The sequence below is a fragment of the Eubalaena glacialis genome, chromosome 1, assembly GCF_028564815.1.
Source record: "Eubalaena glacialis isolate mEubGla1 chromosome 1, mEubGla1.1.hap2.+ XY, whole genome shotgun sequence".
NCBI lineage: Eukaryota > Metazoa > Chordata > Mammalia > Artiodactyla > Balaenidae > Eubalaena > Eubalaena glacialis.
The window spans coordinates 21747217-21819305 of NC_083716.1; positions in this window are offsets into that span (position 1 = coordinate 21747217).

Genomic DNA, 72089 nt, shown 5'->3' on the forward strand with positions numbered 1-72089 from the left:
CATCTGATCTCTGATAAGCAGTTTGCTCTAGGTCATGTCTAGGAGTGGAAATGCTGAGTCTTAGCCTGTATAGATCTTAAGTTTTAAGTTTTTCCAGATGGCTCTCCAAAATGGTTGTACAATTTATACCCTTACGAATCCTTTTATAAAACTGCCGTCTTCCAACACTAACTTAGCCATTTAGACACTGATATTTATATGATACTGTTTGCTGTCAATTTCGTTGAAGGAACTGTGTCTCAAAATTCCTAATTCACTCTGGTGTCTGTTCAAGATCAAGGATTCAAGATCACCATCTTTCAATGGATCCCCAACTCTTATTTCATGGCTCAGAGCCACCAGAGTCCCGTGTCCAAAACATATGAGTTACTTCTTCCTAACCCTCAACTATTTTGAACACTCTCATTTTAAACACAGCTTCTATTATAATTGAAAGTTTGGTTTAATGACAAATAAAGGGCTACATTTATCTAAATGTGATCTGTTTTAACAGGATGGATTACACTCTGATTCATATGCTCTAGTCTCCCTATGTCCTGACAAGCTTAATAACCTGTTTCATGGTGATGTGAAATAATAGAGCCACAGGGCAATAATATGGCTGCTAAGATGCTAAGGTCTCGATAACTATCTATAGGCTCTGCTGATGTCTCAAATTTATTATATAATGCCTCAGCACAATTTAACAAAACAATGAAGTATTCAGATCTTATTTCCAAAAAAAGTCCATGTTAAGTCATTTAAATAAGGATTAACAATCTAGAATAGCCCATTCTGGTTTAACACTGAGGTTACTACTGTTATTTTTCTACTAACAGTTACTTTTCACCTCTGATTTTCTTTGGAAACTGGTAACCCCTACTAATATGATCATGAAGCAGGACAGATAGAAATATACTTTTATTTGACCTTTTGTTCAATAAGGATTTGAGATGGCTACTAGAGTTCTGTAATATGTTTTTTTTCTTTAATCACAAGATATAGAAAACTACAAATAAGTATACAACTTGATGAATTTCCCACCCAAGTGAATACACCCATGTAATTGCCGTTCAGATGAAGTGAACATTACCAAACTCTAGAAGCGTTCTTGAGCCCTCTTCCAAACATCCCTACAAAGATAACTACCACTTAAAAGATAACTTTATAGATCAAATACTTGTTTAGACAGAAGAAGTAGTTTCTTATGAAATCAAGTGAGAAAAGGTTTAACTTAGGATCATAAAAGAATAAGAATTAAGCACAAAATTAGACCTCCTGATGCCTTTCTAGTGTCCGTTCTATTACATTATACAGCCACTCAGCTCACTTTCACTTCCATTTAAAAGAAGTGAGAAATTCAGTAATATTTGAATGATGTTATATTATCTTTGCATTATAGAAAATGATATTCTCCACTCTGGTTGGGAGACTTCTACCCCAAGCAACTCTCCACTACTAAAGCTTTTTGCCCTTTGGACACTTACATGTTTCAAGATCCTATACACTCCGGCCAGTGGCGAGCCCATGCTCCCACAGAAAGATTTGAAACAAGCAGCCCATCTTTTCAGACCCTTGTCTCTGCCCTGGAGATGCAGCTGTCGCCAGGGCACCTGAGAATCTGCAGACTGCCACCACTAGCTGTATCCTCTGGGGCCTCTGGTTAGTTGTATTATAGTATATTTCACTGTAGAAAATGTCACATTTAGTCACTTGGAGCCCATTCACCTGGTGACATTGTTTACTCCCAACCCCTTTCCTGAGCATCCTTTTATTTCTCTTGTCTGAGAACAGTACTCCTATTCATCTATTGTAGAGCAAGCTTCCTGACTCAATACCATAGCATGATGTCATTGTTCAAAATTAAGTATTTTTGTGCTAAATAGCAGTCTCTTGCAACTTCCTGTACATAGAAAAGCACTAAGTTCTTCAGCTCGAGATGTCTGGTTTTCCTTAATGAACAGTAATCTTTTGATGTTCTGATTACCTGGTCTTTGTTGCAAAAGCCGCTATATATCCTGGCTCCCCGCCCTTCCCTCTTCAGAGCAATTTCTCAGTTATCTGAGATGCTGTGTCCCAGGCTTAAGTCCTCAGTTTTGTCAACTGAATAAAACATAACTCTCAACTTTTAGGTTGTGCATTTTTTAATCAGTTGACAACACTTACCATGTGACTAAGCAGTTCTACTCCCAGATTATTACTTAAGAGGAATGAAAGCATGTCTATATAGAGACTTATATATGAACTTCAGCATTACATATTGTAGTACCAAAGTGATGACCAAAATGACAAATTCTACTCAATAAAATATGAACAATAGATATAATCAACATGGATAAATCTCAAAAATTTTGTTGAGTTAAAGAAGCCTGATCAAAAAGACATTGCATTTTAGGTAAAATTCCATAATATGTATATTAATCCATTATGACAAAAAAAATTAGTTGTTTCCTGGGAAATAGGGAGTAGAGAGGGTCAAGACTGAGGAATTACAAATGGGTACAAATCAACTTTTGAAATAGCTATGTGCATTATAGTAACTGTGATGGTTTCATAGGTACATGCATATGTCAAAGTTACATTTTACATGTAATTATGGGCCATGTGTGTCATAGTTCAAAGTTGTTAGTAGTTTATCATAAAGTAAATAAGAGTATTGTTAGAAAGGAAATTTCCTCTTAAAAATTGCAGTGCTCTCATAAACATTTCCAATGTTCTTTTAGCTCTCTGACTTTCAAGTCTTGATAAGTGTCATTGTATTAACCATGCCTTCTGTTTTCTCTGTTCTGATGCTTTGACATCTGGGGCTTTGCTGACCCAGGAGGAACTGCTCCTCCCAGAGGTAGCAAAATTCCTGGAGATGGTAAACAACTTACCCAGTGAGAATGCTTTTCAAATGCAAACAAACTAGTCCAGAGCCCACACCCCCAGCTACCTGCTTTCTGAGGCTCTCACACTGAGCCACTATCCACCTGCCCTGATCACCCCAGGGCCAGGTATCAGACAACTACGGACAGCTCCTCTGCCCCAGAGCTCCCTGAAGCTATGCAGGTTTGTCATTTCTAAACGTTTTTACCCTGTTTCACCATTCTTTCCCAAAGAAACTACAAAAAAGGCTCTTGTCCACAGGCACCTCCCCTTCTCTCCCCCCAGGTCATGGCATGTTCCCTCCTCTTTGCAACTGTGAATAGCAAACGGTCTTTACAGTGGCAGTCACCTCCTGATCTGTGGGTCTTACCATACTCATGTAGTAAAATCTATCAAAGACAGTCATCTTAATTTTGTAGTCTCCAGTTTGTGACAGAAATATTTATACCTGTTTTCAGTATGGATAACTTGCCTGGTTAATGGTATCTCTTGAATTTTAAAATGGCATATTAACTAAGTTTCTAATTAACTAATGTCATCAAATCATATTTGGTAGTAAAAGCAATGTATTTATGAAATACTAAGTGATTTTTGAAACATCCCCCCAAAATCCACAGTATAGTAATTATGCTATCAAAGAGTGCATAGATTTTTCTCTCAGAGCCATTTATAGCCCTTGATTTGGGTTTCACAGGCTGTCATCCAGATTGTAAGATTTACGCCTCCTCTAACTACAGCAAGGCAGTCAGTTTTATAGAAAACATATTTATGAGAACCACTTTTCAGAAGATTATTAGTGAATTAAATGCACAATTATTGGAATAGCTTAAATGCTTGCAGGGGGGCACACAAAGGAATCAACTTTTTGGAGCTCTGGAGTGTGGTCAGCTGTTTTAGAACATATATCTTCTCACTAATTAAAAAGTCACCAGTAGTTAAAGTGTTCCTTCCAAAATAATTTTGTCCCTATTTGGAGCTCAAAGGAACTATTCTGAATATGTGGAATTTGACCTTTTCTGTACCAATTTCCAGGGTTTGCATTTTCATGAATTAAATATAGAGCACACATTATTCAACCTTAATAGCTCTTTAAATGTCTCTGAGTGGCCTCCTCTCAATCACAGATATTTCATATATAAATGATTAGACACACATAGTGATCTAGTGCTTAGGACCAGGGCTTAAAATCCTCACTGACTTCTCTTCTTGTTTCTATTATTTGTGTTTCTATAGGGTGATTTGGCTGGTCTACATTTTCTCTAGCTCCTCAGATGTTCACTTCTGGTCAATATTGCCTATTTGATGCAATTCGGGAGCACACAGAATTTGTTTTGTGCTAGATCCTGGGGGAATATGCAAAGAGCATATGATCTATCCCAGGTCTCAGAGTGCTTAGACTAACACTAGAGAATTAACCTTGTGTTAGAGAACAAAATACAACTTTATAATTATATGCTATTTTGAATATATTTACATATGTTAGTGAATCCTTTAGTAAAAGCATAAGAACAGGGCAGTGTTCGGAATCAGGTTTCCTGCATCTGAAATCTGATTTTACCACCAACTAGCTATGTGGCCATGGGCAGTCTGACTACTATCTCCCTGTCAAATTTGGTTTTGCTATCAACTGCGTAAGCTTTGTGAAGATTAAATGCAATAATCTATATAAAATGCTCAGCATAGAACCTGATCAAGTATCTAAGTCTTACTCAAAAACAGGAGCTCCACATATAGTCTCCCTTTTTCAATGACAACCCTATCAGGAAAGGATGTCATTCTGTATGAAATGAGGTTGGCCTATAGAAGCAGAAGCCAGATATCTGGGAGAAGACTCAAATTAAAGTTGTCATCATGGTCAAAGAGTGTTGACTTCCATGGGATAGGAAAATAAAGAACCAAAATATTTAAAAATTTATAAGTCCTCAAAAAACTTGGAGGTAGGGTAACTTATCAGAATAGGAAGGTAGAACTAAGACCATGAACCATATTGGAATATCGAGGGACAAGCTTACCTGGAGATGGCAGCATGGTATAGGGGTTAACAGTCCCTAACTTTAGGGAGTCATGCTGAATTAAATGAGTTTAAGACATTATTTTGTTTCAGGGAAGTAAAAGCTACATTGTATGTTTTGTTTAGATTAATAGCAACAGGGTCAATTCTAGGCCTAACATTCTAAGAAAGAAACTAGAGTGTATATATGTTAGTGAAAGTTATAGAAACCTGACCACATGAGAAACAATTGAGAAACCTAGAGATACTATGTAGACCATTTACAGGGAACAAATGAGGCCTAGCCTAAAGTATGATACTTGCATGAAATAGATGCTTAATTATAAAATTTAAATAGTAATATTAACAGCTGCTAACACATATATAGTATTTACTATGTGCCAGGCTCCCTAACAGATGCTTTCTATATTTTAAGTAATTAAATATTTTTAAGCTAGAACATATACCTTCAGCATGGGTACACAACAATAACTATAAAAGTGTGGCATTATTTGCAAGAGGAGTTCAGAGGAAAGAAGGCTAAAGAGGTGTGCAGATGTTGGCCCACAGATCTGTGCTTAATCTGAACAGACAGATGGAGGGCTTAGAGCTATATTCCTAAATTACTTGTCAGTAACATTGCCACCACCACCACCGGCATCATCGCCATCCTCACCACCACTGTTAATATTTTCTGAGCACCTATTTTGTGCTGGACACATTTAATATACACCACAAATCTGGTTAGAAGAATTATCCTTCCCTCTATATGAATGTCATAAATGAGGCTCAGACTGTATACGTAGTTTTCCTAAATTCACAAAAATAAGTAGAAAAATCAGGATTTGAATCCATATCGGCTGACTTAAAATTCTATTTCCCTTATACTTTACATGATTTTTAAAGCAAGTATAAAGATGGAACTACCACCACTGGATTTGCTATCCCATTTATAATTGTCCCTTTTTTCTTTAGAGACACCAGGAGTTACTAGAAATAAACAAGATTAGTATACACGAATTTAAGTAAAAGACATTTGTTATAAGGACTCAACTCTCCAATGAGAGAATACTGTCTCTCCATCTACGTCACCAGGATCTCAGGTCTGTTATTCATAGCTGCAGCAAAATGGTAAGCCAGAGCTGCTCTGCTTTCACTTAGGCTATAGAAAGCTGCAGAGAAATGTTATCCCCAGTCTAACAACAAGCACAAGCTCAATGGTCAAGAAAATCATACATATAAGGGGCACAAGAGAACTGAATTCACAAAGCAACATAATAAAGTGATTTCCAGAGAGTAATTGGCCCTCCAACTCCCCACCCGAAAAAGAAATGTAAGGTGCAAATCGCATCACCTTTGGCAGCAAAGCAGGGCTAAATTATAGCCAACATATAAGTGGGTAAAAATAAGATATACAAATTAATAAACGGAAACCTCAGTAGAGTTGGGAGACCAGAAGGGGGAGTACACACACCTTGTGAGGGTAGCAGAGCCCAACGGGAAGATGAAAGTCTTCCTTCCTGGCAAGTACTCAGCCAGTGAAAGGCCATGGACACTGTTTACTCTACCCCTCCCAATGTCCTTTTCCTCTCTGTAAATGGGTTCTCCTTTCCTTGCCCTGACCGACTAGCCATAATTGCAAACCATGGATTACAGGTCTCTGTTGATCCCAAATAAACCCATCTTTGCTAGAGAAATAGCTGGCAGTCTGTTTCAGGTCAACACCAACTTCCAAATTCTTCTCCTTTTCTAATTGGCTTTACCCAAACAATTATGAACATAGACCATAATCTAGCACTTGATTTCTTTTCAGTTATTTAATGGTTTATGCCACATTTCAAAATGGGTTCTAGTCTGAGGGCAAAAAAAACAAAAACAAACAAACAAAAATTCTTCTTTTACATCCTATTTTTAACAATGTTCAGACTAGATACTCTAAACTGTTGGGCAATACCTTCAAGAACACTGGTCATTGACTATTTGGTTTTTACCCTAAAACAGATATGGACTCTAGAGTCAAATGGACACAGGTTTATATGGTTTCTGCCATTTACTGTGTCCTTATATAAAGATTTAATGAGCAAATTCATTGTTCATTACATAGTTTTAAGGTTAAAATTAAACATCATGGGTCTAACACAGCACAAGGGTATAACACACCAACTGTTTTCAAACAGTTCAGTGACTGCAAAAGCAGGCATTCAACTGCTCTCTTTCATTCTTTTCCTTTGCAGACTTTCAATTATTCATAGCATATCCCACCTCCGCACCCTCGTCCCACCTCACTGAGCCAGGCAAAGCCTCAGATTCCTCTCACAGATTCATGCAAAGCCTACCAACTAATAGGAGCTGGCAAGTGGCTTATAACCTCTAACATCTTTGAGTCTAATTAGAATAACAGTGAAGCAAATAGTATAGTGGGTTGAAAAGCATGAAAATATGGAGTACATGTTGGAAACAGGCTAAACAGGTCAGGAATGGCTTCTCAAATGAGTTGACATGACAGGAGACACAGGATTATGTCAAAGTTCAATGAAATGAAAATTCTGTTTACAGAAGTGAAGTGTCCATGGGTAATAAAGAGATAAAAAAGAGTCAAGGAAACCAGATAATACCTTTGAAAACTGGAATAAAGTTCAAATTACTTGGCACAGAGGATTTTCAGCAGGGGGATGGATCAAATGCGTTTTCAGAAAAATGTTTAATGTGTAGAATTAATTGGCTGGGAGGTAAACTTGACAGAGTAAGACCAGTTCAGAACTACTGTAAGAACATAGGTAAGAGGTAAATGATGGCTTCCACAGTGGGAATCAGGAGAACTAAGGTAATCATCACTGGGGATGTCAAGTAGGTAATGTTTAGAAATACTAAAATGTATTTCTAAATACTAAGAAGTATTTCTAAATATTTTGTTATCTATATTCCCAGCTACTTCTCACCCCACCATGAGATTCTTAAAACAAACCAGGCTTATCTTTTTCATCTATAAATGTTTAAGCATTATCTCTAAAAGAAATTTTTTCAAACATAACCATTATCACAACTTAAAATATTGACAATTTTTTAATATCATTTATATCCAGTCAGCATTCAGTCTTCTATATTGTCTTTTTAAAACAGTTGTTTCTTCATAGTTTAACTAGGAGCCAAACAAGGCTCCTTGTTGTATGTGGTTAAAATGTCTCAAGTCTTGTTGACAGGTTACTCCTCCTAGTTAAGATACTAAGAAGAGAGTAGAGTTGGTCCAGGGGATGAGGTCATCTAGAAGTTGTGCCCTCCAGTTGACCTAAGCTGGACCCAGGAAATTGGAGGCTCATCATCCTCTCCCTGTCCCTGGAATGTACATTCTGCCTACACTACTCCCATACTAGCAGCCATTTCAATAACACAGCTTTGAGAGAATAAGGTGCTGTCAAGATCACCTGCACTAAGTATGTGGCTGAACCCAATTAAGGCCTCTGTATGAGCTTTTAAGATTCTGGTGGGCGGGTGAAGAGATCTACTCATCTTGTGGCCACCCAGGGCAAGCCACGTAAATTCCTTTGATTAAACCTGCCACCTACCAATCTTCCGTGGCCTGCCACTTTCTTTGGTATCTCAGATTTCAGGTGGAAAAACACCCAAGGCTGTATCTTATTAGCTTTGGATAATAGGGGGAGGGAAGTGTCGATGAAAATAATCAATGAACAATCCATAATGGAAATAGAAAAGAATTTTATTTGAGCCAAACTGAGACTATAGCCTGGGAGACAGATTCAAGAAGCAGTTGAATTGTGTTCCACAGGACTACGAAATGGGGGAGGCTTATAAACCACAAGGGTAAAGTTAATTACAGGAGTTGTTTATCAGTTATAATTGGAGCTGGCAAGAACTGAGTGTGCTTGTTAAGCAAGTGTTGGTTGTGGTCTGAAATGGTTGCATAGTTATAAGGTTAACTTGAGACCATAAGGTTATGGCAGCTGCTAGCAGACTTTGAGAATGGCTGGTCATGCCCTCAAGTCTGATACAGTTCAGAAAATTTGAGTTCTTAGAAATGCAGGAATGTGTCTGAAACCACATTCACAATGGCCATCCAGCTCCATTTTGAATGCCTGAACCACACATTACTCCATTTTGATTTTTAAATGCATTCTTTTAATCGTTAAAGCAGATGTACAAAGTCTGTTTGATGGGCCATAAGACAGGCAATTCTAGTTAAAGTTCAAGCCAAATCAGGCAACAGCCAGAATGACTTCCCCATACCTCAATATGTGAACATTTCTTCCATCAGAACAATGTCTGGATTTATGGATCTTATCAGGTTAGAGGATAATGTCTTTTGTTGAGATAGAAATCACTGGAGAAGTGGAAACTTTGTTAGAATGGAAACAAATGTTGTTGATGTTTTCTGAACATGCCTGTGTGATTTTCTGGTGAATAAGCACCATAGTTGGGTAGTGTCACCAGTGTGTAGCTCAGAAGGTAGATAGCAGTTTTTAGTTTTGTAATCCTCCAGTCATGGCTTATGATTAAAATGAGTGTTTATGGACTTGCTCATGGTAAGTGTCTAAAGGGAGAAAAGTTGAAGATGCAATATAAAGATATTTTTAGGGGTATTAGAGAAAGTCTTGCTTGAAATATTTTAAGACTATGGACCCATGATATTCAGCCATATAAATAGAATGCTGTAAGAGGAAGAGAAATAATTGATTTTTATTAATGAGGTCTGACAAGGCCCCTTAAGAGGTTAGAAGCTGTACCCTAAAAACAGTTAAGGAACTGATATATGGACACAGGGGAAGCCATCCAGGCCTACGTGGAAGCACTTGTGCAAATGCAGAGAAAAAAAAAAGAATAGAATGTGTTTGATGGTTCCCCCAAGCAGTTAACAACAATAGGAATTTGACGTAATGATTAAAAATTTGTTCACATCTCAAATAGGAATCTCCTCAGTATAAATATTATAGTCACCATCTGCCACCATATGCAAGAATGCATCTTGATCCTTACTGACCGAGTTCATTCACCTACAGGATTGAAGGCATGCTGCTATAAAGGCCATTCTGTGTTGCCTCCCATCAACTTAAACCCAAACTTGTCAAACGTGCCCTAGAGAATAGCAGTGAGTTGTTACAAATAATTTTTATACCATTAATTTGTCTAAAACTTGATGATAGTATTTCAAGGACTTTATTAGGAGGGAAGTGTTACTACTATTTTAACCATCACTTAAATATAATTAAGAATATCCTTCGGGCTTCCCTGGTGGCGCAGTGGTTGAGAATCTGCCTGCTAATGCAGGGGACACGGGTTCGAGCCCTGGTCTGGGAGGATCCCACATGCCGCAGAGCAACTAGGCCCGTGAGCCACAACTACTGAGCCTGCGTGTCTGGAGCCTGTGCTCCGCAACAAGAGAGGCCGCGTTAGTGAGAGGCCCGCACACCGCGATGAAGAGTGGCCCCCGCTTGCCACAACTAGAGAAAGCCTTCACACAGAAACAAAGACCCAACAGCCAAAAATAAATAAATAAATTAATTAAAAAAAAAAAAAAGAATATCCTTCGAATTCTACACTTTCTAATTCATCCTATGAGATCAGCACTAAACAAAATCAGATAAAGATGTAGCAGGAAAACTGTAGACCAAGACAATGATCAGGACAAAGGAGGTTATGTAGACCCATTTTAATTTTTTTTTAAACTCAAGATTTCACCTGACCAATTCCTGAATACAATGAATCATTATAGTCAAGTTGTACAAAAATGTTTCATGAAAATACTTTGTCCTTCTTTAACGCAGTTCTTCTAGAGACAGAAGTTATGGGTGAGAGTAGAGGATGATTGAAGAAAATGTAATAATATGATTGCTCAATGGAGCACACTGATTTTGTATCAGTGGAGAAAAAATTAAACCTTGGCACCTGGGCGGTGCATGTAACTGGGGTGGGGGAAGGGCATTAATGTTTTTTTTGTTCTGTTTTGTTTTTTAGAAATGGTCTGGGGAGCTTTTCCTCTTTCTTCAAGGAATACTCCCCATGCTGCTGCGTGTCTAAGCTTTGCGAGACTTTGAATTAAAACTGCTGAAAAAAAAAAAAAGAATATCCTAATTCTAAATTCCTAAAATTTCTCAACAGGGATTCTTACAATGTTATACTTTCCTAAGTTGTTACAGAAATAGAGAGCACTCATTCAGTAATAGATCTTTTTGAAATCATGATTAGTGATCAATTGCTTCTATTAATAACTGACTCTCTCCTCCTGATTAGAGGGCCTTTTTCTTCCTCTTCTGTTACTAATATGAATACCATATCATGTGCATTCAGACCAGGCTGTCAGTCAAGGTTTGGGATTCTCTAAAATAAAAGTTGCCAAATGACTCTCAGGGGGCCAAATCTGGTTCAGAGGAGAGGTTCGCATGTCCACAGAGGTAGACTTCTTAGTATTTAACTTTAAAAATAAGAAAAAAGAGAGTGACCAATATTTAAAGATTAGGAGATTCAAATAAGAATTTCTGGCTGCTTGTTAAAAAAAATCCAGAAATACCGAGCCTATATTTCCCATATTAGCAGTCAGCTGCAGCTAATAAGAGGCCTACTACTGTAATGTGGAAGAACAAATCTGACAAATCTGACTCCATATTAGATCTGTTCCTTTTTACTTAAAACTTTGTGCTTTATTGCCTGTGCTTAGTCATGCTGGCTCCGCATCTTTTGTAAAATAATGTTGCCTATAGCCGGAAATATACAGGACAGCCTATTCTCAGGGCTCTGACCTTTAAGAGTACATTCATATAGAGATAAAAAGTTGCACAATAGAGAACATTTGGCTTGTTGGAGGTTTACAGGAACATCGTGACCTGACCTATGTGGACAGCTGCAAGAATAAAGGATTTCTACACCAAGAAGTTTGCAACAGCTAACCACACCCCTTCCTCACCTTACCTGTAAAAGTGCTTTGCTGAAACCCTTCAAGGAATTCAGAGTTTTCTGGGCATGAGACACCTGTGTCCTCGCATGTTCCTGCATAAACCTTTCTCTGCTCCAAATCTGATGTTTCGGTTTGTTTGGCCTGTGTGTTGGGTACTTAAACTTGCGTTCCATAACACTACCCCTTGTTAAAGTTCAGTACAAAATGGAGACCAAACTTAAATTCTGAGCAGATGAGACCATTTAAGCCGTGTAAGCAAATCTAGTTCTAGTTTATGTCATGAACACAAGTGCAACTTAGGTTATTTCTTGTGAATGCCTCTGGTAATCACGAAAGACATCTAATTCATCTTTCAAAATGGTATAAGATAAATCATTTTTAACCATTCCTCTGCTGTCTAGAAACCCCAATTGTAATTACCAATCATTGTAAAGGTTAAAGGACTTTCTCATTTTCACCTTATAAGCCATCCTGTAACATTATGCCTCTGAGCTTCATATCAGTTTGAAATTTGAAGACTTCCAGTTCAAACTGTTCTATGTGTAAACTATAAGTAAATGCTATTTTAACAATCTGGTTTTAACTTTTACTATTTCTGGATTTGACACCCTTTACAGTGCGCTTTCCAGTTTTCACAACTGCTACTACTCCTAATTACTTCTCAACTTTGAAGCCAAGAGATGGTTTTCCTTTTATATAGCTGTTACACTTAAATTCAAGTACATGCATACCCTGGAGATATTGTGGGTTCGGTTCCAGACAACTGCAATAAAGCAGGTATTGCAACAAAGCGAAGAGCGTGAATTTTTGGTTTCCCAGTGCTTACAAAAGTTGTTTACACTATACTGTAGTTTACTAAGTGTACAATACCATTATGTCTAAAACAATGTACTTATCTACCTTAATTAAAAAATACAGTATTGCTAAAAAATGCCAAAATATTAACAAAGATCAATGATCACAGATCACCTAACAAATTGTGAGAAGTGACAATACTCACAAAAAACGTGACACAGACACCAAGTGAACAAATGCTGTTGGAAAAATGGCACCAACAGACTTGCTTGATGCAGGGTTGCCACAAACCTTCAATTTGTAAGAAACACCGTATCTTCAACGTGTGGTAAAATGAGGTACGTCTGTAGTTTTAAAAGCAAAGGAAAATATTTGATTCATGTCTCTAGCAGAAGTGTGACCATTGTTAGACCAAGAGAATAAGATGTTTATAAATAAGATGTTTATAATGATGAACAACCAAGACACCAACTTTTCCATAGCAGTTAAGACTATGTCTATGTGTTTAAACGTGCAAACCAAATGTGAGTATGTTGGGGACAGGGAGGAGGGAAGCAATCCCGGTTTACAAGTTTACTCTATCAATAAGGGTTGAGGAAAAAAAAACGCCTGCCATTTAGGCAGAAGTGTTATTATTTAGGTACTGAAGAATTGAAAAGACAGGAAGAACACTAATGCATCATGACAAGATCTGAGATCCAACAGAAAACAGCTACCAAAACCACCTACTGACCCAAAGGTTGAGAAACAATGGGAAGAGATTGGAATTAATTAAACCTGGAAATTCAGATTCCTGCAGAAAAGAACTTCAGATTTGTGAGAAGAAGGGGTGGTGGTGTTGTCTTCTCTAAGATGAAGTGCCCCATTTGGCTGGGACCTAGAACTCTGAAGAGGTACTGGCAGGAGGGTGCTGGAGTCTGAGGGATGCAATGAAGGTAGTTCTGCAACCATTGGGAAAGCTCTGTGGAATCAACTGCTGACACTGGAATCTGCTACCAAAAGGGTGAAGAAATTTTGCTGGGGTGTTGCTAACAGGATACAAGTTGAAAAAGACAAGAAGCAAAAGGATAATAAGAGGCAAACAGAGAAAACCCTTTTTACTTTCTTCAGCTTTCCAGTCCTTCATTACTGTGCCTATCAGAATTTAACAGGAAGCAGCTGGCAAACCAGAAATGCAGTATAAGTCCCAGCTCCAGCTGGGAGACAATACTCTAATAATTGGCAGTTGCCTAAGTAGTTATCACTAACTGGTGTTTTGATCTACAAAGTTCTTGCAAATATGTACGTCATTTAGTGTTTTTGATTTCCACATAGCAGACATGACAACATCAATTTTCCACATGAAGGAACTGGGTTAGGGCATATGACATTTACATATCCAACATCGTATGGGTTGAAGAGTCAGCATTAGAAGCTAGGAACTTTGCCTACCGTTCCGCTGTTCTTGTAATCACAAGATGAAAATCCAACAGGCAACTGGACTCAAGGCTAATCGATCCCGTGACTCTCACTCCCCTGCAACAATAGAAAGCTGGATGTTTGGAATGCTCTAAATAACAGATGGTAGCCATTTGCTGACTTTTTAAATTAAAAAAAAAATCTCAGCTGAAGATATGGGGTATCCATGAGCAATTGATTAATGTTCACTGAAACATCTACATGACTTTCAAAAATGCCTGAAGAATACAATTCAGTTTAGCACCTCAAAATATCTCCAGGAGAGGCACCACCCTTCCTCATTAAGGGTATAGATTCTAGTTGGTTTAAAATATTTTCGTCACCCTGCCACTACCCTACAAGGTAAATTACTGTGACTTCAGTAAAGAAAAAAAATAAAAACACATTTCTCCTTCAACTGATGGTATTCCTTTTGGCCATCTGCCAAAAAACAAACAATAGTTTAAAAGATACATATGTTTCCGATAACTACAAGGTTAATGGCAACCAGGAGCATTTTTCAATTGTGCACTCTAGAGCTTAAACAATTCTAACTGGCAGCCTGTTTTCCACAGAACACTAGTTATGTAGGTCTCCTGACAATTTTTTTTTGGAGGGGTGCATTTTTATAATTAAGTTTAGCAAGCATTTACCTTAACTGCAGGACTTACCAGTATCTTTACTATTTTAATGTGCACTATGGAGCTTCACTTATTTATTCTACAAATTTTTGTGCCAAAATACAAGCAAAGACTTTTGAGGAGCATCTGCAGAGATTTATGCTAATGGTCCAGGAAACAGATTTGGAGAAACACTTATTTAAAGGAAATAACACCCCTGGTCCTATCTCCAATACCCGTATCTAACCCTTACTGAAGATTTGCTTGGAAAGAAAAATTCCACTTATTTTCAAGTTTTCTTTCTTCTTTTTCGTAATTCCCATTTTACGCACTGATACACTCACACTTAGGTTGCTTTTACTGTTCAGTACACAACCGTAGTTCTCTTACAAAAAACAAAAACACCCACACAAAATTATAGACTGAAAATATGCTAAAGAGACCTCCTCAAAATCTAGTATTTTTCAGCACGGTTGTTTCAGGGTAAAGGTAATTTCAAACTTCCACAACAGACTCTCTTAGCTCTTCAAATATTCATCTCTTTTCTTCCTACAAACCCAGTCCATTTCTTCCACTTTCTAAAAACATGCTTGTCATTTGTGACATGAATGTACAGAGGAAATCTGTCAACAGTGGCATTTTCATCCCTTGATTTGCAGCCTTCCTTGGCCTAGGCATCCCTCAAAGGCAGAAGACATTTCAGGGTAAATATGGGCTTTGCTTTCTGGATGTCAAAGAAGATGGAAACAGAAAAGAAGGCATAGAATTGGCCAAGATAATTACATCTTTTCATTCCAAACTGCTTTCTCCTATCACAGGGTATTACGGCTAGAAAGGTCACCCAACTCTTACCTTGATACAGTGAAGGAATGGGGCGGTGAGGCGACTTATCCAAAGCCCACCAGTTAGTGCCTAAAGCAAAAGTAAAACTGAGCTCTCCAACATGCTCTCCCCTGGTCAGTGCTATTTATTCAATGAAGAACCTTCTTCAGGTGAGCTGGGTTTGGCTAGGATGATTTGAACAGGGCTTAAATCAATGCTCTCCAAGACTAGTTCATCATAAAATTCACCTGGATTTCTCTTACGCATATAGATTTCCAGGTCCCATCCCAAACTTTGTAATATCTAAATCATGGACTCTGTACTCCTCTAATCTAAATTCTGTCCCAATGAGTCTGAGATCATAAATGTTGGATAACTCTGGAAAAGACCATGGAGTTTGAGAATCATAAGATATAGCTTCATTTGTCCTAGACTTGCCTTTATTCTGTAAGTAAGTTAGTATAAGAGATGGACCTTCCTAGGTGGAGTCAAGGGTATGGTTGCTACTTTAACATGCCTAACTAGACCTTGCTATGTGACCTATGGTAAGTTGGTTAATTTTTTTTCAAGTCATATCCATTATGAAAGCTGGTTCACAGTGACCTGTCTCTGGGTTCCTATCAAAGCCCAATTAATTATTAGGAGAAAAGGTCTTTAACCTTCCAATAAAAAGTATCAAAAATTTAATGCCTCTCTCTTTCTTTTTTTAAACAGCATTTTAAGTTCCAAATATGCGGAGATGAAAGAGCAACTTCTATGTAATTAAAAACAAGCTAACAAACAAAAATGTAAACAAAACAAAAAGCCCGATCTACACATGGGCCCCCAAATTGGAAGCTCCATTTGAAACATTTGTTTGGAGAAGAAACAGGTGCTATGCATTCTAAAAGCATATATAACCCTAAGTAGAATCATCTCTCCTATTTCTTTCTCTTTCTCTCTCTTTAAAGTTGGGCCATCTTACCTGTTTTTTATGAGAATAAAAGGACAACTGGTATTTCTATTACAGATAAGAAATATATATTTTTAGGCATACTCTGGGGACATTTACCAGCTGGCCAATTATGATTAGAAATGAACTGCCATGGAAAATGAAATTCCACTGAGGCCCCTTAAGTATATGCATGTTTTAAAAGATGCTAGTGTTTATACTGATGGAAAATGGTTTTCAGATCCTGCAGACCAAAAGATCCAATTTAAACAGAAGAACAAACCAATAACTGAAATCTGACTTCTATCATAAGTCTCTTGTGATTTTTTTTCTCTTTCATTGTAGGTCTGTAGAATCTAAACTGTGTTAGGAATTCTTCATTTAGCAATAATTCACTTTCCTGGAACTTGAGGTGAGAACAGCTTTCCTTCTGGGCATTTTGCAAGTCAATACTATTAGCAGCCATCATTATAATCAAGAACAAAACACCCTTACTGTGTACCTGCTCTATGTGAGAGGATTACAGAATCAACCAAACACTGAGAAATAGTATAAAGTGGTGGTAAGAATATGAGTTCTGACATGAGACGTCCTGGAACCAAAGTCTGACTCCATCATTTTATCAAGTGTGTATACCTGGGCAAGTTACTTAACCTCTCTAAGCCTTAGTTTAGTCATTTGAAAAATGACAGAGGATGTGGTATCTCCAACTTGGAAATTTTTTCAAGTGTCCGATCACATACTGCAGCGGTCCCCAAACTTTTTGGCACCAGGGACCGGTTTCGTGGAAGAAAATTTTTCCACGGGGGGCGAGCGGTGGGGGGAGGCGGATGGTTCAGGCGGTAATGTGAACGATGGGGAGCAGCAGATGTATCATCGCTCGCTAGATTGCCGCTCACCTCCTGCTGTGTGGCCTGGTTGCTAACGGGCCGCGGACCTCTACCGGCCTGCGGCCTGGGGGTTGGGGACTCCTAATACACTGTATGAGGAATACTCAGCAAACTATATGTTTGAGTAGTGGGCACCCAATAAATGGAAACTATTGATAATGAAGAAAATAGAAACATAATTCTTGAGTAAATTAATAGTAATTCCAGGGAATATAATATTCTAATTTAACCAAATCACTTAACAAGTATTTATTGCGCTTTTTACTATGTGCCAAGCATTGGGCTATAAGGTAAAGATGATATAAAAATGAAGATGGCACCTTCTTGTCTCAGAGAGAACCTAATATATGTAAGGCGTACATATCTCAATGAGGCCACAAGGCTGTCTGTGTGAACAATTGCAAACAAACAGACAATAGATGATTTAACTCAAAGGAGGAAGGGAGAATTCATGGATGAGGAAACACTAAAGTTTGACCTTAGAGGAGGTATAATTTGGCCAGGAAGAGAATGAGGGAAATGATATTCTAGACCCAGGAAACAGATTGAAAAAGAGTAGGGCATTTGGAACAGGCAGGTGTATTTAAGCAACAATGAGCAGATCCTTTTGAATGTAGCAGATTCCTCTTATTCTGCAAAACAAAGGGAAACAAAATTAGCATCCTGGCTTCATGGTACACTGAGAGGCAAGCTTGAGCATAGTGTAGACAGGAATTGCCTAGTAAAGGAAATGTCCAGTGTAGGGTTTCAGGGAGCTCCCCAGTGCTGAAATTGTCATAGGGAAGTCTTAACCTTGAGTGGGAGATGGGTGGGTGTCCTTTGATGTCTTTCTGATGTTCATATTTGTGGCTTGGCTTTGCTTGCCATGGAAGGCAAGGACAAGCCACCAGAATAGGAATAAAAAGATCAAAGAGGTGATTTCTGGCCTCTGCCCTGCCAGATATTCAAAGTGTAACCATGGGCAAGTCCCTCTCCCTCCCTTAGACCCCTACTGCCTTCACAGCATCTCTCTCACAGACTGGTTGTGAGGATTCAATGAGCTAATTCCTATGACAAGTGCCTTGTGACTTGTCAGGGGCTGTGTCAATGGAAGAGTAAGGAAAATAAGATAAATTTGATAATACCCACTGAGAATCAATTTTGAGAAAAAGGCAGAACAAAAATCCAACATTCAGCACCCCTTGTCTCTTCTTTCCCTTCTAGCCCCAAACCTGTCAACACCTCTAATCTCCCTCTCAGTTTATGCTGTGCACTGTGCTAAGTGCCTTCTAATCGTTATTTCTGTTAGCCAGCACAGCTGCCCTGTGAATTGGACGCTATTGGTATCTCAGTTTACAGATCAGAAAACTGATGCCCAAGGCTATCTAGTCCACAGTGGACCAAGCCATGCCTAGAAACCAACCCAGGTTTCTCTGATGCCAAAACCTGTGTCATAAACTATTTTTGCACTGAGCCTCCAAGTTTACACCACAAGGACCCTGAAGCCAACTGCTCCTTAGGACCTGGGCTTCAGGGTAACCAGGGCTGCCCACTGCTGCCCTCTTCCCCTGTGTTACCCTCTTGGATTCCGAGTGCCTCCAGTTTGCCTTTTTGGTTGTCAATATGTTCATATAAAAAAACTAGACTAGAGCAACTCCCTGCCATTGAGAGAACAGAAGCACTTATTAAATGGGCCTTCGGTTAGATGGCCTCTCCTGATGCAGTGGAAGGAGCCATCGTGAAACGTCCCACAGAGAAACTTCTGACTCTTGACTCAGCCACCAACTTTCCATGTTCCCTCAGACAAATAGTTTAACTGCTTTGAGCCTCAGCTTCTTCATCTGTAAAAGAGAACACTGCCTGCCATTCCTACTTGCCTGAATTCCTTTAAGGATAAAATTAGATGATGCATATGGAACAGATTTATGAGCTCTAAAGCACTACCATGCTAATCATTGTTGTTCAACAGCAGTTACGGTGTGATGGAATGGTATAGATAAACTGAACTTGAATTCAAGTCCAAGGATGAGACTTAAAACTCTGGGATATTGTTCAGGTGAATTCTAGTCTCTGAACCTCAGTTTAGTAATCTGATAACAAGGGATATAAAACCTACTTTTTACTGTGGGGCTGTAAAGAGAAAAACAGGAAAATTGCTTAAAACTGAACTCTACACATCCTTTTAATATATGCCATAATTGATTACTGTTAGCAGTTAATATACATTAATTTTTCTCTAATTATTTACAAAACCTAAAACACGTTAGTTGGGTTTATTATGACTTGTCAAATGGACTCAAGGTCCATTTTTTGGGAGGCTGTTAAAACACAAATAACCTATCTTAAGGGGTGAAGGGAGGGTTGGAGAAGACACAGCAGCCTAAGATGTAAAACCTCCTTTTAGGGATGGAGGGTTAACAAGACTTAAAGAATGGACACTATTAATGACACAGTCTGCTCTGGGCAAGGGTTAGGCCACCTCCTGATATTTCTCTTGGCAGGGATTTCTACGTCTGCTTGCATCAGTCCTGGCCTTTTCACCCTTGGAAGAGCAGCTACAGCAGCTTTTTGCTTTGAGGGGCCCTGGTAACCAAGTTCTTGGAGTAACATCAAGACTTTCTTGCAATCTGTGTTGCCCGCTCCTTTGACATCTTCCTGGGCCTGAGCTTGCTCAGGGTTGGGACCTGGAGGCCCCTACCCTGCATGGAATGAAGTGAAGGTGGCCCTTCACATGCCTGCGGTCCCCAGTACCTCCAGACGCCTGACTCCAGAAAAATGATGAGGAAAGCTGTGTGTTCTGAAAGGGAAGAAGTAGCCTAAGAGAAGGCAGGTGGTCCCACTTAAGAAAGCAGTGGTTTACAGGTCTTACATGGATTTGGGGGTCGGCCCCATCACTGTCTAGATTTGTATCTTTAGGGCCTTATATAATCTCTCTGGGTTTCAGTTTCCTCATCTGTTCAAAGAGGAAAATAATGGATAAAGAAATTAGCCTACCAATGAACTCATTTTGAGTATTCAAATACAGTTGCTTTTACTATTGTTTCTTTCCCTTTGCAGATCATAGACATATGCGGGGACTTTACAGCAAGCTTCTGCTGCTTTGTGTCTGAAGAGTTTTCTTTAGCACTGATCTCAGGCAAGAGGATTTACTAGAAGCTGTGGGGAATACAAAGATGTTTACCTTGTGGCTCTGTCTTTAGGTAGCTTCCAAGTCAGCTGGTAAGATGGAGCATACACAGAGAATGAGATCTAATAGAAGGGGACACATATGGGTGCCTAATGAGTGGCCCAGCTGGCAATTGCTGCAGGAACTGGGAGGTGGGAAAGTCAATTACTGTGGGATGGAATTGTTGGAAAAAGTTTTTTGCAGAAATTAATTCTTTTAGTCAGTGAGTCAAGTAGCTGCTATCATTGAATGTCCATATGGTTCCATAAACTGTGCTCAGAGTTAGGTTTGAGTTGAGGCTTGAAGGTTAAGTAGGAATCTAACTATTATACGTTGTCTTCATTTCCTTGGCTGCAATTACTTTTGACTTTTATTCGTCTCTCTCCACTCCCCAGCCCTTCCTACTACCTCTAAGCAATGTCCATCTATCACTATGTTCTGCAGGAATTTCAAATTCAATATACTCCAAGCTGAGAATATTATCTTTCTTTCTTACACAGCCTGACCTAGAATTTCTATTTCATTTCCCATCCCTGTACATCCAATGTCCTGAATTATGAACCTTAAAATCAGTTCTAATTCCTTTTTCATTCTATGTTTTGCAAACAACTGCTCAGACAATGGAGATATCAAAACTCTAAGGCAAGTAAGATGTCTTCTGAATTTTGTCTCCTATCCTTATTGCCACATCCATTTTCTTAATTCAGGCATCATTCATTTGGGGAGACAGTAGTACGTACCAACTAATTCTTCAGATGTGAAGTCAGACTAAGTGTGAATCCCAGAAACACTATTTGCTGGCTGTTTGGCCTTAAGTAATTACTTGATATCTTTCTGCTTTGGCATCTTTCTCTGAAAAATGGCAAGCAATTGTCATTAGCTTAGGAAGTCGTGGTGATACATATGAATTTAAAATAGGAAAAGCACCTGTAACAGTACCTAGCCCTCAGTAATTGTTCAGAAAGTCCTATAGCTGCCTTGTTACCTCTATCCTAAACTCTTCCACATGATTGCCCTGCACCATACGGTCTTCAGAACTGTTTTCTTAAAAGGTAAATCTGATCATATGATTCTGAGTTTGACAATATCTCTACCGATTAACACTCGAGTGCAAATGAGGTGACCAAATCTCACATTCTTGGTTTTTCAAGATCTGGACCCAACCACCCTTCTCCTTCAAATACCCCTCCATCTTCACCTCACTTAAGCCAAAATGAACAGTGAATCTCTTCCTCTCCTACTAATGTGTCAGATACTTTCTCAACCCTTTCAAAGAACTCCTCCCTGGTTCTTCCTCCTTTTTCACCCAAAGTCCTTTATATACTCTGTTATGGCCACAATTTGTATGTGTCCTAGTACTGTGGCTGGTACATATTAAGAGCTCACTAAATATTTACTAGGTAAGTAGATGAATGAATGAATGAATGAATATATTTAATAACTGAGTAGTTTCTAGAAGAATCCCATGATAGTAGATATTTCTCATTATTATAGACTACATAAAAGTCCAATGTCTTAAATAAGCTTGTGGATTATTTTCATACTCAGGAGAAAAAAAAACCCCAAAAATAACTAGTGACTTTTTTTTATGTACTTATATTTTATTTTCTGGAGAACAGAAATAAGTATAAGTTCATCTTTCATGGAACTTGAACAAGTTGGTTTCGATAACATGTTGTCACCACATCTCATTATAAGTAAGGGAAACTCATATCCTGGCTTCCCAGGAGAGTCCCAATTTATGCTTGTTATTGTGTATTAATTTTAAAAAGCACCTTCATTCCCTTTCAAAATATTCTGATTTGGGTGATAAATTACAGTGTCACCCTAATTGTAAAGAAGGTTTACTTTTAAGATTATAGGCATATTAAAGGTTTGTGTAGAAAGGGGTCCAAAGGTAATTAACCCTGTCTACAGACAATATCCCAAGAGCATGTTAGCATAATTTACATCATACACAATATACAGCTTATCTTTCAAAAATGTTTATTGGGTGTCTTCTGTGAACTTCTGTGTTTTATACTTTTCTAGATGATGGTCTGCTTATTTCCTGCCCCATATGCATTCTCTTTCTTCTTCTTCCTGTAGCTCGAGCCATGACCACATTCTACAGACACAGGTTCTGCAAGATTTAAGGAGCACAAGTTAAAAATTCAGAACAACTCTTCACCATTTAAGTGATAAAAATTCAAATCACATTGACTATGGTGAGCTGAATAATGTGACCCCCCTCTAGCCCCCAAGGATATCCATCTCCTAATTCCCAGAAGGTATGAACATGTTACCTTATATGGCAAAAGAGACTTTGCAGATATGATTAAGTTAAGGATGAAGAGATTATTCTGGATTATCTGTGTGGCCTAACATAACCACAAGGTCCGTATAAGAGGGAGGCAGGACGGTCAGATTCAAAGAGGTATAAGGATGGAAGCAGAGGCCAGAGAAGAGAGAGATGCTACACTGTTGATTTTCAGCATGAAGGAAGGGGCAGTGAGCCAGGGAATGTAAGCAGCCTACCAAAGTAAGACCAAACCAGGAAACCAATTCTTCCTTAGAGCTTCCTGAAGGAACCAGCCCTGCCAACTCTTTGACTTTAGCCCAATGAACCTGGTTTCAGACTTCTGACCTCTAGAGCTATATGAGAATAAATTTGTGGGTTTTAAGCCACTAAGTTCTTGATAATTTGTTATAGCAATCATGGAAAACCAATATACTAATTGGAAAAGGGGAGGTTATATGCTACTGTAAGTCAAAATTTCATGGACACTTTGCTTCAAATATGGCTGGATTCAGGTGTTCAAATAATGCCACCAAAAAGCTTTCTCTGTATCTCATTTCTGCTTTCTCTGGCTGGCATTTTCCACATAGAAGCCTAGAACCTCCACAATGACACTCTTATAACTGTAAACCTTATAAAATATAATCTTTATTTCCTTGTAACATAGACAAAAACCTAATAATAAAAATTGGCCTAATTTGGGTTATGGGTCCATTTATCACTGTGGAGGAGAGGGATTTGTTGTGGTAGTTGTGATTCCTGGGTCATATGCTCACCTCTGAATTTGGAGGGAGATGGGGGTCAACCCAATGAAACCACATGAACTAAAGACAGAGGTTTCCCAGGAATACTGGGGTAGTGCTATTAGGGGAATGGAGTTTGATAATACTGGGAAGACAAAAATCCACACAAGGCATGACTATTAGCCTGTGAGCAGCCTTGTGTTTGAATAGTAGATTAATTGTTCTAACACTGGAAAATGTCCATGTCTTATTGCAGTAAAATGTACTTCTCTCTAACACAACAGTGTGAGACAGGTGTTCCTGGTTGGGTAGGTTTTGTTTGTATGGGGGAACATCCTGGAAAATTCTGACAACTAGCAAGTGTGTGCACACTCTTACAAAAAATATCATTTGTTTATGAACCTTTAGGTAACAATAACTCACTCTGAACAGGTACTCTGAAATTTCTTCGTATGCTATTCTTGTTACTGTACAATCACACACTTGTACATGGCTTAGCTCCCTGCTTTCAGGTGATTAATCAGAAATAGGGTGTTTCCAGCCTGAGAAGACATCACAACCTCCTACTATGGGAAACTGAAGGATCAAGAAAAAGTAAATGAAAAACAAGTGATAACTGAGAGAAAATGGGGAAATGCAAGAAACAGAAGATAGACTATAAAGAAGGCCTTTATAAAAGTATGTATTTTCACCAATAGCCATTGATTTATTAACAGGCTTTTATTGAGCATCTAGTATTTCCGGCATATGTGTTTTACTAGGGATACCATGCAGGAATTTTCTGTGAAAAAATTAAAGACAGTAACCACTGAGTGACAAAGGGTAGGTACAGATTCTCAAAGGCTGAAACTTTCTAGAAGGAGAAGTCTGTGCCAAACTAGAAAACTCAGAGAAAGTCTCCTGGGGAAATGAAATCCAACTTGGGCTTCAAAAGCTAGGGAGAGGCATTTTCGGAAGATGGCGGAACAGTAAGACGCGGAGATCACCTTCCTCCCCACAGATACATGAGAAATACATCTACACGTGGAACTGCTCCTACAGAACACCCACTGAACGCTGGCAGAAGACGTCAGACCTCCCAAAAGGCAAGAAAATCCCCACGTACTTGGGTAGGGCAAAAGAAAAAAGAAATAACAGAGACAAAAGAATAGGGACGGGACCTGCACCAGTGGGAGGGAGCGGTGAAGGAGGAAAGGTTTCCACACACTAGGAAGCCCCTTTGTGGGCAGAGACTGCGGGTAGCAGAGGGGGGAAGCTTCGGAGCCACGGAGGAGAGCGCAGCCACATTGGTGCGGAGGGCAAAGCGGAGATTCCCGCACAGAGGAGCGGTGCCGACCAGCACTCACCAGCCCGAGAGGCTTGTCTGCTCAGCCGCCGGGGCGGGCGGGGCCTGGGAGCTGGGGCTCGGGCTTCGGTGCTAGCCGGGAGGGAGTCCGGGAAAAAGACTGCAGCTGCCAAAGAGGCAAGAGAATTTTTCTTGCCTCTTTGTTTCGCGGCGCGCAAGGAGAGGGGATTCAGAGCGCCGCCTAAACGAGCTCCAGAGACGGGCGCGAGCCGCGGCTATCAGCGCGGATCCCACAGCAACAGGGACGCAGAGGGAAAAACGGAGAGATTCCCGCACAGAGGCTCGGCGCCGAGCAGCATGCACCAGCCCGAGAGGCTTGTCTGCTCACCCGCCGGGGCGGGCGGGGGCTGGGAGCTGAGGCGCGGGCTTCGGTCGGATCCCAGGGAGAGGACTGGGGTTGGCTGCGTGAACACAGCCTGAAGGGTCTAGCGCACCACAACTAGCCGGGAGGGTGCACGAGAAAAAGTCTGCAGCTGCCGAAGAGGCAGGAGACTTTTTCTTGCCTCTTTGTTTCGCGGCGTGCAAGGAGAGGGGATTCAGAGCGCCACTTAAACGAACTCCAGAGACGGGCGCGAGCCGCGGCTATCAGCGCGGACCCCAGAGACGGGCATGAGACGCTAAGGCTGCTGCTGCCGCCACCAAACAGCCTGTGGGCGAGCACAGGTCATTCTCCACACTGCCCCTCCCGGGAGCCTGTGCAGCCCGCCACGGCCAGGCTCCCGTAATCCGGGGACAACTTCCCCGGGAGAGCGCACGGCGCGCCTCAGGCTGCTGCAACGTCACGCCGGCTTCTGCCGCCGCAGGCTCGCCCCGCCTCCTCCGTACCGCTCCCTCCCCCCGGCCTGACTGAGCCAGAGCCCCAGAAGCAGCTGCTCCTTTAACCCCGTTCTGTCTGGGCGGGGAACAGACGCCCTCAGGGGACCTACATGCAGAGGCGGGTCCAAATCCAAAGCTGAACCCCGGGAGCTGTACGAACAAAGAAGAGAAAGGGAAATCTCTCCCAGCAGCCTCAGAAGCAGCGGATTAAAGCTCCACAAACAACTTGATGTGCCTGCATCTGTTGAATACCTGAATAGACAACGAATCATCCCAAATTTAGGAGATGGACTTTGGGAGCAGGATATATTAACTTTTCCCCTTTTCCTTTTTTTTGTGAGTGTAGATGTGTATGCTTCTGGGTGAGATTTTGTATGTATAGCTTTGCTCTCACCGTTAGTCCTAGGGTTAGGTCCGTCCGTTTTTTTTTTTTTTTTTTTTTTTTGGCTTAAAAATTTTTTTTTCCCTAATAAATGTTTTCTTAATAATTTTTTCCTTATTTTCTATTTTTAAAAAAATTTTTAATAAGTTTTTTCATATTTTTTATCTTAAAAAATTAAAAAATTTTTTTTCTTAATAAATTTTCTCTAAATAATTTTTTTCTTATTTTTAGTATAAAAAATTAATAAATCTATTTTTAAAAATTAAAAAAATTTTTTTTTCTTAATAAATTTACTCTTAATAATTTTTTTTCTTATTTTTTATTATAATTGCTTTATTTTATTTTATTTTATCCTCTTTTTTTCTTTCTTTCCATTTTTTCTCCCTTTTATTCTGAGCCGTGTGGATGAAAGGCTCTTGGTGCTCCAGCCAGGCATCAGGGCTGTGCCTCTGAGGTGGGAGAGCCAACTTCAGGACACTGGTCCACAAGAGACCTCCCAGCTCCACGTAATACCAAACGGCGAAAATCTCTCACAGATCTCCATCTCAACATCAAGACCCAGCTTCACTCAACGACCAGCAAGCTACAGTGCTGGACACCCTATGCCAAACAACTAGCAAGAGAGGAACACAGCCCCATCCATTAACAGAGAGGCTGCCTAAAATCATAATAAGGCCACAGACACCCCAAAACACACCACCAGACGTGGACGAACCCACCAGAAAGACAACATCCAGCCTCATCCACCAGAACACAGGCACTAGTTCCCTCCACCAGGAAACCTACACAACCCACTGAACCAACCTTAGCCACTGGGGACAGATACCAAAAACAACGGGAACTACGAACCTGCAGCCTGTGAAAAGGAGACCCCAAACACAGTAAGACAAGCAAAATGAGAAGACAGAAAAACACACAGCAGATGAAGGAGCAGGGTCAAAACACACCAGACCTAACAAATGAAGAGGAAATAGGTAGTCTACCTGAAAAAGAATTCAGAATAATGATAGTAAGGATGATCCAAAGTCTTGGAAATAGAATAGACAAAATGCAAGAAACATTTAACAAGGACGTAGAAGAACTAAAGAGGAATCAAGAAACGATGACAAGCACAATAAATGAAATTAAAAATACTCTAGATGGGATCAATAGCAGAATAACTGAGGCAGAAGAACGGATAAGTGACCTGGAAGATAAAATGGTGGAAATAACTACTGCAGACCAGAATAAAGAAAAAAGAATGAAAAGAACTGAGGACAGTCTCAGAGACCTCTGGGACAACATTAAACGCACCAACATTCGAATTATAGGGGTCCCAGAAGAAGAAGAGAAAAAGAAAGGGACTGAGAAAATATTTGAAGAGATTATAGTTGAAAACTTCCCTAATATGGGAAAGGAAATAGTTAATCAAGTCCTGGAAGCACAGAGAGTCCCATACAGGATAAATCCAAGGAGAAACACACCAAGACACATATTAATCAAACTATCAAAAATTAAATATAAAGAAAACATATTAAAAGCAGCAAGGGAAAAACAACAGATAACACACAAGGGCATCCCCATAAGGTTAACAGCTGATCTTTCAGCAGAAACGCTGCAAGCCAGAAGGGAGTGGCAGGATATACTTAAAGTGATGAAGGAGAAAAACCTACAACCAAGATTACTCTACCCAGCAAGGATCTCATTCAGATTTGATGGAGAAATTAAAACCTTTACAGACAAGCAAAAGCTGAGAGAGTTCAGCACCACCAAACCAGCTTTACAACAAATGCTAAAGGAACTTCTCTAGGCAAGAAACACAAGAGAAGGAAAACACCTACAATAACAAACCCAAAACATTTAAGAAAATGGGAATAGGAACATACATATCGATAATTACCTTAAATGTAAATGGATTAAATGCTCCCACCAAAAGACACAGACTGGCTGAATGGATACAAAAACAAGACCCATATATATGCTGTCTACAAGAGACCCACTTCAGACCTAGAGACACATACAGACTGAAAGTGAGGGGATGGAAAAAGATATTCCATGCAAATGGAAATCAAAAGAAAGCTGGAGTAGCAACTGTCATATCAGACAAAATAGACTTTAAAATAAAGACTATTACAAGAGACAAAGAAGGACACTATATAATGATCAAGGGATCGATCCAAGAGGAAGGTATAACAATTGTAAATATTTATGCACCCAACATAGGAGCACCTCAATACATAAGGCAAATACTAACAGCCATAAAAGGGGAAATCAACAGTAACACAATCATAGTAGGGGACTTTAACACCCCACTTTCACCAATGGACAGATCATCCAAAATGAAAATAAATAAGGAAACACAAGCTTTAAATGATACATTAAACAAGATGGACTTAATTGATATTTATAGGACATTCCACCCAAAAACAACAGAATACACATTTTTCTCAAGTGCTCATGGAACATTCTCCAGGATAGATCATATCTTGGGTCACAAATCAAGCCTTGGTAAATTTAAAAAAATTGAAATCGTATCAAGTATCTTTTCCGACCACAACGCTATGAGACTAGATATCAATTACAGGAAAAGATCTGTAAAAAATACAAACACATGGAGGCTACACAATACACTACTTAATAACGAAGTGATCACTGAAGAAATCAAAGGGGAAATCAAAAAATACCTAGAAACAAATGACAATGGAGACACGACGATCCAAAACCTATGGGATGCAGCAAAAGCAGTTCTAAGAGGGAAGTTTATAGCAATACAAGCCTACATCAAGAAACAGGAAACATCTCGAATAAACAACCTAACCTTGCACCTAAAGCAATTAGAGAAAGAAGAACAAAAAAACCCCAAAGCTAGCAGAAGGAAAGAAATCATAAAGATCAGATCAGAAATAAATGAAAAAGAAATGAAGGAAACAATAGCAAAAATCAATGAAACTAAAAGCTGGTTCTTTGAGAAGATAAACAAAATTGATAAACCATTAGCCAGACTCATCAAGAGAAAAAAGGAGAAGACTCAAATTAATAGAATTAGAAATGAAAAAGGAGAAGTAACCACTGACACTGCAGAAATACAAACGATCATAAGAGATTACTACAAGCAACTCTATGCTAATAAAATGGACAACCTGGAAGAAATGGACAGATTCTTAGAAATGCACAACCTGCCGAGACTGAACCAGGAAGAAATAGAAAATATGAACAGACCAATCACAAGCACTGAAATTGAAACTGTGATTAAAAATCTTCCAACACACAAAAGCCCAGGACCAGATGGCTTCACAGGTGAATTCTATCAAACATTTAGAGAAGAGCTAACACCTATCCTTCTCAAACTCTTCCAAAATATTGCAGAGGGAGGAACACTCCCCAACTCATTCTACGAGGCCACCATCACCCTGATACCAAAACCAGGCAAAGATGTCACAAAGAAAGAAAACTACAGGCCAATATCACTGATGAACATAGATGCAAAAATCCTCAACAAAATACTAGCAAACAGAATCCAACAGCACATTAAAAGGATCATACACCATGATCAAGTGGGGTTTATTCCAGGAATGCAAGGATTCTTCAATATACGCAAATCAATCAACGTGATACATCATATTAACAAATTGAAGGAGAAAAACCATATGATCATCTGAATAGATGCAGAGAAAGCTTTCGACAAAATTCAACACCCATTTATGATAAAAGTCCTGCAGAAAGTAGGCATAGAGGGAACTTTCCTCAACATAATAAAGGCCGTATATGACAAACCCACAGCCAACATTGTCCTCAATGGTGAAAAACTGAAACCATTTCCACTAAGATCAGGAACAAGACAAGGTTGCCCACTCTCACCACTATTATTCAACATAGTTTTGGAAGTGTTAGCCACAGCAATCAGAGAAGAAAAAGAAATAAAAGGAATCCAAATCGGAAAAGAAGAAGTAAAGCTGTCACTGTTTGCAGATGACATGATACTATACATAGAGAATCCAAAAGATGCTACCAGAAAACTACTAGAGCTAATCAATGAATTTGGTAAAGTAGCAGGATACAAAATTAATGCACAGAAATCTCTTGCATTCCTGTATACTAATGATGAAAAATCTGAAAGTGAAATTAAGGAAACACTCCCGTTTACCATTGCAACAAAAAGAATAAAATACCTAGGAATAAACCTACCTAAGGAGACAAAAGACCTGTATGCAGAAAATTATAGGACACTGATGAAAGAAATTAAAGATGATACAAATAGATGGAGAGATATACCATGTTCTTGGATTGGAAGAATCAACATTGTGAAAATGACTCTGCTACCCATAGCAATCTACAGATTCAATGCAATCCCTATCAAACTACCACTGGCATTTTTCACAGAACTAGAACAAAAAATTTCACAATTTGTATGGAAACACAAAAGACCCCGAATAGCCAAAGCAATCTTGAGAACGAAAAATGGAGCTGGAGGAATCAGGCTCCCTGACTTCAGACTATATTACAAAGCTACAGTAATCAAGACAGTTTGGTACTGGCACAAAAACAGAAATATAGATCAATGGAACAGGATAGAAAGCCCAGAGATAAGCCCACGCACATATGGTCACCTTATCTTTGATAAAGGAGGCAAGCATATACAGTGGAGAAAAGACAGCCTCTTCAATAAGTGGTGCTGGGAAAATTGGACAGGTACATGTAAAAGTATGAAATTAGAACACTCCCTAACACCATACACAAAAATAAACTCAAAATGGATTAAAGACCTAAGTGTAAGGCCAGACACTATCAAACTCTTAGAGGAAAACATAGGCAGAACACTGTATGACATAAGTCACAGCAAGATCCTTTTTGACCCAGGTCCTAGAGAAATGGAAATAAAAACACAAATAAACAAATGGGACCTAATGAAACTTAAAAGCTTTTGCACAGCAAAGGAAACCATAAACAAGACCAAAAGACAACCCTCAGAATGGGAGAAAATATTTGCAAATGAAGCAACGGACAAAGGATTAATCTCCAAGATTTACAAGCAGCTCATGCAGCTCAATAACAAAAAAACAAACAACCCAATCCAAAAATGGGCAGAAGACCTAAATAGACATTTCTCCAAAGAAGAGATACAGATTGCCAACAGACACATGAAAGAATGCTCAACATCATTAATCATTAGAGAAATGCAAATCAAAACTACAATGAGGTATCTCACACTGGTCAGAATGGCCATCATCAAAAAATCTAGAAACAATAAATGCTGGAGAGGGTGTGGAGAAAAGGGAACACTCTTGCACTGTTGGTGGGAATGTAAATTGATACAGCCACTATGGAGAACAGTATGGAGGTTCCTTAAAAAACTAAAAATAGAACTACCATACGACCCAGCAATCCCACTACTGGGCATATACCCTGAGAAAACCATAATTCAGAAAGAGTCATGTACCAAAATATTCATTGCAGCTCTGTTTACAATAGCCAGGACATGGAAGCAACCTAGGTGTCCATCATCGGATGAATGGATAAAGAAGATGTGGCACATATATACAATGGAATATTACTCAGCCATAAAAAGAAATGAAATGGAGGTGTTTGTAATGAGGTGGATGGAGTTAGAGTCTGTCATACAGAGTGAAGTAAGTCAGAAAGAGAAAAAGAAATACAGTATGCTAACACATATATATGGAATCTAAGGAAAAAAAAAATTATAAAAAAAGGTCATGAAGAACATAGTGGCAAGATGGGAATAAAGACACAGACCTACTAGAGAATGGACTTGAGGATATGGGGAGGGGGAGGGGTGAGATTTGACAGGGTGAGAGAGTGTCATGGACATATATACACTACCAAATGTGAAATAGATAGCTAGTGGGAAGCAGCCGCATAGCACAGGGAGATCAGCTCGGTGCTTTGTGACCACCTAGAGGGGTGGGATAGGGAGGGTGGGAGGGAGGGAGATGCAAGAGGGATGAGATATGGGAACATATGTGTATGTATAACTGATTCACTTTGTTATAAAGCAGAAGCTAACACACCATTGTAAAGCAATTATACTTCAATAAAGATGTTTAAAAAAAAAAAAAAAAAAGCTAGGGAGAACCTGATAAACATAGATAAGGGATGGAGACTTATTAAAAAAAGGAAAAAGATAAAAATACAAATAAAAGGAGATCTAAATCACAGAACCTATAGTGTATGAGCTTGGAATGATTGAGAGGGCAAAGAGTGGTAAAGAGAATGAAAAAGAAACATAAAAGCAGATGTGACAGTAAAAAAAAAAGAAGAAAACAGTAACTTGATAAAGAATGAGGAGGAAAAAATGGGGAGGGGGGAGAGAAGAGTGAGAGAGGAAAAAGACAAACACAATTTTAGATGTTCACAAGTTGCTGCATTTGAACCCACCATGTTGGTGTCAGAAAGGCTGGTACTACCAAAGAGTTGAACCCTTGTCACTCTGCTCTTCTTCCGGTTTTCCAGATGGCTTGTGGGCAGAGAGTTCCAAACTGACTTGATTGTGATGTCTTGAATCACAGTTCAAGTATAATAGAAGATATTTTGTAAGCCTAAACAAACAAACAAGTGAAATGAGAGAATTGAAACAGGAATATGTAAATTCATTCAGTGATGGGTGGGAGACTTTCTATATTATATTAAATTTCCTTTTAAATATTCTACTCTTTTTTAAATGGTAAAACTCCTGATAGTTAAATATACATCATGATGGTGTAATTTTCTTCCAGTCCAAAATTCAATAAATAGGAGAGGGTTTGTTTCAATCTGTTTTGCATACTGGTTACTAATGCATTTAACAAATTCGTTATTATTATTGAGACTCACTTGTGATCTCAACTGTCAACATTTACATGTTGAAGAAAAACAAGACAAAACTGAAGATATATCTATTATACATATCTTTCATAATACCCAAAAACTTTAACATGGCCTCGTTGGTAGTTTTGTACTGTGACAATTTAGCTAAAATGGAAGTATGTTTCCTATAATTCTCTCCCTCTAGGCTCTGTGTTAGGATTATTCACAAAAGAAATTTGAGTAAGATTTGGAAGGCAGATGTGAAAGTAACAGTGATACTTGCACTTGGAAAGTTGGTGTGGAATCAGGTGCTGTTGCAGTTTGTGTATATTGTTGCTGATCTTCTGCCTCTGTGAAGAAGAAAAGACTGGCAAATGGTATAAGGAACATGGGATTATAGCCATATAGGTGGATTATAGCCATATCGGAATTCCTTTATTTCTTTATATACTACTTCATTTAAACAATTTGTATTGAGTACCTGCTCAATGAAAGATACTGTGTAAGGTTCTAGTGAGGAGAAGGGGGAGAGCACTAAGATGTCCTTGATAGTCACAAGGCTTTGCAAGAAGAGAAGGAAAAAAAAAATATGGCCCTGGGATAAAATAACGTGAGGTCTGAGTCTTATGGGATATAGAGACCACGAAGTACAACATTTGTTCATTGGTCTCTTCCTGCAATTAATTTCTGTTAAGAACCTCCCACATGCCCTGTTGCTGTGATGACACCAAAGCTGCCAATCTGTGGAAGGCAGTACTGTTGCTTTCAAATTGTAGAGACTTTATGAGGTGATCAAGCAAAGCTTCTCTCTAAGCAAAGCTTCTTGAAAAGGTAGTATCTGGATTGAGGTAGGATTTTAATAGGCAAAAGGGGAGGGGAGAGTACCCAAGAGAAAAATGGCTGAAGATGGAAATTCAGGAGAGGGCAGTGTCTGGTACAACCTGAATTCAGAAGATTTAGGAGAAGGTGGCAAGGAAAGGAGGTTGAGATAACACGGACACGGGGGCCAGTCTTTGTCTTTAAAGATTTAGAGAGTGAGTTCATTTGAGGTCAGTCTATGTGTTTGATAATGAGATTTGAGAGTCTTAGATCTTCCCTGTGGTTTGATCCATTAACAGCTTACAGTAAGGTCTCCACCTCCATGAACCCAGACAGGAGAGTGGAAACAGGTTGACTTCAGAACCTTGAAGCCAGAATGTCTTTTCCCAGAACAGGAGGGTTTTCTCTGGGAGACAGTTGTTCAGAATGTCACATTGATTCCATGTGCTCAGGCCATATTTGACAGGGGAACAGAGAGAAAGAACAATTTCTGCAATAAGCACAAGGCTTCACTATTTCCCAAAAAGGATGAGGAAAAATGTCCTGCTGCAGCTCCTTCCTAAAGAATACAATTCTTCTCTCAATTTTGCCAGCTTATAGATGAGCACATGCCCCTGTCAGAGAAGGTTGTCCCTGAAAGAGTTTAAAATTCTCCCATCCAATCACATTTTAATCCCAAAAGCTAGTTAATTTGGCTAATTAACCCTTCTTGGTGAAATACAAAAAATCTAAAATTTAATTTTCACATGTGAATTCCTGATAATAATCACCAATCTCAGGGGAAAAAACATCTCAAGTAAAAATAGTGTTGTCATAAAGAGAGAAGCTTCAAAAACAAGTTTTTCTTTAAATAGTTGTATTGAATATTTAATATGAATTGTTGAATTAAAATCTAAACATGAAAATCAATGAGAAAATGAACATAAAAACCAATCATACTCCCTCCACCTAAAAAGAACTTCTGTAGACACTTTGGATAAGTACACATAGTATCACCTATCTACATACATATTTCCCATTAAAAATACTCTTGTGCTCTGCTGTAATACTTTTAACTTTGTTTTAAAAGCAGATTAAAATGGACATTTTCATATTAATGATTATACTGCTGTAACATCATACATTTAAAATAAGTAAGTTTTAAAATAAACTGTTTAGATGCACACGTTCATAATTTTACCCCTTTGAAAGCTGTGGCAGGAGGGATGGTAACAGGGCCCCATTCATTTTGATGTATTTCTTCAAATCTTTCTGGGCCAGCAGAATCAAGATGTCTTCCCTCAGGTGTAAAAGCCCCATTTTAATGACACAATCTCTGATGAGCAATGGCTTCCATCATGTTTAGGAAAAGACAGCCTAAAACAAACACATGAATAAACTAACAAACAAAAATAAAGAAAGTTCAAGTAGCTTCAAAGAGCATCCTCCTGGGGCAACGTGGGGGCCCTGAACTCCCCTATTATCACTCTTGATTGTATTTGAACTGTCCAAGAATTTTCTCTCTATCTGGAGCCATGAGAGGAAGAACTACAGCTCTAAAAGGCTGACTTGCAGGGAGGTGACTAGAGGGAACCTTTCCAGGGCTACACATTAACTTCACACAGAATAGTTCATGATTAAAAATAACCTTTGTTTTTATGGGAGTTCTTCTTTTGTAGCAGGTACCATACTGGGCTACAGATTTTAATGTCATTTGGGTCTTTCTTTATATGAAGGTAAAAAGTGCGTTCCTGCAAGGCTGGGGGTGATTTAGATTTTTAAAAATTGAATTATACTTAAAATGAGATTTGAGAGTCTTAGATCTTCTTTAAGATCTTAGATCTTAAAATTATACTACCATAGCTCAATCTTTAAAGAAACCCTGCAGTGTATCCCTTGGAAACTCAAAGAATCCTTGATTCTGTGAATAACCATGGTTCTCGAAACTTTACTGCATTGTTTGTGTCAGTTCAGATTTTCATATTGAAGGAGGGGAGTCCATGGTTTTATCTCCGGTCAATTTTTGTTCATTAATGTTTATGAGATTCTTGATTTTAAAAGGCGAGTCTTTGTTTCTGTTTGTAGCCACTATGATTCTTTCCTGAAATGTGATTATTTTCAGTTGGCATCATTGTTAATACCATGCTAAATATTTCATATATTCATATTGTAGATTATATCTGGGAAAATAGAGTGAAAGTGGAGCCAATTAGCACACATATTTATCATGGTTTGAGAGCAACACAGAAGCACTGTTATTATCATATCAACAAGGATACCCTGTTCCCAACTGTGAGAGGAAGAGAAGATGCTCATACCAAGGAAATGCATCACAGACACTAGTGGAGGATTAAGAACTAACCACGCAAAGCCAGTTACTAAATTTACTGACTTTTACATTATTTGCTTCTGGTGGAAAAAAATAGACAAAAGAGAGAAAAGATTAGCAGAAAAGGATGACAAAAAAGACACATCTTTTATAAAATTTTCATTTATAAATTGTTTAACAAATAGTTGGCATCTAGATTTATTTACGGAACAAACTTCAAAACAGAGAAAACCATTGTAGATTTTTTTCTTGTTATTCTCTTAGAATTGTGCTGCCATAAATATACAGATTTCCACTGAAATTGGTCACATTTCCACCAGCCCATTATGAAGAATGCAAAGTATCCTTAACAGCGTGAGGGTTCAAGAAATATGCCTAGGATACTGTGGCCAGCATCTGTCATTACAGGCTGAACAAAAAAGAAAATACTTTATACCACAGATTATAATATAATATTAGCAAAAAAATATGTGAAACAGTACATTCTTTGGTATAAATACACATAATAAATTCACCCCCCACCCCCACCGCAAGCTGCATCAAGAAGAGAAATCAGATTTTAGCTGGGAGTTGGCTGCAGATGTGCCCGAGATCACGTGTCCTTCCTCCCCTCCTGCACTGTTTCATCATCAGCTGCCAGAGGAGGATGATACCTCATAGCAAGGGCCTTTCTTCTAATCATTGTGGGCTTCAGGCAGTCACGAAGCAGCACCTGCATCTAGAAAGACTGTGAGTCTTCCTAGCCTATGTGAAGTCCATTTATGCTATGTACATTCCTTTAACAAACACACAGCAGTTACAAATATATATTCAATGTTATGAATATTCAATTATTCCTGATTCTGTTACATAAGCTCTGTGAGTTTAGGGACCCTGTGCTTTGTTCACCTTTGTGAATTCTGTCAACCAGGCTGGCAACTGTGAAGGTAGGTGCTGGCAATGAGCAGCTGCTTCAAATTAAGAGAGAACATTTACTCTGGAAGCCCACAACAAAGATGGGAAAGTAGAGCAGAGGGTCCACTCCAGGTCCTCAGGCAGGACAACTGACTGAACATTTCAGCCTAGGGGCCTGGCAGAGCTGATCTTGGGAAGAAAACAATGCCCAGCTTTTGGGGTCATAGGCTGCCTAGAGCCTAAGATTATTGCACAACTTGAGGATGGTTTGATTTAACGCTAATTCCATTTCAAATGTCTGATTCCATTCCTGACAGGTTCTTATGGCAACTCCTTGAGGTCTTGGGCTGTATATTTGATGTTCCTTACTGATGCATCAATGCCCAATACATGGATGGACCCCAAGTACAGAGGCTGGTAGACTGATGGGGACTTGAAAAGCTTTTATTACAGAAGGACTGTCCAGGGTAATACAATTTCTGCTTCACTCTTAGCCTCAACCAGATGTGTCCAGTTAAATGAATTGGAGGTCCTGGAAGCTGCTCAGGGCAGCTGAATTTTACCAGGAATTTTTTTCTAAGTTGAATTGCTGGGACAAGGAGGTAGGGCAGAAAAATAATTTTATATCTGCTTACATGGTAAATCATCCTATGTGTATCACATATAATTATTCTGAGCAAGTTGCCCAGTGATATTAAAGAGACATTCCCACATCGTATTATGAAAAAGAGAAAAGCACATAGGAAAAAAGTGAAAAGCAAAGGGCTTCTCCCTCTGGGACATGCAAATAATGAGAATGTAAAGGAGGGAACCTCACATTCAACCTGCACATGCCTACCCACAATATTCTCACTAAGTGAAGAGTATCAGAGAAAGAAAATGGGCAAAATACATGAAAAAACGTCTCATCAAAGACATCTATTAATAGCCAATAAGCACGTGAAAAGATGCTCAACATCATAACTCATTAGAAAAATGCAGTTTAAATCACAACAAGATATTATTTCACACCTACTGGAATAGTTAAAATAAAAAGAGACATGTTTGAGAGGATGTGGAGAAACTGGAACCCTCTGGTAAGAATGTAAAGGGCACAGTTACTTTGGTAGCTTCTTAAACAGTCAACTATAAACTTATCATATTAACCAGCAATGTCCCTCCTAGATGTCATTCCCAGAGAAAGAAAAACTTATGTTCACACAAAAACTTCTATACAAATTTTCATAACAGCATTATTCCAAATAGCCTAAAAGTGGAAACAACTCAGATGACCATCAATTGATGAATAAACAAAGTTTGATATATCTATAAGGTTGAACACTATTCAGCAAGAATAAGGACAAAGGATTGATAACAAGCTACAACAGATCAAAAAGCAGAATGCTGGCTGAATGAAGCCAGGTGTAAAAGACCGCTTATGGTGATGATTGCATTTATATGACACGTCCTGAAAAGGAATATCTACAGAGACAACATGTAAATAGTGTTTGCCTGGGGCTAGCTGTGGCAATGGGAAGTGAATGCAAATGTGCACTAAGGATCTTTTTGGGGAGATGGAAATGTTCTAAAATTGGATTGTGGTAAAAGCTGCATAACTGTAAATTTTCTGAAAATCTTTGAATTGTACATGTAAAATTGGAGTATTTTATGGTATGCCAACTATACTTTAAAAGGAGTAAGATTAAAGAAAATAGCTGTCTTGTAATCCAAAAGTTTGTAAAACAAGAAATGAATTATTTCTCTATCTACACAAAACCAAAACTGAGCCAAAAAATATATGTTCTAAATATAGTTAAATGTATAAAAATACACACAAACTACACATTCATATAACTACACAGATATTTAAAATTACAAAATTTTTGCAATATTTTTGATGGGTTTTGCTTTGAAAAGTTTAGAGTAATGTATCAAAATATATTTAATATGAAAAAAGTGACTACTATTCTTCTCCATGCAATTCCATCATAATCATCATTATTATCAGATTTAATAATAATTGTATGTACTAACCTAACAAACACATTCAGCGACACTTGTGGATACAACCAAACCATTCATCTGGCATCCTCATCAAGGATATCTCTTCAAAGATTAGGAACGTATTACTTCCTGAGGCAACACATTTCATGGCACTCTGAATCCCAGAAAAACATAATCAAGTTTCTAACAAATATCTTTACTTGCATAATCTAGAGCAATGTTGTCCCATAGAACTTTCTGTGATGATATATTTTATAATCTATGGTCCAACATAGTGATCACCCACTAGCAACTTATTGCTATTAAGAACCTGAAATGTGGCTAGTGAGAATGAGGTCCTAAGATTTAATTTTACTTAATTCTAATGAATTTAAATTTAAATAACCATGTATGGCTAATGGCTACCATATTGGATGGCACAGGGCTAGAGGCTCATCCAATTTAACTGAATAAGGAAAACTGAAGTCATAATCTTTCTTGAAAAATCTACTTCTCCTCTTTTTGTATTCCCCATCTCAATGAAAGTTACAATCATTCATCCATTCCAGAAATCTTGGTGTCATTCCAGAGTTATTCTCTGCTTGCCATCTGTTATCCAACCCTAGAAATTCTACCTTCAGAATGACTCGTTATTCTTGCTTGGCCTCTGTATTTCACTGCTTCTTTTTCATGCCTCTTTATTTCTCATGTCATCCTATATCAGTCTGTTTTGTCTCCCTGTCACTTAGTTCACTAGCCTACAACCTCTGTCTCTGCATGACTGCCACAGTAAGGTTTCTACAAGGCATGTCTGAAAATGCCTCTCTACTCTTGAAATCCTGCAGTGTCCTCCATTGTATTCTAGATATAATCTAGATTTTATTTGAGATGCTTAGTGACCTGGCCCCTTCCTGCACTTGTTATTACTCAGCTTTGCTCCCTCACATCATTTGCACAGTTTGTCCCCTGATATCATATTAGAGACTTTCTTCTATGTTATTACAGGGAAGGCAGGACCCACAGACAAGAACAGATGCTCCAGACCCAGACTGCCTGGGTTAAAATGTTGGGTCCACCATTTAGCTTCTCTCAGGTGACACTTCCTTACCTGTCAAAGTGGGATAATAAAAGCAACTACCTCTTAGAGTTAATGAGATAATACTCATAAATCATAAACATTGTGTTTGAGACTAAGTAAGCATTCCACAAATGCTTGCTATTGTTATTAATATTTCTGACTTGTCCAACTTACAGATCCCTACTTATATGTCAAGATTCAGATACCACATTGTCAAAGATATCATTTGTAATGGCTTTCTTCCTCCCAATCAATTCTTCATCCTAAGCTATAATTCCATAATTAAATTGGCATGCAGTTTTATGGCTCTTAATGTATAGAAGATAATTATTATTTTTTATATTTATCTCCTCTATGAAGCCTGTAAACATCTGACAGTAAGAATGGCTCATTCAGGTATGACTCACTTGTGCCAGCATCAAATCTACTATACACGTTCAGTAAATATGAGCTTCCCGTATGAAGTTAGAAAAAGAGTGCAGTTTTTCAGGGATGAGTATGGGTCTCCCCAAATGTGGAGGCTGCTACGATATTGAAATTTCTAGGATTGATGGAGGTTAATTATTCAATAAGCTTCCAGATCAGTTGTTGAAATGTATAATCTACTAGTGCTGCTTTGATTACAATGGAGAACCTGTAACTCAAGCATTCCACATGGGCCTTGGATCAAAAAGCTTGGATGCAGCCAGCCTTGGGTCAGACTAGGTACAGCTGATTTTACTCCAGGCTATTCATTTAATTCTAAACCAAGTCTTCATCAGAATCCTATTGGGGAGAAAAGTGCTAACTATGAATTTCCTCTGATATATCTTGCCCCTAAGACGTCAACACATGGGCAAATATGAGAGGCTACCCTCATTAAAGTCAAGATGGAAATATGATCGCCTCACTTTTGTTGAAGCTGTTATCTTGTCTACCTGTTCATAGTGGCTCTAAACTCAGCCCCTCACCAGTTTTCCAAACTTTCTCTTCTACCATGATTATTCTGCCATAGTTAAGGATACTATATTGAAACCTATGATGGTTAGTTTTCTTTGTTAACATGTCTAAGCTATAGTACCCAGTTATTTCATCAGATACTAACCTAGGTGTTGCTATGAAGGTATTTTATAGATGTGATTAACATCTTCAATCATTAATTTTAAGTAAAGGAGATTACTCTCAATAGTGCGGGGCCTCTGATCCCAACTCAAAGACCTTAACAGCAAAGAAAAGTTTCCTAGAAGAAGAAATTCTGCATCAAGATGGCAACATAGTTCCTTTCTGCTTCCTGAGCCTGCTGTCTTGTCCTATAGACTTCAGACCTGCCAGGCCCCGAAATCTCGTGAGACAATTTCTTCAAAATCCCCCCCTCTCTCCATTGATAGATAGATAGATAGACAGATAGATAGATAGATATAGATAGAGCTATACATACATATATATATATTTATAGATAGGAGACACCTATGTATATGTAGTATATATCCCACTGTTTCTGTTTCTCTGGATTAACTTGCTCATGAATGAGGGAAAGTACCAAGGGGATGAATCTTTAAAGTATGATTAGCTTCCAATCTGTCTAGGAGGATTTATCAATGCTTCAAGGCTCATTTTCAGAAAACTTGCTTTTGCATCCCAACAACCTTACATCCAACCTTTCTGATGATTCAAAATCACCTGGCAAAAACTTTTTGAAGGCACAAGAACTTGATAGACCCAGTATGTGTGCATGAGTATTTGTGGTTTTGGCTCTAAAATCTTAGCTCTACCTCACTTCCCATCTTATTCATCCTCTTTAAACCCTTTCCTGAACTATCCTGTTTCCAACTTAATTTCTGAGGACATGGGTGATATATAATACTTAACTCTTGCAAAAATGCATCTAATCCTTTCTACTTCTGTAAATGGATACTTTTACTACTGTTTATGTAACAGTATATCACTAGCAGCAGCATATTTTTGATGGCCGTTTACGTTAAACACAATGAAATACCCAAGTGAGAAATCAAAATGGCTTTACTCTATTCTTCATGTACATACTAATCAAATAGCTTATTGCATGTGGGTAACAACACACCATTTTATTATAAATAAGAAATGCTTTTAGAAAAGAAAAAGCTGTTAAAAACAATCTCAATAAATTCTTATTACCTCGCAGTTTTACATTTAGGTTTATGTTTGACGACATTTTGTATAATGATTTATTATATTGCACTCTTATGTTTATATCCTTGAAGCAATTTTATAGAAATTGAGAATCAATATGATTTAGGGAAAATGTGAATGCGAATTTAACTTTCTGTTTAAATAACAGCAATACCATGCAGAGATAAGTATCCAAAACACAAAGCATGATAGGTTTTCCTCATTTATGTTCTAAGAAGACTAACAATTTTATGAAACATGGCTTTTTTTTGCTACACATTTTTATATAACTACAGCATATAAAATACTTAGATTCATTCCTTCTCTGTTCCTGTAGCTCCACTGTTGGATGATTCCTGAGATGCTTTCTTATGCTTATATTTACGTGTCCCTCTCCGATTTGTGGACAAATACGGTTAAAAGACTCATTCTTTTTTCAAAGAAAAGGATGTGGGAACCAAAAGAACACCTAATGTGTCAATAATTAAGTTGTTATATCTCATCTACTAATGCACAGGCTGCTACTCTGACTGTCCTCTGATTTTAAAACTGTGATTGTATGAAGAATGGATCTAGGAACTGCAGCATCAAAGGTAAGATACTGGGAATGATCTGGTAATGGCCTTGGCTCTGAACACAGTGCTGAGCTTCTTTCTAATAGGAAATTGGATACTGAAAATCCAAATCATGCAATAGACTCATGATGAATTAAATCACTGCTTTTGATTAATTGTGATTAAGTGTCTACCTAAATAAGAGTATGAGAGAAGCAAATGACCATTAAGTATGTGTGTGTGGGGGGCATGGGGGAGGTTAATAACATATGGGTCTTATATACTACAGGACTGACAGAAGCAAAGTAACAAACTCGGCTTAAAATTTCAATATAAGTTACATTAAAAAAAAAGGACTTAATGATTCTGGCAAGATGGAGTATTCTCATCACTTCCAGGTCCATTCTCTTACAACCAGAAAGCTCTGAGAACAGCACAACAACCATGGAAAGATTCAAAAAGGTGAAAATAAGAAGGCATACTGGGTTCTCTGGGTTTCCTAATTGCCTCCCAGATATTAGGACAGGGCACTTCAAAAGTCTTCAGTCCAGAACTGTCAACAGGCACAAACAACAAAATCTTTAAGAAAAGCCTTCTCATATCGAAAAAGACAAACAAATGGAGAGGCATACTGTGTTCATGAATTGGAAGACTCGACATAGTAAACATATCAATTCTCCTCAAAATTGATCTCTAGGCTCAATGTGATTCCTATAAAAATCCCAGCATGTTTTAGTGGATAAGGACAAGCTAATGCTAAAGTTATATGGAAAGGCAGAGGTCTAAGGATAGTTAAAACAATCTTTAAAAAAAAAGAATAAAGTGGGAGAAATTACTCTATCCAATATTAAAGTCTGCTAGACAGCTACAATAAGCAGGAGAGTGTCATAATAGCAGAGGTACAGACACACAGATCAATAGAATGGAATAGAGAAGCCACATATAGACCCACGCAGATAGGCCCAAGTGGATTTTGATAAAGGTCCAAAAGCAATTCAATAGAAGAAGGATAGTCTCTTCAACAGATGGTAATGGAGCAACTGGATATCAATAGACTAAAAATAAAAACCTGACTTAAAGCTCAGACCTTGTACAAGCATAACTCAAAATAGATCCCAGATTTAAATGAAATCTATAACACTTTTAGAAATCAACATGGGAGAAATTGTGCAGGATCTAGACTAAGGAAAGCATTCTTAAAATTGACATCAAAAGCACAATCAATAAAAGGAAAAAGTGATACATTATACCTCGTCAAAATAAAATCACTCAAATCTCTCAAACAGAAAAATTCTAATTAATTTATATAGCTACTCTGTCTTCCATGAGGTTGTTTATAACTCCCTAGTCCTTAAGTGACTTCCTTTGGTGGGGAGGTTAACTTCACAGGAGAGGAAAACTAAACACCACCTCAGTCAGATGATCAAGGTTCATAACAACTGTGACAAGTCATGTTAATAGTATTTACTCTTGACATGATGTCATGAAAATGGTACATTATGTCTATGGTCTTCCTCCCCCAAACACACAAATCCAACTTAAAACTGAGAAAAACAACAGACAAATCCCAATTGAGAGACATTCTTCAAAATTCCTGGCTAGTACCCCTCAAAACTGTCAAGGCCACCAAAAAACAAGGAATGGCTGAGAAACTGTCAAAGCCAAGGAGATCCTAAGGAGATATGACTACTGAATATAATGTATCCAGAATGGGATTCTGGAACAGAAGAAAGGATATAAGGTAAATAGTAAGGACATATGAATAAAGTTTAAACTTTAGTTAATAGTAATGTATAAATATTATTCATTAATTGTAACAAACACACTATAGTAAAGCAAGGTGTTAATATTCAGAGAAAACTGGGTGCAGAGAATATGTACTTTCTTCACAATTTTTTCCTAAATCCAAAACTGTTCTATAAAAAAAGTTATTAAATAACAAAAATAAAATGTTTTAATCTGTAAAAAAATTTTCACAGATATACTCACTGCAAATCACACTTAACGTTTAATTGTGCTGGTTTCAGTACTACATAAATGAATTTGCAGATTCAGCTATGTTTACTTGCGTTCCACATCCTAAATACTACATTCATGTAAGTTTCAGAATTAACCTCTTCCTCAACCAATTAGTTGCCAGATTCTATTAATGATTAACTATTTAATCAGTTTCTTCTATTTTCCTAACATATGCCTGTCCCAAATACAGCTTCTGAAGCATGCTTCACTGTTAGATTTTTCCTACTCCATTTTAATTGTCCTCTAAATTATTCTCCTATTTCCTTCCTTCCCTTTCACTTCAGAGTATAGTTATTAACAGAAATCTACCCAATCTCTCTAGAGAGTCTATATATTTTGGGTCATAAAAAGGGTATCAACACAGACAAATACCTAGTTAAGGAGGAAAGTACTATAGCATGTCATAGGGGCTGTGTGACTTTTAACACTTTTGTATCTGGGAGAACCAAAGTCTCTGAGTAAGCAAAATTGTACAATACAAGTGCCTCATTGTTTTCTGCAGAAAGTCATTATCTCTAAAGTTAATAGTATGGTATTAAGTCTAAGGAGTATATTTACAGCGTTGTTATGCATATCAAATAAATATATGCTGAAGTAAATAATAATTGCCACTTGCCTCTGCTGTTGATAATTCTGAATATATATTCTATGCTTCACTATCCCATACTGATGGCATCTGCAAGCAACTTCATTTAGTAAAAATGCCAGGAGCAAAGACAGCTAGATGTCGATTTACTGTTAATGAAGAAAGTGTCAAAGCTGGACTGACCTTTACTTATCCAGATCCCATTTTAATTTAGAAAAATTCACTCGGCTTGGAATGGAAAAAAAGAGAAAATGTTATTTTCTTATTTCCCTTTCCTATCCTAGGGGAAGGAATAAAGAAGTAAACAGAGCTGCCTGTTAATTATAAAGCGCCACTCTGCCTTACTTTGATGTGGAGACATGGGAAATTGAAATTTACACCACCGAGGGCACTGCTCCCTCCTCTGGATTTGGTCATCCTGACTGTGTTTGTATTATTGGGTTGCTTTACATGTTCATCACATTTCTGTCCAACAAGCTCATTTTGAGAAAGTTCTGTATTGCATTGAAGACAGGGTTGCATTACACATGGGCAGGCAGCCCAGGACATTAATTGGATAAATATCATTACATTTTGAAAATAAATTTTTCTCAGATTTTCTTTTGCCTCCTCACCCTTGTCCCTTTGTCCCTGACCTTTGAATTAATTTTACTCATAAACTCACAGAAGCCAGCCGAGATCACAGGGCCAAGTCGGGAACCTGGCAATCTCAAATGTTCCCTTTAAGCGTTCTGCTCACAAACCTGTCAAAGATATTGTTATTTTCCTGGGGGTGCACGTTTTACCCATTCTCCAAGAGCACCCTGTGTTTTCTAGGCAAAAAAAGATAGTGTATGCAGTATGTGTAGTGATCGAGAGGCTTTGAAGTCAAAATCGTCTAAAATAAAATTTCTGCTACATCACACACCAGCTACATAATCTTTCAAAGCCTCACTTTTCTCATCTGTAAATTCCAACATACTGCAGAAAGATGGGATAAAGGTAAGATAATATAATTAATATAAAGATAAATATCACAATAACTAGACTAGATGGAATATTTTAAAGGGAATCTCTGGGTTAGAATAGGCTTTAAGAAGAACCTACTTACTACATTATTCCCATGGGCACTCAGACTTGAAATGGGGACATTTGGATGGACTGCAAAAAGCTAAGAAGCTTTAACCTCTAGTTTCTCATTACCTATTCCTCACTCACTATGTCTAATGCTAAAATCCATTTTGGAATATCCCTAACAAGTGTTACTTTGATCATCATTTACATATCTCTACTTATAGAAACTCACCACTTCTTAGGGGAGAAGCCTTTTCCATTTTGAACTGGTTCCTTCATTTTAATTCACGATCAGCACACTTAAGTCAAAATTATCTTATAAAGTGGTCCTGCCTACTGACAATCACTCCCTTTTACCTCTGGGATAAAAGTTCAACAACATCCATCCAAAATCAAAGTCTTCCTCATCTGGCATAACCATGCTGGCCACTCTTATTTCCCTCTACATCCCAAGATGAAGACTCTGAAGCAGCCAAACCGATCCCTCCCGGTCCATCCTTCAAGATTCTGCATCAGTAGAGATATTTTCCAGGTTTACAAATTCTTATCCCATTTCCCTATCCATCTAAATCACTTGTTTAAAAGATTCCACTGAAATGTCATGTCTTTTGAGAGCATGTCCGTTAGAAACACAGCCTATGCTTATCTCTATACACCTACTTTCTACAACTCATTCGACTCAGAATATATTGTTAGATATCTTTCTGAATGTATATTATTATTAGGACGGTAAGAAGGTCTTCAAGGTAAAACTTCTGCTTTATTTGTGTTTGATCCATTGTCAAATTAAAAAAAAAAAACTAAACACATTGAACTAGAACAATGACAGAATTGAATACAGTGTAAGTTCCATGAGTAATAAAGAAAATCAGTGTTTATTAATGACTTGGCTGTGAGATATCACAGTTAGACTCTCAGGTTTAGGCACTGGGGCACTTTAGTGTCAATCCAAGAATTGCTTGACAGAGCAAATATTTCTGAGCCTTAGCTTCCTATTATCCATAAAATGCAAATAAGGCCACTTCTTCCTAGTTATGGGAGAAATTGAGCAAGTAAAATAATTGAAGCTAAACTGCATAGGACCTTCTTGAATGACATCCTGTTTGAGCCCAGAAACCTTGGGGCAATTACAGAGTGTATTCTCTTGAGATATTCCATACTGTATCCGAGGCTTTGAGAAGCCTCTAATCTTGGCATACACTCGTTAAGGCCTGGAGACCCTGGAGAAGATCTCTATCAGGAAGCCAATTAGCTTAGGTCCGCCCCTGACTCTGTCTGCTCAGTAGTTGCTCTAAGACTACTCCCCTATTCCCTTTTCATTTTTATAACCTGTAATTACGTACTGTGACATATAATTTCCATGAACACAGGAAGCATTTAACTGCAGCATCAGGGCACCTGGGAGAAAGATACATTCTAGGGAGATTATATGTTGAGTGATTAGAGCACCTCAGGCAGAATATCCCAATTGTCTGAGATATGTCCCTAATTTGAAGATCAAAGAAAGACTCTCTGTTTTCATGTCATAACAAATACCCTCCATCACGGCTATGTGATCCAGCTGAGAATAGCATGGGCTCCTGAAAGAAGTGTCCTTATCACATCCGGTTTCTAAGGTTGTAACCAAATGCTGGATTTGGTTCTATAAGAAATATGACCATTTTCCCTTCACCAAACAACAGAAGAAGGCAGTTCAGAATCTCATTTCAAATTATGACAGAATTGTACTTTAGTAAAATAGTGAAAGTTGGTTTAGTTTGACATCTAAGTTGCATCATCCATCTCTCCCTCCCTCCCTCCCTCCCCCCCTTCCTTTCTCTCCCTCTTTCTCTCTCTCTCTCTTTCTCTGTCTCACACACACACACACACACACACACACACACATTGCTATCTCATAATCCCCCACCTGCTTTCAACTTTTCGATATATTTGAAAATTTCAATAACTAAGTTACTTTTCACAGGGGTATATTCCTTGCTATTCATCCTTTCACTTTTATTGAATCCTTACTATTTGCTTAGCACTCAGCCAGGAGTTTTGAAAGATATTTAGATCCAACCACAAAAGGCTGTTGCCCTTAAGGAATATTCTATTCAGGTTAGCAGGAGGAAGGTAAAGCCAATATCTGTAGCTCACTCCTGTGTAAGGGGCATGGCAATTTATGTGCATTATTTTGTTTAATATCTACCATAAAGTATTATTACTCCCATTTTTAAAGTAAGGGAACTAATATTTGAAGAGGTTCAATGAATACTTAAAGTTCACAGATGTATCAAAGTTAGAGCTCTGATTTGAACTCAGGACTGTTTGTCTCCAAAATCCCTGTTCATTTTACTACAGCATTGTTTATAATAATTGTAATACAAGATTTTTAAAGGATATATCTCAGTTAAGAGAGGAACTATCAAAGCAGAAATTATGCAGATGTTGTCTTTGTTTGAAACTGTACCTGTTCCAAGTATGAAACATAGAATAAAATAAAAAATTAATAGAAATTTGTTGAAAAAATATGACAGAGGAAGAAATGCTTTGTGGCCAGGACATATATCAACTGAAATCATGCATTCCAGGAGTCCCAGGTAAGGCTGGCCCTGAAGAGTTCCTCCTCTCAAACACATAGAGTTTCTCTCCTTTAAGGAAACTTCTTCATGTATAGACATTTTTGTGTGTAAAAACAAAACAAAACAAAACCACATTTGTGAAATACACAAATCATAATCGTGGGTCAGGCACGGATAGGAAGAATTACCTACCCATATCTCTGTATAGGAGGTCACCTCAAAGGGTTTTAACAAGGCAAAAGATATAGAATAGAAGTGGTGGAGGGCATTTTACACACATACAAGAGGGCATTCTAAGGAAAATTTATATAAGTAAGAATGCATGTCTTTCTTTACTTATTAAGAACGTGGATCCATCTGCCTGGTAGTAGATTCTATTCAACACCAGCACTCTTTATAGTTCTATTCCATTCTAGTTCCTTAAACTGGCATATTATTCAAAGATTCTAGCTCTCCTTCCTTAGAAGTTAGAGCTCCTATTATCTGCATTACTTATTTGCAGTTGCCATCACAACTCTCTTCTGCAGATAAGAGACGTGGATTTAAAAATAAATTCAAGCAAATTATGTGAAGCCCTGCAACCTCACAAATCATGAGGCCCTTGCTCTATATCTGTGGCTCCAGCCATTTTAAATTTTGTTCTACCTCAAAAACCTTGAATTCTTCTATGAGTTCACAATATATTTGCACATGCTCTTTCCTTTTTATGGTGTGCTCTATCTGCATTATTTTTCTAGCTAACTCAGACCCTCACTCCTGGAAAGTTTCTGTGGTTCCCTGAATCTGGGTTGGTTTAGGTGCTCCTCTTTTTGTCCCTATAGCATCCCCTGTGTGTGTGTGTGTGTGTGTGTGTGTGTGTGTGTTATACCTATTTCTGTGTCATACTCCTTCTTGAATAAAATTCTATCATATGGTGGCCCCTGCCTAATCATCTCTGAAGAAATATAATTTATTTCTTGTTGTTTCAAATAAGATATTCTTGAAATTTGTCATTCTTCAAGCTTGGGAATATGCCTAACCCTAGAACCATAACTGGAATCTAATCCACCTGAACCATTTGGGCAAAAAGGAGAAAGGTGTATGGGTAGGGAAATGTTTTCTAAATGGACATTTATTTTCTGTTATCAAGGAAAGATGAGAGGCAAACATTAGAGGGGACAAAATAAGCTCATTGTCTGTCACCTTGGAAAAATAAGAAATTTGACAACACTTCTACTATACCCTAAGATGGACATCGACATCCTTCACCAAAGAATTGGACACCCCTCCTGTACAGGAAGTTTCGTTTTTGTTTTTTGTCTTCATTTTAAAAAGCAAAGAGATTTTCCTGAAATGATAAGAGAAAAAAATAAATCCCATATTTCTTTTTGAGGGATGGGCAGTGCCAGGAAAGAGTCTTCACTGACCTAGTAAAGATTACATTTTATATATCTCACTTGTTTGTATGATTCATTATGTATCTCATTTCTCCTTTGACAGTTTTTTATAAGCTAGATGCTTTGTGCACTTTTAATCATTTAATGAACACTATAACCCTAGGTTGTCAGGTCTCAGTTTCACAGATGAATAAACAGTTTCAGCAATACTGTGAAATACACCCAGAGTCACTTAGCTGGCTAGAAGTGGCCACAGGATTTGAACCTGAGTCTGTGGAAGCCCAAAGTCCTTGCTTCCTTCACTATAGCATGGTGCTTGCTTCCCTTGTCCTTTTTATCATTTACAGTTGCCGTTATAACTAGATATTTTTGGTGCTTTCCATTTGGTACATCAGCCTTATGCTCTTTTCTGCCACTTTTTCGTTATACGACATTTTCTTTCTAGAAATGTGGTACAGAAATGACTAGATTTCGGCCAATAGAGGCTTCTTCCCAGAATGCTCACTGTCTCTTAGATGAAACAGCAGAATAATTACGGGAACTAATAAGAGTAGTTCCTGCCTTTCCAAAGAGTATATCTGTGAAAAACAGTGGGAACAGTCAGCTTTTACCCTGTTGAGAATAATAATGTCTGAATTTGAAGGATTATTGATGTGGTCCATTGCTTACTTGTACGAGTTACGGACCACATGTATGGAGGTTTCTAGGAAAAGGACTGAGGATGAGCATAGCGTGGTTTTTGACCTCACTCATCAAAAACAGAAATGGTACTTTAAAGTTCTAACGAAAATAAATCAACCTAAACTAGTTTTTAAAGAGACAATATATGAGGGAGTGGAAACATAGCTGACAGAAGAGCTTCCTCCTTCTCTCTGCTAATGTTTTAATTTTCATTACTGGTTTTGGCTCTTAACATAAACCATACAAAGCTAGCAAAAGAGAAATGAGATACATGATGAATTATAAAAGCCAGTGAGATTTTAAAATATTTACTTGCATCAAATCTGTGTTTGATATTATAACAAAGACATAACTATAGCATTCCACTACTTCCGTATCTTCCCTATCTGAAGTATGTGGATACTTCAGCACAATCTTATTGAAAGATTCCATTATAGAGAATAAACATGGACCTCCAATGTGTTGCCCACTTGTTCTGTTCTCCAAAATGTAACTTAAATGTAGTCATGAAAGACAATTGGGGCTACAGTTGTTTCTTAGTGTGTGCATAAATTCCATTTTAACTGTTTGCCATTGATGATGCCAGTCACTGTTTAGGAATATTCAGTTACCCAACAGAATCATTGTGGAGATGGAATGAGACAGTGCATGCAAACTGCCTAGCCAGAATTTGAATGAGTTGGTACAGAGGCTGGGAGGAAAGATCAATTTATGAGTTGCTGACTGTCCCTACCCGACTATCCTGCATCTTTATCTCAATTAGTGCTATTACCTAACAGCAGAGTAGTTAAATAAGCTTTGTAACCACGAGAAATTATTTCACTTCCCTAAGCCTGTTTCCTCATTTATAAAAGCACCTAGTTCACAATGTTGTTCTCAAGATGAAAAAAGAGAATACATATAAAGAACTTAGAACAGTGTCTGACACATAGCAATGATTAGGTAAATGTTAAGGACTGTTAGAAAGACTGAGGATTTGCAAAGGTGTCTGAATGGATTTCCTAAAGGACGGCTAGGGCCAACGTCTCTCTTCTACCTCATGTCCATAGCAGTCATCACTGTTTAATCCTAGCACACTTTCTGAGCCCAGCCCAGATCTTAGAATCCCTTTCAATACATATGATAATTGAATTAGAGCACAAGAGAGGTAACCTATTTGACATTACTTTCATGGAAAGTCAGTCGGATGCCATTACTCTGAATCACAGCTGAGAGGGAGTTGAATTGGAGAAGAGGGACGGAGTAAAGGTGGACAGAAAAATAATTTTAAAATGACTACTATTCCTTTGAACATCTTCTAAGTCCTTCCCCTATCATGAATATAGATATATTCAGAGTCATAAGATGGCTCTCTCAAAATGGCAGAAAAACTCATTTGTGCAACTGGGGAGAGAACAGAGAATAATTCAAAGAATTCCAACTGATGCTTTTATTTAATGTGGCTAAATTTGCCCTTTCTTAAACATTTGCCCTTTAGACTCTACTGACCACCCTTTTATCCTACATAATAGTCCTTCATATGATGAAGTCATCTCTCCCATGTCTTCGCTTCATTGGACTCTTGGTCCAAATCATCCCAGCCTGAAGTCTTTCTGGAGATCAAGTCTGCAAACGTTTTAATAGGTCAGTAGCTCCCTTCAAACCTGTTCTACATTTGTGAGGATACTTGAGGGAAGAGTTGCCCCTTGAAAGGGACACTAGTATTGTTCTTCCAATCTCCTCCCCACTTGAGTAATTTCCGTAAAAGTTCTGGGACAAGAAACTTACATGGGCATTCTGGGGTTAATCCCAGCAAAGTTACAATAAAGTTGTTACTAGGAAGCTTATTTATGCTTTTATAAGTCCTGAGGCTCTTATTTCATTACTGCCTACTCAGAGCACAGAATCCGTCTGGAATGATAAAGGACCATTCTAATTATAAACCCAAATTTACCTCCCTTCCACTCATTACATCAACCTTTATTAGAGTAAGATATGACCATCAGAAACCAGAGCTTCTCAGCAAACTTTACCTTCATTTAACATGGGATGCCAAGCAAATCACTGTAGCTTTTGGTTTATGTGTGGAATAAAGAATGGAAACTGTGCCATTCAGTGGATACATAGCACAAACATCATGATACTCCCTTAATAAAATAATTTGCAGTTCACCTATAAATCATTGCTCAGTTCTTATTCCCTCTCTCTGTCTCATAGAAATAAGACAAAAGGGAAGAAAGAGAAAAGAGAAAGACTGATGAATGGACAGAGGAGATGAGGGGATGCAGATAAGGGAGGTGGTGTCTATTTTGAAAGCAGCAGTTTGTGGATTGACTAATAAAATAAATCATACTGCAGCTAGTGTAAGTTAAATAAATGATGCTTGGTTATTGAAAAATGCATTTCTTCCCAATATCCACCAAACTTTGATATCTTTAAATAAATAAAGTGAACCAATACTGGTCTCGGGTGCTAAATAATAAATATTCACCTTCTCCTGTATTACCTTTCACCTAGAGATCCAAAGTTTGCTTGGCAGGCTAGAATCCTGCAGGGTCTCATTAATGGAGATAAATCAAAATATTTACTGAGTGGGTTCTTAAAGTCAAATGAGTTTCTTCTCTGTAAATGTGAACAAATTAGGGATATCCCTTCTCAATAATTTCCCCCACTCCTCTGCTGGAGAGTCCCTGCCCTTCAATCAATTCTTGTTCCTTCCATTCTTTTGTACTTTGTCAGCCAATCTTAATTTTGTTACTAATGACAAAATACGATCTAAGTCTTCTTTATTTTTAAAATTAAAAATAAATAAATAAAAGGAAATCTAAAGGATGTTTCTGGAAGCAGGTATTCAAAGCCATACTTGGGTCTCTCTGCCTATTTATGACCCTTGCTCCTCTGCTGGTAGCAAGCTAACGCCCGAGAGCTTCAGCTAACACCTCAATGATCCTTACCATCTATGATCCCATATAAGAAAAGTCCATTTCAATCTCCAGACAGGACTCTACCGTTTTTCCACAATAACTGACATAGTTCCAATCCATCCTTCTAACATTAGTATGTACTTTATAACTCTAATTGGAAAAGTTACCATGTGGTTGGCTGCTTTCCCCACACTAATGTTTTCCTTATGCTTTTGTTTTTCCTGTAAGCTGGCCTATCCCCTAATGGGTGTCCTCTAACAGATCTCTGTATCCGTTTAACCTCATAAAACAATCCGCATCATGCAACTTTTTGCTTAATAATAGACTACTTTAAGTTCCTGACATTTTATGTGAGTTTGTTCCTCTGCTTCTCCTTTGTTTCTCAGCCAGACTGTAAATCCATGCACTACCCCAACCCCACTCAGCTTGTTCAAACAGTGCATACCGTTTACAGTAACTGGACACTAAAGGATCATAAGTATTTTGTATTTAGTGCCTAGTTTATTCACTTGGAGCAATAATTAAGGTAATGTCTACAAGGGCTTATCTAGAGTAAGTATGCAATTATATGTACATATATATTAACAACATTCCTAAGGGCAGAGCTCATATCTGTTGCCTCTTTTTCTTATCATGCTAAGGATTATAATGCCAGAGGTGGCATACAGCAAGCATCTAATAGGTGCATATCACTGTCCAATTGTCACACTGAGTTTTTTATCTTGCTACTTTCCTCATGGTTACACATCAGGTAGAGTGACTGCCAACATAAATATATCCTTTCAGAACTGAATTTCTTTCTTTAAACTGAGAGACATTTGAATATTTTATTATTTATTTTAGAATGTATAACCCAAGGTCATAGAGAAAAGTGTGGAAGCACACTGTATAAACATATGCTAGTTGAAGGACACATGAAAATTCCCTCCAACATTTCTTCTGAAATCTGCGTGTTAGCAAAAACTAGGGGTTTGGGAAGGAGAAAGGGAGTAACCAGGATTTCAGGATGCCAAGGAAATTGCATGTTTTTATTATAATGCTTTTATGAGTCTTTGAAATTTTGGCTGCCCTGAAAAAATCCAAGGATTAAATTTAATGAAAATAAATCATTTTCGAGCATAGAAACAGAGGAGAGATCCAATAGCGTCTTTAAAAAATAAAGATTTATGGGCTTCCCTGGTGGCGCAGTGGTTGAGAATCTGCCTGCCAATGCAGGGGACATGGGTTCGAGCCCTCATCTGGGAAGATCCCACATTCCGCGGAGCAACTGGGCCCGTGAGCCTGCACGTCTGGAGCCTGTGCTCCGCAACAAGAGAGGCCGCGATAGTGAGAGGCCCGCGCACCGCGATGAAGAGTGGCCCCCGCTTGCCGCAACTAGAGAAAGCCCTCGCACAGAAACGAAGACCCAACACAGCCATGAATAAATAAATAAATAAATAATTTTTAAAAAAAAATAAATAAATAAAAAATAAAGATTTAAAATATTCAAGGAAAACATTTTAAGGTGAAACCATGGAACTGGGAACCTTTACACTGACAATTCTCTGAGTCTATTTTCATTGGGTGGAGGTTATAATGATGGTACATATTGAGAATGGGGATCTGAGGATGAAAATCCATTCTCCCTGAAAGGTTAATTATTTTGTAAAAGGCACCCAAAATTGCCCAGCATTTTATTACTCCCATCATGCCCCATAGGAGCAAATGTAGCACAAGGATATAAATCATGGGCTTGGAAACAGACAAACTTGAGTTCGGGACTTGAGTCTAGCACTTCCTAACTGATTATGGGCAAACTCTTTTTGGGTTTCTTATCTCTAAAATTGAGATAATAATAGTACTTCTTATATCAAAAGACTCGAAGATTAAACTGATTAAGCAAGATAATATATGTAAAGCATTTGGCAAAGCATAAGGTACACAGTAAGCCCCTAGTAAATGCTGGCAATGTCAGTGATATCAGATTTCACACATAAAGTATGGCCTTAAGGAAATTTTTTTAAGGGAAATGCAAATTTCACAAATGGTTCTTCAGACCTGGAAATCTTTAGAACGGAATAAAATGCTCAGGAATCTATGAACAAATTTTGTGAAAAAGTATATAGTGGGTAAAGGTTTAAAAGGTCAGAGTAAAAGGACCTTGAACTTACCTCCTGTCGTAAGCACACCAAAATCACAACTAATTGCTGAACAATATTGATACAAAAAAAAAAAAAACCTGGAGCCTACCACAAAAGATATTCTACATCCAAAGACATATAGTAGAAACTCACTGAGACAGTAGGAGGGGTGCACTCGCAATGTAATCAAATCCCATACCCCCCGGGTGGGCGATCCATGAATTGCAGAACAATTATATCACATAAGTTCTCCCACAGGAGTGAGCATTCTGAGCCCTATGTCAGGATACCCAATCTGGAGGTCCGGCATCAGGAAGAGGCGTCCCCAGAGCATTTGGCTTTGAAAGCCACTGGGGCTTGAGTGCAAGGAGCTCTACAGGATGGGGGAAACAGAGACTCCACTCTTGGAGGACACACAAAAGGTCTTGTGCACACTGCAACCAAAGCAAAGCAGTGACTTCTTAGAAGCCTGGGCCAGACCTACCTGCTGGTCTTGGAGGGTCTCCTGGAGAGGCAGGGGGTCTCCTGTCGCTCACTGTGGGGACAAGGACACTGGTGGCAGAGGTACTGGGGAGTAGTCACTGATGTGAGCTCTCCTCGAGGCCGCCATTTTGGCACAAAGACTTGGTCCCACCCAACAGCCTGTAGGCTCCAGTGCAGGGACACCTCAGGCCAAACAACCAATAGGGTGGGAACATGGGCCCACCTCCGAGATAGGCTGCCTAAAGACTTCCTGAACCCACAGCCACCTCTAGACACACCCCTTGACATGGCCCTGCCCACCAGAGGGCCAAGATCTAGCCCCACCCACCAGTGGGCAGGCACTGGCCTCTCCCACCAGGAAGTCTGCCCAAACCTCTAGACCACCCTCAAACACCAAGCGGCAGACACCAGAAGCAAGAAAAATACAATCCGGAAGTTTGTGGAACTGAGGCCGCAAGCACAGTTCAGAATCTCTGGGATCAGTTGGTCACTGGTCCTTGGGTGATGAGAGGGGAGTGTACTGCTGGGACACATAGGACATCCTCCACAGAGGGCCACTTCTACAAAGTCAAGAAAAATAAATAACCTTCCACATACATAAAAATACAAATAGAAATTTAGACAAAAAGAGACAGCAGAGCAATATATTCCAGACAAAGGAATAAGATAAAACCCCAGAAGAACAATTAAGTGATGTGGAGATTGGCAATCTACCAGAGACAAATCTACGGTAGATTAAAGATATTAATAAGACAGAATAATTAAATACAAAACAGGCATTTCACCTTCCCAGAGCACAGATTTGAAAGTCTTCATCTCTGGGGAATGATGAAAAAATAAAACACATGCCACATACAGTTACAGCACTAAGTGGACAATCGAATACCTGATATTTTATCAGAGGGATCTGGAATGTGAAAATAATGTTTACCTCAGGCACTTTGCTCTTCTCTGGACACACCTGCCTCTTTCTAGAACACATCTGGCACGACGCTACCTTTGATCTGTTCTATTTCCTCTTGCTCCCCCTCCAAGCAGGCATGACTTGCCCTCTTCACCTCCTTCAGCTCTTTGTTCAAACAGCTTTTTCTGACAGTCCTATTGCATCTGACCCTCATCTCTATTCCCTGTCATCCTGCTCTGCTTGATTTTTCTCCAGATAACTTTTTCACTAATGTACTGTATCTTTTACTTATTTATATTATATATTTTTGTTTCCCTATGCCCAGAATGTAAACACTGTGATGACAGGGAATCTTGTCTATTCTCTTCACAAGTTTTCAGTACCTACTATATTCCAGCATTCTGTTGTGTGCCATGTTCCTAGCCTGCCTGGAAGTTTCAGTCTCCTAGCCTATATAGGCCTTTTCACACCCCAGAAGGGAATTCTAAAAGAATAAATAAATAAATAAATAGCAACTTCTTTGGCTTGTGATGGCTGGGAGAATTAGCATAATTCTACCAAAGAGGTCATATTCAGGCTTTACAGCAGAAGTTTTACCTTTCTTCTCCCTGACTAATTATGGAATTTAGATATAAAAAGTCAGAAATTAAAATATAGTCACATCATTAGAAGTCCATTATCATAGAATTATCATTTTTTCTAGAAGTATTTGCATAGAGATGATGCATTTTACTTGGTATGGTACGTAAGGAAAATCTTGCTGGAAGATAGGAAGAAAAAAACCCACAAGATCAGATGTTAAAGTCTCTTAAGAATCTATCTTCTTGCTGTAGCTATGATGCAATGAGGAACCCCAGTCAACTGGTCTATGGCTTGGACAAAGTTGACCATCCACCCACATACCATTACTGCTCTGGATGTTAGATGTGCTTTATATTTGAAATTACACTCTTGACTCATGGTTAATAAGCCATTCATTTCCAAGACTTTTCCTACAGGGCAAATCCTTCTGTACTGAGCCAAATATGCTGTCTTCCCCCATTTCCCTTCATGGAACAGTCACCCTACATTAAAAATGACTGGTGAGGATTTGATCTGCAGCTTTAGGCCAGGGAACAGTATAAAGTTAACTGAGCCCCACGGCAACTGAAGCCCTCACTGTTGGCTCAGCATTACATCACCTTCAATCTCTAATAGCATATTTGAGACAGAATTGTACAGTTCTGATGTCATGAGTTAATGGAGAAGTGCCTGTTTCAGGTAAGGGTTTTTGAGAGTAACCCCTGCACAGCTGGTGAGCAGCAGGCTGGAACCTGAGTACTCGCTTTACCTGAGATCCAAACTAGAATGGTGGTAGAAGTTCCTGAATAGGCCTGTTTCCAAGACTGGATATCCTGCCACTTAGATAAAAACTGAGACTCTCCTATACATATTCAACTACCCATTCCTTCTCTCTTGCCTCAGTAAATCCAGCATCACTCATTACTTCTTTGCTGTTAGTTCCATGATAAATTGGGCACTCATTACTTCTTTGCTGTTAGTTCCATGATAAATTGGGCACTCATTACTTCTTTGCTGCTAGTTCCATGATAAATTGGGCAATCAGAAAGTCACTGCCTGTCCCTCTGTTTATTATAAAGACTCCCTAGTACATGACACAATACATCGGCAAGATTCTGATGACCTCGATAGGTCTCTCTCACTGATTGAATGCACACACAGTGTTAACAAATATTGAAGAATATGTCAAACAGCATTAACAAATATTGAGGTAGCCAGCAGTGTCCCGAGTGATGAGCCTGGGGGAAAATGGAAAAAGCCCACAGAGAGCACTCAGGGGAGATACCAGCGAACCTTAAAGAAACCCTTCAAACACATTAGAGCTCTGAGGCAAACATCAGAACTAATGAAGTGTTTGTAAAGAGATGTGTATTTGCCAGGAGAGCAGGGTAAATGAGGTGTGGGCCAAGCAGGAAGTCTCTGCATGTGGTTTTGAGGCAAAGGGCTGGGTAGGAGGAAAGCACGATCTCCCAATCTTCAATTCTGGCAAAGTTTCTGACAAGTAAGGTCAAGAAGATTAAAGCATAGATTGAACACTTGTTCTTGTCTGCTTGGCATTCATCCCTTCCCCGTTTTCTTTTTTTAAAACGCATCTGCCACTTGCAAATCATGTTGTTGACATAGAGAGGTCTGCCCCATCCTCAGCTCCAGAGATTGGCATGTGATTCAGGAATGGCCCATCAAAACATCACAGCTGATTGGCTGAAGTGTAGACATGTGACCCAAGTCCAGACAACCTGAGTCCATGAAACTTATTTCATAAGCCTTTATCAGAACCACTGAGAAACAGAGCATTTATTTTGCTGGCTTGAAACTAATAGGGTGAAAATCTTGAGCTGCAGGGACCACCATAAAAGGGGAATGAGTTTTATAATAATGCTAAAACAATGTAAAAAAGAAAGATGGAGGGAAGTGATTTTAATTAAGACATAACTTGAGCCTTTGGATCCAGCCTTGTCATAAACCTTTTAATTTGATGAGCCAATACATGTATTTTAGCTTAAACCAGTTTGCAGTAGTTTTCTGTCTTTTTCACCTGAGTCCATACTTCTAACAAGTATTTATAAACTTCTTTCCCATCGATACCTGAACCCTAAAAGGATGCATTTCCTATGCATCCTTGTTTATATTTCCTGAAAATGAGAGGCTTCTGAACCTAAAAATGATGCATTTCCTTCCATATCCTTACTTGTAAAGTGTGCAGCATCTGTTTTAAAAGTACACAGTGTCCCTTACACTATGAGGTTAGAAAACTATCATTTTCCTCTAAGCTGCCTGAAATTGTTTACTTTATTTGCCAGGACATCCACACTCTACCTTCTTATCATCTTCTTCCAGAATCTCTAAGTGCCTCTGACCACTAACAGCCTCCTCTAAGGATTAAGTTTCCTGTCCCCATATTATGACATCTCAAATTAATGAATTAAATATTTGAGCTTCTTCTACTTTTTCTCAACAACCGAGACTTGCCTCTTCCTCCAAAACAAACCTGATAATCTGCAGTCTGGAAGCTGACCTCTGCTAAATTCAAGTTTCTCAATCTCCAACTTCTGTACTCACAGAAGGCACTACTGTCCCTCCATATCATGAATAAGAACCGGTCTCAGTGGAACAAATAACTCACCATTCCTAACAGACAAGACTTGGTAAGAGTTTTATGTAATAGCAATGGATGCTAAACAGGTGCTTGCTTATATTTCCTGAAAATGAGAGGCTTCTCCCCTGAAAGAGAACTCAGTTTTCATAAACAGAATGTTAAATAAATATAAATTTAAAGATTTTAAATTAGTACGTTTCCTGTAATAGGAATGCACCATCCTCTGTATGCCCCTGAAAGAAAGACTTACAGCACAGCTACAGGGGATGTGGTCAGCAAACAGCCTCCAGCTTTTCAACTCCTTCAGCATCTACTACAGCTGTAGAGAGTTACTTGAAATGAAGAAACTCCCTTCTCAGGGAAGTGCTAGACATTTTGATCCAACATGGGACAACTCCGATGAATAATATTTGCTCAAAAGATTCTTGCCAAGTCAACTGAGATTTAAGAAACTACATTACAGTTTAATTTATCACTTTTCTCAATTCTGCTTTCTCTCTCTTCCATTCACAGGTATCAATCCCTTAAAAATGTCTTATACCCAAAGTCCACCTCAGCATCTGCTTCTGGAAAATACAACCTTCAATAGTTGCTACCTTCAATAATTGCTACTTCAATTCATTGCGTGAGAAAGCAGGCAATACAATGGAACTTCATGGCAGGTTAATCAACACTCTGGCAACCAAGATAACATCACTAGTAGTAGGTGGAACACAGATGGCTCCTACAACAAAGTAGAGCCTTAACTGTTAAAACTTCTACTGGTAGACTGAGTTCACATCTGCAGCGCCAAGTAGTAATCCCAACCAGTTTTTTTCATCTGCAGTAACAAGTTGAGGGCTCTCTCTGACCAAGGAAGTTGGCAGGGTAAAGATCTACCTAATTCAGATACTCAGAGGAGGAGTTTTGTCCACACCCAGGCAAAGAGCTGAATCATCCACCACCCCACTCACTGTGAACAGTGTTTTCTGGCCCCATCTGACCAGAAGAGCTGGTGACAAAACCTGGAAGTAGTGCAGCCCAGCGGAGCTTGAGCCAAGAGGGAGGCAAGCAGAGCTAATCAGTCCCAGAGCAAAATCTGTACCAGTTGTGGCCCATTCCCATGTTACACACAGGCAGGAGGATTAATTCATGGCCAAGGCTGAGGGTAGCTACTGGCCCCTCCAATTCAGAGAGCCTGTTAGGGAAATTGAGAGTATCTTGGAGTGGCCCCTCACCCCTCCCACCTTGGCAAGGGAGCTGAAACACAGCCCCACCTACTGTAAAGAGTGTCTTCTGTTTTCATCTGACGAGAAGGGCTGGCAACAACTGGAAGCTGTATGATCCAGCAGTGCTTGAACCAGGATGAGGACATGCAGAGCCAATAGTTTGCAGAGAAAAGGTGGTAACTCTGTTCTGTCAGGGAACTTGGGTAAAGGTCAGCTTGAGTTAAGACAACAAAGAGCTTTACAGGCTTTATAGCTGCTTCTCCTGCTATTCATAGCCCTGCCATCACTGAATACAGCCTTCAGCCTGTCCAACAAGGGAGTGTCACCATAGCACACTGGAGGCTGCATAGCCCATTCAACAACTCCACATACAGTGGCGTTTTAAAAGAGAGCACAGCCCATGGCTTCCCTGTCTGCCTCACTAGACCAGGGAATTCAATGCATGCTTTAGCCTGATTCACGTCCCTAAACAATGAGCTGTACAGCCCCTGGGTCCTGTTCTGCTGCCCTACCAGCATAGGGAAGCTAATTTATAGTCCCATATACTACTGACTATAGTACCCCAGTCCCAAGCAGCTTGTAAGCCTGACCAGAGAATTCAGGCAAATGCAGAGCCTATTCTACAGTCTCACTTGGGTACGGAACCAAGCCAGCAGTCCTATCCAAAAGTTTATAGCCAGTAACATACCCCCATCCCCACCCTCAGAGTTCAAATAGTTGTCCCAACCCAAAACAGACCATAATAGTGGGCCCCATCTACCCAAAGACATTACCTGTAGCAATACTCAGGAACCCAAAGTGAGATGACTGGTGAAGAACTGTCTTTGTCAAAGAAAACCCATAAAGTCTGGAAGAGGAGCCTGATTACTCAAATGAGCAGATAACAAGGTAAGGAATCAAGGATCACAAAAAATCAGGAAAATATGACAACACCAAAGGACATTAATACAGCTCCAAGAACTGACCCCAAAGAAATGGAGTTATATAAACTGTCAGACAAATTCAGAATATTCAGCTTAAGAAAGTTTAGTGAACTATAAGAAGACAACTAAGTGAAATTAGGAAAGCAATGCATGAACAAAATGAGAAGTCTGACAAAGAAATACCAACCATCAAAATGGCAACAACCAGAAATCTTAGAGTTAAAAATACAATAACTGGGGCTTCCCTGGTGGCGCAGTGGTTGAGAACCTGCCTGCCAATGCAGGGGACACGGGTTTGAGCCCTGGTCTGGGAAGATCCCACATGCCGCGGAGCAACTAGGCCCGTGAGCCACAATTACTGAGCCTGCGCGTCTGGAGCCTGTGCTCCGCAACAAGAGAGGCCGCGATAATGAGAGGCCCGTGCACCGCGATGAAGAGTGGCCCCTGCTTGCCGCAACTAGAGAAAGCCCTCGCACAGAAACGAAGACCCAACACAGCCATAAATAAATAAATAAATAAATAAAAATACAGTAACTGAACTGAAGAATTACATTTCAAAAGTAGACTCAACCATGCAGAAGAAAGAATCAATGAATGCCTAGAGAATAGGGAATTGGAAATAACCCAGTCAAAGCAGAAAAAAAAAAAAAAAGAGTGAAGAAAGCCGATGGAAATTGTGCAACACAATGAAAAGAAACAATATTTGTATTACAGGAATTCGAGAAAAAGAAAGATACAGAAAGTATATTTAAAGTAATAATGGCTGAAACTTCCCAAACCTGGGGAGAGAAATAGACATCTGGATCCTCTAGGCCTAAAATAAAAGATCCCCATATGGCTAAACCTTAATAGGACTATACTGAGACACATTACCATTAAATTCTCAAAATTCAAAGAATTTTAAGAGCAGCAAGAGAAAAAAGAAAAGATATGTGAAACAGAACCCCCATAAGACTATCAGCAGATTTCTCAACAGAAACTTTGCACGTGATGAGAGAATGGGATGGCATATTTGAAATATTGAAAGAAAATAACTGTCAACCAAGAATTCTATAGCTGGCAAAGCTGTCCTTCAGCACAAAGGAGTAATAAAGACTTTCCTAAATGAACAAAAGCTGAGGGAGTTCATTACCACCAGATCTGCCTTATAAGAAATGCTGAAGGGAGTTTTTGAGTGTAAGTAAAAGAATGTTAATTAACATCATAAAATCAAAAAGTGTAAATCTCACTGGTAATGGTAAATATATATTTATAGTTAGATTCTGCAATATGGTAATAGTGGTACATATTTTATTTACAATTATAATTTAAAAGATAAAAATAAAACATAGTGAAAATAACCATAATTACAATAATCTGTTATTAATTACACAATATAAGAAAAAAAAGTAAATTGTAACAGTAATAGCCTAAAATGTGAGGGGAAGGAGAAGTAAAAGTGTGAAGTTTACAAGTACTATCTAAGTGAAGTTGTTATCAGTTTAAAAGAGGGTATTATAAGTTTAAGATATTTTAGATAAGCCTCGTAGTAACCATAAGGGAAATTCCTGTGGTAATTACACAAAAGAACATGATAAAAAAGTCAAACCTTACTGATATCAACAAATATCAAAACACAAAAAAAGACAGCAGGGTAAGAAACAAGAAACAATGGATCTGCAAAACAACCAGAAAACAATTAAGAAAATGGCAACAGTAAGTCCTGACCTATCAATAATTACTTTAAATGTAAATGGATTAAATTTTCCAATTAAAAGACACAGAATGCTTGAATGAATTAAAAAAACAAGATCCAACAACAATGCTGCTTTTAAGAGACTCACTTTAGCCCTAAATACACACATAGATTGAGAGTGAAGGGTTGAAAAAAACATGTCAAGCAAATGGTAACCAAAACAAAGCAGGGGTAGCTATACTTATATCAGACAACAGAGACTTTAAACTAAAAATGGTAAAAAGAGACAAAGAAGGGCATTACATAATGATAAAGGGATCAATACATCAAGAAAATATAATGATTGTAAATATTTATGAACCCAACATTGCAGCACCTAAGTATAAAAAGCAAAAACAAACACAGCTAAAAGGAAAAATAAAGAGTAATATGAATCTAATACCCCACTCTCAACAATGGATAGATTATCCAGACAGCAAATCAATAAGAAACCAGCAGATTTGAACAAAACTATAGACCAAATGCACATAATAGACATATCTAGAACATTCTATCCAACAGCAGCAGAATTCTTCTCAAGTGCACATGGAACATAATAAACTGAGATAGAGTAGCAGGCAACTGAAATCCATAGGGACTCTCTGGTTGCCTATGAAGATTTTATCTCCTGTAGTGGGTGGACAAAGAAAGAAGAGGACCAAGATTGGGGCTAAACATCAATGACATGAAAAACTCAACCAAGGCAGTTTTCCTATGCCATACTCTGGGCCTTTGTTAAGAAACTATGGGTCTCTGACACATAGGAAGGGGAAATATGGGTGGATGATTCCAAAGAATTTGTTCCTTTGAACACTTTGAGTCTGTAGAAATGGCATACCCATTCCTTTTAAAAACTATCATTCTCCTTATTCTGGAAGAAAATGCAGATATCTCTCTCCCAAAAGACAATCTGTGTGTCATTCATCATCCACTCCTATCTCCACTCCTGGCCACTAGGTCTAGAACTAAAGTAATACGATCAGGACAACAGTCAGGGTCAGGATGAAGTTCAGGATCAGGGCCAAGTCACTGCTCCAATTACCAATGCTCTGGTACCATTGCACCAGCATCTTTTTACTCACAGGGAGTCCTGGGAGACCCATGTTCCCTCTGTAACCAGGTTGCCCTAGAGAACTCTACAAAAGTAGTTAGGCATGTTGAAACTAAGTCACAGCATACCCCAGCTGGGGACATGCAGAACCTGATAATGGAGGTGCAAGTTTGATTGGGCAAGTACTGTCATGAACCAAAGGGACTGAACTAGGTGTTTAAGACATACAAATGCCTAGGACTCAAAAAATTCAAGTTATTTCAGAGAGCAGAATAATAAATGGGAGCCTATACTAGGTCAAGACACAGTTGTTCTCAAGTACTTTTTATATGCTAGGCACATATATATATTTCAGTCAAAATATGAAGTGTCTACTGTTCTCAACTGACTACGAAAGTCCAACAACAATGTTAAGTTTCTTGAGGCACAGAATTAAATCCTGAATGCCACATGGCTGATATATGAGAGTCACTAAACTTAGGGACAAATCTAGCTTCTGTCCAGCATCCAAATTGTAACTAGTCAATGTGGTGCCTGGTGAATAAGGACTCCCCTAATTATTCATGGGTTTTTTAAAAGCAACTGACTCCAGAATGACAGTCATAGCTACAGAATGAGCTCTGGTCATTGGCTGATGTAGAGACAGCAGGGTTGCAGCAAGCATGTCAACCCCAGTCCATTCACCATATTTCCCTAAGACATTGTTTTGAGCCAGATTCTGAGGCCAGGCCTTGCCTCAGTGCCAAAGATTAATGTTGGATAAAGAGAGTGTAGTTTCCACACAGGAGTCCTGCAGTCATTGTCATTAGCAAAGGGTGAGAGGGATATTATATTTGCTTGGGTACCACCATAAGGAAAATATAAAGTAAAGGCTTTCATTCATGTCATTAATTCAGCAATGCGATCATAGAGGAAGGATGACAAGGAAGTTAAAGAGAGAAAGTCAATACAAAGAGGCATCACTGAGTTGCCTACTGCCATGGGATACTTATGTTTGATCCTAGGAAGCATTATATGAAGACATCAGAAATACATCTCAGAAATTTTCACCTGAAGAATGAAAAGGGAAAGCATTTGACAAATTTCTTTCATGGCCATTGGACAGAGTTGATCCAGTTGTGTGGGACATGAAATGAGGCTCTCATAGTTTTTACCCACACAAAGCAAGTTCAAGATTATAAGGAACAGTATCACTGCAGTTAGTTGTACAAAATGTGGGGCTAGGAGGATATGAAATTGTATGGAAGAAGTGATACAGATTTTTATCCACCTTTTTAGGGTTAATCTCCATTATACCCAGTGCTGGCTCTTTCTTCAAAACTCCTTCAAATCTCACCATTTAAAGGAACGATGTACAACTAATATGAACTTCTCAGGAATTACCTTCCTTGGATCCACAGTCTAATAATTCAGTTCAAATTCAAATTTGATCTCTGAGCACAGTATACCATGCCTTTCAAACTTGAGACATGGCTACAATGCAGGAAACAATATCAATGATATAAAATTAACAATGCAGCATGCTAATAAATTAGGATAAAACAACACTCCCTATAAAAAGGATATTAGCATGATATACACTTGTTCTTTTCTGGAAAAATATGATTACCACAAGATTTTGAGGAATTGTACAATAATAATAAAGCAGACACGTAATAAATGTTGAGATATGAAGGTAGCTCACAATGGGTTATAAATTTGTACCTTTGTTGTCCATACATTTTCAATGAAATTGCAAAGTTTCAGAACTTTTTAATACAAGATAGAATAGTTTTATTTCTTTCAGCAATAGTGGAGTAATTTTTTTTATCTATTATTAGAATGTTTTAATACTTTCATTAATCCATGCATCATAAAGCAGGAAAAGATTTTTATACCTACACTAATCAGTCATTTTTCTTGTTCCATAAAGCAAAACAGCTGCTTTCTGCTGAATCCAAAGATGGAATTAAGACCAATGTGTACATGAGCCATTGCAGTTACACGGCAGGATTTAAAGATAGAATTGCTATTGTTATCATCTCTTCTATGGCAAGATTAAGATTGTTACTACAGGTAGGAGAATGCATATGGACATGTTAGAGACCTTGACTTTGCAGAAGGACAAAGAAACCTGATATTGGGAGTGCAGTCAGTAGGGCACACTGATTTCCTCATTAAGCACATGAGGAACTTAAGGAGTTGTTCATTTCACCTCTTGCTCCTTAATGCTCAGGCAAAAATTATCATTTGCTGAGCAGCTGGATCACGTTTGAAATTCACAGATCAAGATCAAGAAAATTTTAGACTCTGTTAGGTATAAACCAGTATGCTTTATCTGTTTCCCTACAAAGAACACTTGGATGCTTATACAAAAAGTGCCATAGAAAGGGAAGAGTCACTTAAAATGCTATAGTATCAATAATAAATTTACAAATTCCTAAGTGAAGTGGGCTTCTGTGGAACATCCTCACCTGAGGTTGTTTTCTGAGAATGCTATAGTATATAAGAGATAGTGTATAATAGAATAAAGGACCCTGATGGCTGGAAGACTGGCCAGAATTTAAAACAATGATGTTCAGAAGACTAAACTGTGTTATGAAATGGAACGTTTGAACATGTTTCGTCCTCAACTAAGACTTTTGGGAAAGTAAGGTCTCAGTTGCTCTAAGGAATGGTGTGAAGGATCCAGGGTTAAAGACACAGGAAAGAGAAACAGGGAGAGAAAAATCAAAGGAAGTTAGGTTATGACATGGATGGAAGATACAGGATACAAATGCCACCACTCCAATTTCCCACACATGGCAGAAATCATCAATTTATCATAAAGACTTTTATCTTCTGAATGCTAATAAAGTCACAAAATTTGTGTCAAGAGAATTCTCCATGCAAACACAACCAAAATTTCAAGGACAATCTAATTGTCATCTCTGATGATTTATGTCCATAATCAGTGTTATCTCAGATATTCTAAATACAAACTACACTAAGCAATTGGGGCATTTTGAATGGATAGTAAAGGATTATTGCATAAACCACCTAGAATTGTTCCTATGCTCCATTTTTAGAATACTTCTTTTCTAACCCCTCATTTTTCACTTTGTCATGTAAGTACTACCTTGAGAATTTATCCCTTTCTCTAGTAAAAGTATTTAGCTAAACTCTGTTTTATAGTTTATAAAAAGACTTTCACAGGAATTACTATTTCTGATGATTATAACCATGTTATAAGGGGAAAATTCTAGCATAATTTCTTCCCCACACTAAGGAGTAAAACATGGGGATGAACAAAGTTAAGAAACACATCAGATTATTATTTTTAGAAACAAGAATAACTAAGATGAAAAGTTGGAATTTCAATCAGAGTAGTTCTTTTTATTAATTTTACATATTGGAAAATACATCTCAGAGTAATGTTTAAAATAAGTTAGCTAATACAAGGACTTTGACAGCTATGACAACAAATTATTTATAAAGTGTCTTCCCAAAATGTCACCTATAGTTACTGTGGTTAAGTCTAGAAAGGGTTTTCCTAGCTTTCTTGAGGGTTTCAATCTGCTCTTTAAAGTTTAAACTATTAGTTCTCTCCCAACATTAATACTATACCCAAACTCTAAGAATAGAGTAACCACGAAACTACACAATGATATACATAGAAAGGAGATTAATTCCTGAACCTGCAGGCATTTGTTTTTGCACTTAAACTATTTGATTTTTTTAAAAGCTGTCTTAAGTACAATGACTACAAATGCTATTATACACCAGGAAATTATCAGGCTTTACTAAATTTGCAGGAACAATGTTCAGCTTAACAATCTTTTCATGCACTTTGCATCATTAAAATGTGTCACTGGTGGTCACACTGTAAGCAAATAATCTTAGAAAAGGGCTATGGTCAAAATCAATAAATTGCCCTCTGTCCTGCAAGTCACAGTTTCTTCCAGAAACAATGAGCCCAGAATTCTTAGCATAATAAATCAGCTTAAAATAAGTTCCTTAAAAGAAGAAACATATTCCAAAAGGGAAAAATTCAATAAAATATCCTCTTGGACGTTGCCAGAGGTGGGGGTTGAAGGTGGGCACAATGGGTGAAGAGAGTCAACAGTTACAAACTTCCAAGAGGGCAGACAGCAGAAGCAAGAAGAACTACAATCCTGCAGCCTATGGAATGAAAACCACATTCACAGAAAGACAGACAAAATGAAAAGGCAGAGGGCTATGTACCAGATGAAGGAAGAAGAAAAAGCCCCAGAAAAACAACTAATGAAGTGGAGATAGGCAACCATCCAGAAGAAGAATTCAGAATAATGATAAGGAAGATGATCCAGGACCTTGGAAAAAGAATGGAGGCAAAGATTGAGAAGATGCAAGAAATGTTTAACAAAGACCTAGAAGAATTAATGAACAAACACCTAGAAAAATTAAAGAACAGACAAACAGAGATGAACAATAAAAAAAACTGAAATGAAAAACATACTAGAAGGAATCCACAGCAGAATAACTGAGGCAAAAGAACGGAAAAGTGACTTGGAAGACAGAATGGTGGAATTCACTGCCATGGAACAGAATAAAGAAAAAAGAATGAAAAGAAATGAAGACAGCCTAAGAGACCTCTGGGACAACATTAAACACCTCTGACACCAACATTCGCATTATAGGGGTCCGAGAAGTAGAAGAGAGAGAGAAAGGACCTGAGAAAATATTTGAAGAGAATATAGTCGAAAAATTCCATAACATGGGAAAGGAAATAGCCACCCAAGTCCAGGAAGTGCAGACAGTCCCAGGAAGGGTAAATCCAAGGATAAACATGCCAAGACACAGTAATCAAATTGACAAAAATTAACGACAAAGAAAAACTATTAAAAACAACAAGGGAAAAAGGACAAATACAATACAAGGGAACTCCCATAAGGTTAAGAGCTGATTGATCAGCAGAAACTGCAAGCCAGAAGGGAGTGGCACAATATATTTAAAGTGATGAAAGGGAAGAACCTACAACCAAGATTACTCTACCTGGAAAGGATCTCATTCAGATTCGAGGGAGAAGTCAAAAGCTTCACAGACAAGCAAAAGCTAAAAGAATTCAGCACCACCAAACCAGCTCTAAAACAAATGCTAGAGGGACTACTTTAAGTGGGAAACACAAGAGAAGAAAAAGATATACAAAAACAAACCCAAAACAACTAAGAAAACGGTAATAGGAACATACATATCGATAATTACCTTAAAAGTAAATGGATTAAAAGTCCCAACCAAAACACACAGACTGGCTGAGTGGATACAAAAACAAGACCCGTATATATGCTGTCTATAAGAGACACACTTCAGGGACACATACAGACTGAAAGTGAGGGAATGGAAAAAGGTATTCAATGCAAATAGAAATCAAAAGAAAGCTGGAGTAGCCATACTCATATCAGATAAAATAGACTTTAAAATAAAGAATGTTACAAGAGACAAGGAAGGACACTACATACTGATAAAGGGATCAATCCAAGAAGATGGTATAACAATTATAAATATATATACACCTAACATAGGAGCACCTCAATACATAAGGCAAATGCTAACAACTATAAAAGAGGAAATCAACAGTAACACAATAATAGTAGGGGACTTTAACACCTCACGTACACCAGTGGACAGATCATCCAGACAAAATTAATACGGAAACACAAGCTTTAAATGATACAATAGACCAGATAGATTTAATTGATATTTATAGGACATTCCATCCGAAAACAGCAGATTACACTTTCTTCTCAAGTGCTCATGGAACATTCTCCAAGATAGATCACATCTTCGGTCACAAATCAAGCCTCAGAAACTTTAAGAAAATTGAAATCATATCAAGCATGTTTTCTGACGATGATACTATGAGATTAGAAATAAATTACAGGGGAAAAAAGCACTAAAAAACACAAACACATGGAGGTTAAACAATACATTACTAAATAACCAAGAGATCCCTGAAGAAATCAAAGAGGAAATCCAAAAATACCTAGAGACAAATAATGACACAATGATCCAAAATGGGATGCAGCAAAAGCAGTTTTAAGAGGGATACTTATAACAATACAATCCTACCTCAAGAGACAAGAAAAATCTCAAATAAACAATCTAACCTTACACCTAAAGGAACTAGAGAAAGAAGAACAAAAAACCCCCCAAAGTTAGTAGAAGGAAAGAAATCATAAATATCAGATCAGAAATAAATGAAATAGAAACAAAGAAAACAATATCAAAGATCAATCATGTTCTTTGAGAACATGAACAAAATTAATAAAACTTTAGCCAGACACATCAAGAAAAAGAGGGAGAGGACTCCAATCAATAAAATTAGAAATGAAAAAGGAGAAGTTACAACGGACACCACAGAAATACAAAGCATCATAAGAGACTACTACAAGCAACTCTATGCCAATAAAATGGACAACCTGGAAAAAAATGGACAAATTCTTAGAAAGGTATAACCTCCCAAGACTGAACCAGGAAGGAATAGAAAATATGAACAGACCAATCTCAGGTGATGAAATTGAAACTGTGATTAAAAATATTCCAACAAACAAAAGCCAGGGACCAGATGGCTTCACAGGTGAATTCTATCATACATTTAGAGAAGAGCTAACACCCATCCTTCTCAAACTCTTCCCAAAAAACTGCAGAGGAAGGAATGCTCCCAAAATCATTTTATGAGGCCACCATCACCCTGATACCAAAACCAGACAAAGATACTACAAAAAAAGAAAATTAGAGACCAATATCACTGATGAATATAGATGCAAAAATCCTCAACAAAAATACTAGCAAACAAAATCCAACAAAACATTAAAAGGATCATACACCATGATCAAGTGGGATTTATCCCAGGAATGCAAGGATTCTTCAATATACGCAAATCAAT